The 70,941-nt window shown below is 41.6% G+C and overlaps 2 protein-coding genes across 4 annotated transcripts; both read right to left on the bottom strand.

Annotated features, from left to right (window-relative positions):
- Positions 1-3,175: 3,175 nt before the first annotated feature.
- LOC148025361 (uncharacterized) lies at positions 3,176-5,979 on the bottom strand. Its single transcript, XM_087692422.1, has one exon. It carries the CDS (start codon positions 5,642-5,644, stop codon positions 3,977-3,979), a length of 1,668 nt encoding a protein of 555 aa, XP_087548548.1. The 5' UTR covers positions 5,645-5,979; the 3' UTR covers positions 3,176-3,976.
- Positions 5,980-12,618: 6,639 nt separating this feature from the next.
- Positions 12,619-62,715, bottom strand: LOC148025360 (acyl-CoA synthetase family protein). 3 transcript variants are annotated; one of them, XM_087692418.1, is made up of 6 exons: positions 62,327-62,715; positions 62,039-62,243; positions 61,653-61,864; positions 14,607-14,860; positions 14,240-14,515; positions 12,619-14,068 (listed from the first exon to the last, which is right to left on the bottom strand). In XM_087692418.1, the coding sequence occupies exons 1-6, from the start codon at positions 62,582-62,584 to the stop codon at positions 12,790-12,792; spliced, it is 2,484 nt and encodes an 827-aa protein (XP_087548544.1). In that variant the 5' UTR covers positions 62,585-62,715; the 3' UTR covers positions 12,619-12,789. The 3 variants fall into 3 exon arrangements, with proteins under 3 accessions (XP_087548544.1, XP_087548546.1, XP_087548547.1); XM_087692420.1 differs by having other exon boundaries at positions 14,607-14,810; positions 61,648-61,864; positions 62,327-62,714; XM_087692421.1 differs by having other exon boundaries at positions 14,607-14,749; positions 62,327-62,714.
- Between the last annotated feature and the right edge of the window lie 8,226 nt (positions 62,716-70,941).

The following is a 70,941-nucleotide window of genomic DNA, read 5'->3' as shown; positions in this document are numbered from 1 at the left end:
GACATCTGAATGTACCAATGCCAGGGGCTCACTCATGTGTGTCCTACCAAACTTCTTACACATATTCCTAGTTTGTATGCCATAAAGACAATGCTCACATGAATGAAAACATGCGTAGTCAAGGGGCAATAAGTACTGCAAAACCAAAAAGCATTTTCATTCTCTTCAAGGACATATAGACCAAGCAGGCACGCCAAAGAGATATATGTGGGGTGGAACCCACTAACAAAACATGGTCAACAGAGGACCCATCAACTACAAGAGGATAGAGGCTGCGAGCTTTAGCACCTCTAGCAAGCACAAGTCTGCCACAGGTGATCTTCCAAGTAGAATCCCCAAATGAAATATGAAACCTACCATCATCAAGATACCCTACAGACATAAGACTGTGTGTAAGCACAAGTACATGACGTACATCGTGTAACAGAAAAGTAGTGCCAATAGAAAACTGTAGACGTACATCCCCAATGACAACAATAGCAAGTAACATGTCATCACCCAAGCGAATGCGGTGGAGTGGAAACACTCACGGCATGGTGTAACATGAAATGAAGCACCAGAATCCAAAAGCTAGCACACTGCGCATACATAGAGTGAACATCGGTCAACGATGTATCATCACAAGAACTAGCTGCAAGTATGTACTCCCCATTGGAGTCATCAGTTTGCATGACATTTATCTCCTTGATTTTCACACTAGATTTCACATGCATAATGCTTCGATCAAAGGACTTTTCCTGTACTTTGTCTTTTCCCTTCTCTTTGCCGCTTCTCATTACGCAATTCATGACATTGTGGGCGTATATGACCCTTCTTGCTGCAATGATGACATGTCACATTAGCATTTCTTCCATGAGACTTGTTGGGCAACTTACCATGCAACTTAGACCTAGACTTTTGGAGTCTTTGCCACAGCCATTCCCACGGTCATTCTTGCCATTGCCATCTCTGTCTCCAACAGTCAAAGCATGCGACACACGAGAGGCATCCAAGTTTATTATGGTTGATCTCTTCCTGCAGAAGAGCACTCTCTGCATCAAGAAAGTTCAAAAGAGTAGCAAGAGCACATAAGGTAGTGCGGAATACATCCCATGACTCACTCAAAGTCCCAAGTAAAAACAATGGAGTAACCTCATCACTAAAGGTAATACCCTGTGAAGTCAAGTTCTTGAGAATAGCATGGAACTTGCTCAAATGAGCAGACATTGTCATATTCTCCTTCATGTGCAGGTCCATAAGCTGCTTCAACCAATACATCTGACTTGCTAGAAAAGTCATGATTGACTACTTGCAAGGGCCCAATCTACTACCATAACAAGATTTTGTACATCTTGGATTTTGCACCCATTCACAAAGTTGTATCACCTCTTATGCAAGTCTCTAGGAAGGAGACTCTTGATCCTTAGAGCAATAATTTTAGCCATGGTTTTGTATTAACATTGGAAGGGGGCACCATGTGATAATTGTAGCCTTTCTACCAATTTGGCAATAAGCTTAATGAGGCCAAGATTAATCTCTGCAAGTGCATATCTTTGTTTAAAGCAATTATTGATAATACACAATCACATCCACAAACATCCCATGGGGTTTTGTAGAGCTCTATAGGAAGCCCGTCCAAACTACAAGATTTGTTGTTCTTTATCATGTCTATTAAGCATTTTGCCTCATAAGCATGCAAATTCTTATTTAATAATTGGCCCGTGATGATGTAACTAGTGAGCTCTTTTAAAGAGGAATAGCCATAATATGGGAAGTCGTAGGGGCTTTTTCTATTTTACAATTGAGTATCTCCTGATGGCCATCTCCCTTCTAAGACTGATCACAAGCCACCTGCTCCATATTCCTTTGGAAGTTTTCCATAGTTCTTAACAACTTCAAGTTTGGCAACTACGATCTATTGATCACAATTCAAGGTTGGGTAGATGCTCTTGCAATTGCACTTTTTTCAAACCCTATCATCAAACCTACTAAGACTTAAAAGAAAACATTAAATAAAAAGTTATCATCCTATAATTGGATCTATTGGTAGCATTGGTCTTAAAAGGAGAAACTCTGTGCAAAATGGTTTGAGTTGATGACATCAGCAAGAGTCTTATACTTTCATCTAAGACTCAACCACCAATCTCCATGATTGCAATGCATACACTCAATCCAATCTCTCTCCCCTCCATCTTTATGCTTAAATCATTTGACCTATCCTTAATATCAAAAGTCTTGTTATAAGGACATTCCTATCTGACTTTGTCTTTGCTTCCACTTACCTCCACGTAGTGGTACATTTAGAAGAGGCATTAGGTGAATGGATCAAGGCTAGGGTGACAACCTTATTACATATCACAATCTTAATTGCTATAACATTACTTGTGCCATTAGTCCATATAATATTGACTTGAGAGATTCCCTAATAAAGAGCAAAGTTACCACACTTACCATGGTGATAGATTTCTACACAACATTTGTACCCAACAAAATATTCACAATGTCAAATAGATGCTACTTCAAAGAGTTAGATGAAAAATTTTACAAATGTTAAGAACTCGTAAGTTATTTCAAGTTCAAGACAAAGGGGATGAAAGGATTCGTTCAAAATTAATGCTTGGAAAGTGGTAATTGCTAATATTTTTTATTGCACGAGTGTCCTAGGACAATCAAGTGCCCAAGTTTAGAACTAATGTTAAGAAACCATATAATGATCCTACAAGGTAAATAAAATACATATAGTTCTAGGAAGAAGTAAACACCCAAATATATCTTCTCAAGCCCTTGATTTGGCAACTCCAATTATGTGAGTTATGTGCTCAGTGTAGATCCTCATCACGCTCAAATTAGCAACAAATATTAATGAAAGTAATCGATCTATTTTCATATGCAAGTAACAATACATTTTCGTCAAAAGACCAAGTGACTCCACATATATTCCCCACTTTCTCTTTGTTATGCATCCTCCAAAGCAAATAATAAAACCTTTACCAATGAGCTTACACCAAAGCAAAGATTCTTTGGACTAATAGGTGCCCTAGAACCATCCGTCAAATACCATCCTTAGTGTTGAAGCTTTGAACTTGGACAATGAGAAGGCCACAAAAGCTTTAAGCACCTTCCTACCACCATTAGCTAGTGCAAACTTCCATCCTCCTCAAGACACAAGGATCTTCTTGCATTACCTTTTCTTTTTAATGCAAAAGATAGATGTATTATAAAGTAAAATATTTACATCATCCCATGCAAAAGGTGTGGGAAAACCACCTAAAGCTTAAGCCCACAAATGAGCTCGACAACAAGTTTAAGAGCCTCGTCAAATCCAAACATATTCTTGAACATTTGAGCAGCATCCAATGCATCCAATAGAATGTTGTTACAAAGAGCCATTATGAAATACCATCCATGGCATGACCTTTTTATTCACCCGTATATGCATGAAGGGCTTGTGCAATACCAATCAAATCCACATCCATGTGGTTGTTAAGGCTGAGGAGCATCATCTTTTGCTTCAAATTGATTTTGAGACGCCTCGGCCTCACCCTAGAGCCGAATCCCGATTGCCAATTTGACCTCCCCACACAAGGATACGTATTACGAATCGCATGGGCGTTGCGGTCTCCAAGGAAATCCATTCAACTAGTGCAATTAACACAACTCACTCCACGTGTTCTCCCTCGATGCTTGTGTATACGCAAATCTTTAGCATAGTGAATGTATTTACCCAAGTCATGTATACGCAAAGCAACGAAAGCTCCCCAGTGGCGGTTATCAAGAGACACCCATAGTCGTGGTTCGTACAACTATGCGCAGAAGCTAGTTGGCAAATGATTGGCATTATTAGTGTTTTCAATGTCGACCGTGGCACCAACTTCCAAGCAACAGGAGGGCAAGCTCAATTTCCAAGTTTCTTTTATGATGCGTTTGTTACAAAAGGACGGCGGTTGCATCTACCGATTTTAAAAGAATGGGTGGACCGTGGAATGCCAACTTGCGGTCATGTGACACCCCTTAGGAGTTTCTTGACGACCGTCCGCCTCACGTGGCAGGCTGACGGGGCGATGTGGGGCCTGACATCGTCAGGCATGCTGATGAGGTGGCCTGACGTGGGGCACATGCTGCACTTGCCATTGTTGTCAGCGGCCAGGGTGCAGCAGCAGGACGGATGATCTTCGGGGGCAGTGGTGCTGGCCATGCTGCTGCTGGTATGGTGGTCGTTAGCGTTGACGGCCCCGTCAACGCCACAATTATTATTAGCAGCAGAGGAGGAGGAGCCGCTGACCTTTCTTCGCTGCCACAGGATCAACTCTAGGCATTCGAACTTCACCTCCGCCGCGCTCTTCACCACCAGCACCTGCTGCTCCTCCGCCGCCGCCTCCGCCTTCTGCCTTTGACCGCTTCCAAGTGGAAACGCCTTAATATTTAATTCCTCGACGCGCTCCCCAGCTATTGACGAAGCCAGCATGAAGCCCGACAAAGGTCTCTGCCTCCGCGCAGCCTCTCCCCCACCATTCCTTGGCGACCGAACTGTTATCCAGCGCCGCCCTGCCTCGCTATCATCATCAGTTGGCCTGCAGCTTCGGTCCGTCTCCTCCCCGTCCACGATGCGACCTGTGGCGCAATCATTGGGCGGCGAATGATCCAGCTTGCCTTCGGCGGCCTGCCACTTTTGCAGATTGAGGGTGGGAATTACGACATTCGTATCCCAGTCGCTGGAGGCGCTATCGGCCGGGAAGTCAGAAACGCTGGTAGGAGACAAGGGAACCTTCAACCTGCTGGACGATGATGCGGGCTGATCGGGAACGTCCATTACGTTATGAACGTCTACTTTTCTGATCTGATCTAGGAATGGGTGGGTGAGGAGTTGCACGCTCGTCCAGCGAGCTTTGGGGTCCCTCTGGAGGCATTTCATGAGGAAATCTTTGGCCTCCGCCGACAGAGAATTTGGCAAAACCACGTCTTTGCCTGTACCAATTTGCATGAGTACAGAGAACAAATTGAGACCCTTGAAGCTGCAGCCAGTCCAAGGAGGGCAACCCGTGGCCAGCTCTACTATGGTGCAGCCCAATGACCATACATCTGATGCAGGCCCTTGCTCTATCTGCATGATTACCTCGGGCGCCATCCAAAGCGGGGTGCCTTTGACATGAGCACCCCTCGCTGCGCCTGCACCTGTCATCCTCCTTGCCGACCCGAAATCGGCCAGTTTCACTTCACCAGAGGACCCGATCAGGATGTTTTTCCCCTTGACATCGCAGTGCACAATTCCTCGAGCATGAAGGTACTCCAGTCCTTCCAGTATGCCGCGGGTGTATACCCGTATGAGCGCTTCGTCCAGCCGGCCTCCAAACTTCTTCATGAGATCAGCCAGGCTTCCTCCTGCCATGTATTCTATCCACAAGTTGCGCATGGGAACGCCATTCTCTATGGTGCAATCGGTGCCCAGACATTTGATGATGCGGGGAGAATCGAGGCTTTGCAACATGCTCAATTCGTTATCCATGGCGACAAGCTCCGCCTTGGAGCCATGCACCGAGCAATCTATCGATTTCACCGCAAACAACTCACCGTCGTCCATGTTAATCGCCAGGCTCACCGTACCAAACGCTCCTGCTCCGATGCGGCTGCCTCGAACCCAGCGGCGAGATGCCATTGCAGGGCGCATGCCAGCAAGAGGAATGAGGTTCCTAAGAGAGGAAGATCAACAGGCAGGCGTAACTGGACATAAAAGGGAGAAGAAGGAAGGAGGATCGACCCTCGCCGGAATGTCAGCAAGGGGAAATAAAGGAAGAAGGCAGGGATCATGACGGGGTAAATTGCGGCAAAGGAAAGAAGGTAGGAAAATTGTAATGCATGGGGGAGGAGGAAGGCCAGGGTATGCAGGAGGAGCGCGCGGGGGAAGAAGGCGAAGATGCAGGGGCCAACCACGTTATAAGAGCGTGAAAGAGAGAGAAAGAAAAGAAAGAAAGAAAGAAAGGAAACGGGCGGCAGACGTCGACGAGGTTGGCCTCCTTGTCTGACGTGCTTTTTACTTGTCCTCCTTTGTGCTGGTGTAAATAAATAAATAGGGATCCAATTTCAAAACTGCTTTTCTTTAATGAATAAAGCCCAGCTTCGGCCCCCTCGGCCTCCCCCTCCCGTCAGCTGCCGCCGGGGTCATCTTCGGGAATTGCTGCTGTCACGTTCCCCTCGCTATCCTAAAAACGTTGCTTCTCTTTTCTTTGAATGTGCTCCTCGAGCGTGGGTTTCGCCACCCTCGCCTATCTTCCTTCCCATCGACGATCGTTATTTGCCGCTTTCTGAGCACCAATGACGTTCCCAGGGAGTGCGATAAAATACTATTATTTCTTCAATGGTTGATTGTTAAAGATAATAAATTATTGGCATTTCTGGTTTTCTTCTTGTTTGCGCGATGCGGGACGGCGGTTGGTTGCAAGTTGGCATTGAGGCTCTTCTTTCCCCTCTTTTCTCGGCGCCTTTTCTTTCCATCAGGCTTCCTTTCCTCCCCACGCAGCAACTACCCTACCAAGAAAAAAAAAACTCTTGCAACCTCACCTTCCCTACCAAGAACTAATTCTTTTTGTTTCTACTCACCAAATTAAAGCCTTTTGGTTCAACGTCAATGTCGTTTAGAGGGAGTGAAATATATATCATCACTTATTTTGAGTGCAAATACCAAATCCCCATGTGACCCCATGTCTATTGCAACCCTGTATGATTCAACATTCTCGTGCATTGAAGCAACACTACCCATAGTAGAACCGTTTTATACATTAAACATTGTTACAATTCCAATACACAATACTTCACTTTTGTGGTCTTAACGTTCACGTTAGCGTATGACCTTTATGAATCCAAAAATCAGATATACCAACAAGGCTTTGGTGTCAACGTGCTTGTGCAAAACTTTGGTCTTATTTGTAGAATGTGACAAGATGAATATGTTTTGAAGTCTCTCTGAATTTTATCTTTTTTCAAATGGTATGACAAACGACAAACATATAACTGTCTTTAGCAATGTGCATAACTAACCTTACCAAAACTAGCCTCCACATCATCGAAGTATTCTCGACATGAAATTGTGTGAAAAATCATAGTGTCATTATAGATCAAGAGAACATAAGTCAAAAATCTACATACCACCAATTCCACTACATGTTTTAGGTCCTTCTAGTAAGTAACGTGACATTTCTTTTCTACACTATGCATATCATATCACCCATTAGGAATGAATATTTTAAGCAAACATATGTGTTTGTGCATTTGCAAAGAGTAAACAAAAAAAGGCATATTAGATCCCACTAACATAATAAGAAAATATTAGAATTAGAATAACATTTCATTGAGGTATAAGAATAATGATGCTAGAAGGGAACATATTGTCTTTAACAATAAATACAAAAACCTACCAAGAAAGCTATGTATTCTGGTGAATGTTAAGAGTTGGGTCACATACAGGGCTAATAGGGGGGAACGGAACCCTACTCCCCCTATTAGCCTTTGGTCACCCCCAGGGCTTATTGGGTTAGTGGCGCTTTCTTCACCCTCAACTCACCCCACAAAGACTGTGAAATTTCTTTGTGCCAACAAAGTGCTTAAAGTGCTAATGAGTGCAATTTCTCCCTTTTTGACTCGTCCAGGCTGACAAGTGACTTGCAACCAAACATCACTCTTTTCATGGTGAAGATTTTGACATTTAGCTTGTTCGCTTCCCCCACCCGCATAGTGTGACCAAAAACTTAGTGGGGGGGAGGAAAACATCTTGCTAGCCTAAGAAGCCTAAGATGTCTCAAAAGCTAGTGGTTCTTTAGGAAAGATAAATAATCACTAACGTTATAGTCTTGCAAATTACACAAAAAACTACACTCTTAGACAAGAGTAATAAAAGAAAACGTTTATCCATCACTGCACACAAGTCCAAACACAAAGTCTCAATACCTCTAACTCTTAAGGAAATGAACTTGGAAATTTTACAAAAGAGACAATTTTAAGGCAATGATAGCATTAATCCATCAATGATGTCAGCAATTATGTTTCCATCGTATGCCACAAGGATGTAAATGCCTATTTCAGAGGCACTCTACTAATGATGAACCGCGCGCGCGCGCGTGTGTGTGTGTGGCAAGCACCACACCCATGCTTTCACACCATTTTTTCTCATATATCAACAACCATGTACTACTTATGTAGGATTGCTAAGAAAACATTTCTTTTACTATGCTTATCGGCATGCATCCTCCTTCCTAGATGGTGTGACTCTCAATATGCTCACCCCAGACCCTAAGAATATTACCTCCAAGGATATAACATTGATAATCTAGTATGTTAAGTTCAAACTATGCACTTTGCACCACGCATGGATAATAAGTCCTATGTACCTAGTTGCATAGGATATGTACTCAACTTACCTCTTACTAGATGGATGCAATCGAGTGGTCAATGTATTTAGGTGGAAAACTCTTGTTATGCCACATTTAAAATTCTTAGCTTTGTCCTTATGTAACATAATATGGCATGATTTTGGCCACAAGAAGTAACCACATACACTAGTGAGTATTATAGAAAATGGCATATATATTTTTAAGCCCTAATACAAGATGGTCATTATTTGTTGGTTTAGCTCCCACAATCACATAGGTGTGTAACTCAGTCTTACGAAAGCATTAACCTTGTCCATTTTCTTCGAGTACCATTTCATTTCCTTTTCTTGGGTTCATTCTTCACAACTATGAAGTTGGAAATAACATGTATCTAGTATGTCTATAGCACAAAACATAACAGTTATTTTCTAATTATTTGATTATGACATTGCAAAAGGATGTTCTAGGTGTAGGGTTTTGTTGATGAGGATTATTGATGTAAATGTAAATAGTTTATCCATTCAAGATCTTTCTTCTTTTTTTTGAAATGTTTCTCCTTTTTACAATGGTTTTCACTTGGATGGTACTTGAAGTGGTACTTGAAGTATGATAAAAGATACCTTCCCTTAGGATGGTCCTCATGTAGAGACACATGAAATACATGTTGCTAGTGTAGCCCCAAAAATGAGATCTTTGAGCATACCCCTCATGGTGAGAGCTTGTAGAGACAAGTAGCTTGCTAGTTAATATGCATGTATCATCTAAAGAACCTTCAGGAAATCTTACCTCGTCCAACTCAAAACCATATCATATTATTTGTATCGTCTAAAAGCTCTTAAAGAGTGTATTTTCACGATATACAATAAATTTTGAGTTCATTTGTAAAAATCTTATAATGTCCCCCATTTTATGATGGGATATTTTGGTCAAACTCCCTTAGAGGGCAATTTTGAGACCTCAAATTTTGCTAACCAAGTATATAGGACGGTCTGAATGTGTCTTAGAGATGATAATAAGGATTGGTATCAAGAGAGAAGACCTTAGAGAATGTCCTACAAGACTCTCTACCAATTAACTCCACGTTCATGAATTTGGAAACCTCTCAATTCCCACTATTTAAAAAGTTAGTATTTGAATAACATGTCCGTAAGTAACTTAAAACACATTCCTTCAACCCATCGTTAAAGAGTGCTTTGCAAATGAAACTTGTCAAGACATTGAGTGCAATCTTTAGACTAATAGTTTTCAAGTTATGACTTTAAAAAAAGTTTTGACCATGAGTCCCAAACTTTTGGGAAATTTTCAAATTACCAATATTTTGTTAATTAGGAATGCTTTCAACCTATTACGAACAAAGAGGGCCTCTAGAAGATCAATAGTAGTAGCTGTTACAAAAATGGCATAAGTTGGATGAGCCTTTTGAGAGATTCATTAATAGATTTGAAGTAGAGTACATACCTGAAATCCTTCTAAGTTATCAAGTTGTAGGAAAGAGAGAGGGATTGAGAGAATATTGGTGTTAGGAAAAGCAAAGATGCAAAAGAGAAGGAATTCATCCTCATGGGGAAGGCGAAGAGAGAGAGGATCAAGATTTGAATCTTGTCAAGGAAGATATTGAGGTTTGCATCCAAAGAAAGAGCTCTTCTCCACAACCATAGACAACAAACTTGAGAAGGCGGAGAGCTCCATTACCTACAATCCAACAAAGCAAACCTCCAACCGAAGAGCAAATTCTATCTCTTAGTTTTTATCCTAGAAGTCCCTGATGATCTATGAGAGGCTCTCTATAGGACACAACCGATAATCAGGCACCCTTACCATGCCTACAGTTGTCCACAATTGTGCTTAAGCACATCTGTGCAAGTAGCTGGGATAGGGCTCTAAAAGAGGATTGTCCCCCCTATTGTTCTATTAAGTCCTACACTCTAAGCTGAGAGTGAAGACGTAACTAAAGAAACCTAAATCTTGCACTCATTCCTCAAGTGTAGCTAGAAAATAAGAATGGACAATTCAAAAGCTTAAAAGGGATAAACAAGGAAATTATCAAGAGAAAACACCAATACCCCCGCTTAAAAAAGAAGAGATTGCACCTAATGGTGTCGTACCTAAAAGCACGAGTGATGAGTTGGTTCAAGGGTTGGCTAATCTCACATGTCTATTTGAACATTTGAGTTCGAATATCTTGCGCTAGGTAAATCTATATGTGGAGAGAAAATGAGGAGAAATAACATGTCCCCTCCTCTTCTACAATACCAAACTAACATTCAAAGGAAAACCAACTCAATTGGGTTAAACAATGTTTGGAACTTTTTCCTAACAATAGGAATAGGGAAGAAGAATTTGTAGAGGGACCTGAAAGTTCTGAAAACCAGTAGCAAGAAGACTATAAGGAGCAAGAAGACTATAAGGAGAAACCGAATAGCAACATTTTGCCTTGGGTCTCCAATAGGACCCATGCGATCTTGTAGGTGACTTGCAAGAGAGGAGTCCCAAATTTCCTTGGCCTAAGTTCATTTTAACTGCACTAACGGGGTTACATGGTCCAAATGCTTGTTTAGACCTTCTGGATTAATCTTACTTGTAATGGGAATGGTACTAGGCACGTGCCAATTGAAGCCCGGAAGGGCGGTACTGTATATAAGAATGCTTTTCCAATTTTGGAGGAAGTTTTGAAAGGGGGCTGTAGGTCGACGGGTCCCCCAAAAAAACAAAACAAAACAAAAAAAACAAAAAACTTGTCACTTCAAATCTGTAATTGGAACGTTCTCACCACTCAGCGAGTCAAAATCAGCTCGTGCAAGCTAACTTGTCAGTCAGAGGCTGCCCGAATGAGAGTGATTAGCAGCGGGGAGCTGTGCCCAAATGTCAGTGACGTATTGATCAACGTTTTCTGTAGCCTTTTAACCAAAGGTAAAGGTCTTTAAAGCCCGGTCAACTTTCATTCGTCTTCAATGTCTCAACTCCGTTAGATACACAATCTCCTGGCTGCAAATTGGATGAGGTACCTCACAATGAAACATGCCAATTTTGAGAGCACATTTATGTTCACGGGGTTCAAAATAGCAGTCTAGCTACGCAGACTAGTTAGATGGAATTCACACGAATAATTATAGGCAAGTGAAGCTCTATTTCCCAAGCTTGTAGCTTCTGCATGATTATTCGCTTTGATGCGATAGGTAGAAGCTTGATTTGACCTCTGTTCGAGTTTGTCTAATTCTAATCGACATGGGGGTAGAGCTTTGATGACAGTTCATTAGCGAAGCTAAGGGAGAGTCGCAGGCTCTTTGACCACAAAGAGGCCTTGACACTCCCCGTACACGTAAGGGGAGGTCTTCTACTTGATGTTGGGTAAACAAAAGCAGTATATCGACTTAACAAATCTGTGGTTTGCTTGTGCAGGATGCTTGGACACAATTCAAGCACAATTCCAATTTGGAAGTGCAACGTTGAATAACTCACTTCAGAAGTTTTCTCCTTTTTTCAAAGATGATAGCAATCCTTTCCATAAGTGATCGATCAATGAGCTAGTGACATTGTAATCAACGTATAACTTGACTTTGCAATCAGAGTACAACTTCTAAATCTAAGAAACAACTAAGGGCAAATGTCAAAGAAAAGAGTATATGGATATGAGTAAATTAATACTATGTTTTAGCTCTTCTTCGATAGAAACAATAGACAAAGTAGAAGTCCTAACCTTACCAAGTTAATTTAGTTCACTGTTTGCTAGATTTATGACACTATTAAGTTAATAACACTGTCTAGGGACAATGCCATCCACCAACTAGGTCGATCTAAATATAAGCTACATCTAGACTAGCATACCTCTCCATATCAATTAACTGTCCAAGCATAGGATAGGTATGCCAGAAATATCCAAGCTACATCTAAACTAGCATTACCTCTCCATATCAATTAACTGTCTGAGCACAGGATAAGCCAGAAATATCCAAAAGCAGGAGATAAGGCTTACATATTCAGGCAATGAGAATTGCCTTTAATTGAAAAGTGAGCTCTACACAAAATGATTTTAGAAATCATAAGGATGTAGCACAACCCTAACACACTAAGCTTATGGATGTACGAATAAATCTTGCTACTCAATATGTCTATAATTTGACCGAAACCATGTGGCTTATATTTAATCCGAAATAGACAATTTAAGTTACATTCCTCAAAATTAGAGAGTTGTCATGCCATTCATTGGAAGCACTTCCTTTGACCCTTTTCGCACTAATTAAGTTTTCAAGTATGAAAATGAATGCTAAGAAGTGACAACAGGGAAATATTGCTCTCCATCAATTTTCATTTTCTCAACAATATATACTGTTACAGGGTGCATGACAAAATCACCACCATCTGGTATCATACAAGGAGAAATCACTGGGGTATAGCTTGCAAAGAGAATTTTGAAGGATTATGCAAGGAGCGCTAGCCTTTTCAACATATATTACTCATTTACTAGCAAGGTTGCAATAAGTAAATCTAAACTTTGCAAAGTTCGATTGAAAGCTGTGTATGTCTCTTTTTGTAGTCCAGCCTGGTTTACCCATGCAGAAGCCCTTTGCTGCAAGTCATCAAGTAATTTAAGATGTTGAACACCAGCTTGCTGAGACCATCGCTGTATGCATGCGATTAGCTGTTTGGCAACTACCTCCTTTAAGCCTCTCAGACATCTGGAACTATCATTATTATCAGTGTAGCATGTTGCCACAAGAAAATCCAAACTCTCAAGAAACTTGAATACAGTTCCAACACCGAAACTCCAAGCTGCATGCAAGGAAGGATCTGAACACAGAGGGGAAAGGCACAAATCCTTGAAATCCTCAGTACGATGGGATGGTTCTCTAAAACCTAGCCCCATGGTATGAAGATTGCTCTCTTCATAAACATCTGTAAAATAATGAGCAGCAGACACTCCCTTTTCCCACTTCCAATCTTCATGAGCTCCGTGACCAGGTAAGTCGCTACAAGACATGGTGTAATGTACAATCAAATAGACAACAGACTCATTTTGTGACCAGTTTGAGCTCGTGAGAGCTACTAGAGGAAGGGTATCTAGAAAGGAAGAGGCTGACTGGTTTCCTACTGACTGCTTGGGGATATCATTTGTGCATCCACTGTGACAAATGGAGTCCATTGACAATCTCCGCTTGGCTTGATGCTTGATCCCAGCTCCTTGTTCAAACATCCCCTGACATCTGTAGCTGTCGAGGAAATTGCGCGACTTCTGAAAGCTCAAAAGCCATTCCAGAACTTGCTGAGCAATCCACCTGCAGGAACTGATGGACACTGTGGTACCATTGAGGTTGCGCGGCCCATGAATAGAATAAGGCTTGCACCCTGAAATTCCCAGCATGTCACCTGGGCCACTAAAAGTCTCACCATCATCAACCAAATCTTTTTTATGCTTCAAGACACAGCTTTCTTTACTAGCGTTGCTAGCCATCCTTTTCTTGCCCTGGATGCACAGCCAACTTTTGGCCATCTCCATTAGCATACTAGCAACTTGTTCTCTATACTTTTGGTCATGTGGACTAAATATCCATGCAATATACTTGGCTGAAATTTCCTGAGGACTTACTATTGCCGACTGGAGTGTACCTTCTGTGATAGTTGAAGAGGACTGTTTAGAAACTGAACTGCATCCAGAGCCATCAATTTCAGGAAACTCAAAAAGTAAAAGCGATGCAAATTGAAGCCAGATAGGAAAATCCATCACAGTGGCCCTGCAAAACAAAAGACAAAGGTGGTGATAAGAAGGGAAAGCAAAGCACATATTCTACTGATCCCACACATGGGACTCGCATTGTATGATCTGTAGGAAAATATGTAACCAAAATCTGAGTTAATGTTGGGAGCCTTGAACGTTGAAACACTATGGGCTACAAAGATTATACCACAAAGTTTCTTGTAGAGTACGTTCTCCGAATTCCTGTCTAGGTTCACTTGGCTGTCCCTCTTCAAACATGCTGACGAGCTCTTGTAGTCCAGGCCATGTTGGTGGTTTAGCTAGTATTTTCATGGGATGGTACAGTGACCTGTCATAAAATCTTATCAAAGGTGGAATACCAAACCCTACTTCCACACGTAAATCCCAAGAACAAGGATTTCCCAGCACTTCATTCACGGCTGCACAAAGTTCTGCTTTTACCTCCCATATACACGGTGCACCCCTGCAAGTAGACACACATAAGACTCCCACACAACTGGAAGCAGTCGTTTAGATAAACACATAAAATGGAAGTGCAAGCAACAGGCACTTACGTAGCCAACAACCAAGCAGTCAAAATCTGTCTTACTTCCATGAATATGTCTGGGCCCAAAACCAAGGCAATTATAAACTCACGCCACTCGTGCCTATGTCGAAGCTCATTCTTCAAAATTAAAAGAGGCCTCTCAGCAACGATCTGCAGAAGCGATGAGAGATCCTGCATCAGAATCTCACGTTGAAACCGCCACAAGAGCAATCTGTGCCCAGCAAAAAGTAGTCCTTGAGCTTCTGTCAAATCACACAAGATCTGCCAATGAGATCTTATATAATTAATCTTCTAAATATGGGCAACAATGCCAGTATATATTAGAATTAAATCAAAACCCAAGCCAATGACTTTTCACACAATGCTAAACCAAGCAAAAACTTATCCCACATTTCAGTACTTACAAACATCTCTCCACAGGACAGCTGCCTTTATAGCTCCACTCCTGGTCTCTCCCCCACCAAAACTTCAATGTCCACTAATAAATCCTGCCCAGATTCCACAAATACGTATCCATTCACAACCCCTTAAGATTCCATTATGGTTGGGTGCATGCTCTTTGTGCAAGATTATGGTCCGTATATCCAATTAGCAGCACTAAAAACTCAGATGGCACAATCCCTAAATCAGGCTAGAAATGTTTCAGACGCATTCCCGAAGTAACAAGGATTTCATGAGAAGAGCATGATTATACTGGCCCCACGTTTTGACCAGTCTTGCATATAACAGATTAGGCATGTACAGCAGTCCCAACTCAAGCTACACAAGCACCCATAAATGCCAAGTCATTCTCCTTTTAAAAGCCTTGTATTAGTCAAGTACCTAAATTCACTATATCACACTCTGTTCAACAATTTTACAAAGACCCATAGGTTTCAACCATGCACACAACAGCATAGGTTGAAACCAAGTTACTGATCACTACCGTATGAGCTGGTGCAGCATTGGAGATTTTCTGCCTGGGTTAAGCATAAGTCACAGGATTGTAAAATCTAGTGTATCTCCACCAATGTAAAACTGTACAAATCAGGGAACCCTTTTCTCTATGCACAGCTGCCAGTCTCATGCACAAAAGTCCTACCCAAGTCTGGTCTGGTTGTCAGTTACACACCCTGCACTGCAGCTCTGTTCCCACATCCATATCCACGCTAGTGCAGGGGAGGGAATCTATGCTAAATCTTTTTCTCCAAGGGCCTCTCCTCACAGATATTGCCAAATTGCTCCAACCAGTGTTTGCTCCCATTCATGATGGTGGAAAAAAACAATTCTCTCACAGGGGAGGAAGCCCATGCTGCATTGTTTTATCCAAGGGTCGCTGCTGACAGATATTACCAAATTACTCTAACCAGCACTTGCTGATGACTGTTTGGGTCACTAAATTCATTTCTATTCATGATGGTGGGAAAAAACAATTCACTCTTGCATTCTGCTGCCAGTCTGCTCGGGGAGGGGAGTACATGGAAAGCATGTCCTCGAAAGATGTACAGCAGTTGAGAAGACAATGAAATAAAGTACAGGATTGCACGTATGGGAAAATCCATTCTTCTTTGAACTTCACTCTCATTTCCACTACAGTTTTGCAATTTCTATAGCAGCTTCAACAGTCTGCACGCAACAGTCCAAGTGCAACAAGCAAGCACAAAAGACAGGACATTAAGAGGTCTTAGTAAAGGATGCTCCTCACTAGGTCAATTTCCCTGCCCATACACTTGCACAGACTAGGCCAAATGCACTCCTATGTCTCTTATGGCTGACAATGGCAAGGGACACTTGCCACATGTGAGAGGATGTGCAAAAGCACCATTGAAGCAAGCAAGAGTAAAAACCCCTCAAGTGATAAGACAAGGGCACTCACTCCCAAAGAGAGTGCACATTTGGAAGCTCACAAAAGATATAGGAAGCATCCATGGAGCAAGCTGAGGACTTCCAAGTGGCTCAAGAAGACTCAAAAGTGCCACCCACCATGTAGATGGAAAGCTCAACGAAAGCACAAGGATCCACATCCACCCTAAGGGGTTAACCCAGATGTCGAGTTCTCTCTAGAAACAATGCCCCCTTGACAACCCAAATCATTTAAATCACTCTCCATACAATTGATGAGAGTAGATCTTTGTGCATTCACATGCAAGCCCGAAGTGAGACCAAATAGACTCGAAGTAGTCGTTGCCTGTCCAAATACGACCTCTCAACCTTAAGAAACATAAACAAATCATCAAAAGTTCTTTTCCACTTGGAAGAGTCAGATCCAACGATCTCACCATCAATAGCCAACTTGTCCAGCAAAGAGACCATCGTATGTGTCACCAATGCAAATAGCAAGGGACTAAGGGGGCATCCCTAACAAAGGGGGCAAGGAAGAGGAATCTCGTCAATCGGTCCTATTTAGCATTGCGTGTGCCACTGCATTAGTGTTGATGTTATCAATAAGAGATGTCATTCTAGAACCAAAACCCATGGTATCCATTAACTATCGAAGAAAGGACCAATTGACATGATTAGAAGCCTTTTCGATATCCACTTGAAGCATAACTTGCTATCTAGAGGCTTTGGTATAATCAATCCCCAATTGAGAATTGGGAATATCATGTGTGATATTCTAGTCCTTGAATGAAACCATATTGCACAGATGAATCAATTACAGAAATACCTTCTAGAATCTATTGGCGATGATCTTAGAGAAAATTATATACAAGGATTGCATACTAGAAATGGGTCTCCCTTGCTTCAAAGTTGGGGGAGGAAATCTTTGGTGAAAAATGAAGCATTGCAATCTTCCAATCCGAAGGCATGCAACCCAATCTCCAAACTCGCTAACAAAGCCAAGCTAATGGGTTCTTAAGTTAGTCAACATATGTTAAAATGAGTTCATTAGGTAAGCCATCCCAATCAAGGCTTGGGCTTTTCTTACGTGGCAGATGGGACAACACCTTGATCACTACGTCAATAATATCTGCCTCTATAAAATCTACCCGTTCAAGCTTCACCTGGTCACACACCATGCCTAAAATATAATGATGAGCAACGTGAGCCTGATGAATGAAATTTTCTGGTGGACCCGACAAAGTTTAGTATTCTCGACACATCTAAATTATAGACTAAGGCTTAGTGACCACAACACCCTATGCATCCAACACAACTCTCTCTCTCTCTCTCTAAGCTGCCTTTCTAAATGCATTTACTCTCTAGAATCTTATTAAAACACAAGAAGGTTGTTGGGCATTTAATAGCAGCTCACTAGGCAAAACTTTCGATGTAAGAAAATCCTTACTCTAAACTTTTCAATTTCACATGTGTTTCACATTTAGCATGGCTCCTTTTGCCATACCCTTGTATCACATGGCCTGTTCACTTGTTCATTACATGCCCAATGTCAAATCCTTCACTGCCGATGCAAAGTTCACCATGCCCAAAGCCAAAAATATCAAAAGTAGAACTCATTTGACTTACAAGTCATGGGTGAAGTTTAATTAAATCATTAATATTTATCATTCTAGTGACAGAGAAAGTGAGTCAAGACATCCACTATGGAGGTGGCACTTTACAACATCCTACCTCAAACCTCATCCGTCGAGCTATTGCATTGCTAGGAAGTCTTGAAACCTTCCCCAACGCCATGGCCATCTTGCCTAGCTTACGCAAACACACATGGGGTGGCAAAAGATGTAGACCTTGCTAACTTTGTTGCACTATGCATAACTTAGTCACTGCTTGAGCTTCCAAAACACTCACAAGTGGAGATCTTGCCAAGCTATACTTCAAGAGAAACCTCACCTCAACAACCACCACCATTTCCCAATACATTAGCATCTCAATTCTCTCAACGCTAGACCAGCTTCAAGGGAGGAGTTCAACTCTATGTTGTTGAGCTAACACAAGCATTAAATGTCCAATTAACGACTTAAACAGCCCCAAAAATGCTTAATTAATTAAGATGGTACACGGTTCAAGAGAGTCTCAAAATGGTGTGCGGTATAATGTCACGAAACTTTCTACAAATAGGCTGGCTATCCTCCATTCAGCCTCAATCTCGTTTTTGCAAGTTTCAAACCCTCTAGCTTCGTTGCTCACACCCCGTTTATGGAAAACATCTCAACTGAAGCTGCCCATTGCTGTCTACATCAATCTGGCACTTGTTTCCAACCTTCACTTTGCAGCCTATACCCCTTCTAGCTGTCACTTGCTGTCATCTACCCTTTTGCTGGTAGCACATCAGCCTAACAGCCTGTTTTCTCTGCATTTACTGCAGCAAACTGCCTAACGACTGCTCCTACACCTACATTTGGACCTTCCAACTGCCACCCACTACTTTGCACACTCCACCCTGCTACGTTTGGTCCTTCCACTACCGCCCAAGGTGTCTACACCCTACATGTATTTGCATTTGCAGTTTTCTCTCTCATCTACTACCTATCTACATCAGATCCAACCTCCTTGGCTGCATTTTCTCGTGTTCAACTCTTGGAGACTACCTTTGCTCTGTTTCGAGATCCGTCAAGAGTGCGATACACTCTCTTGCTCAGCACCTCTACCTTGATCCTCGAGACACAAGAGTTCAAGGTACAATTTTCATTCCTGCATGGTTTGTTTGCTATATGAGCATTGTATATTTAGTATTCAGTTATTCATTCAAATTCTCTATGTTCATTGTCTCTGAGCTACCCTAACCCTAACTATGTTCTTTGGAGTTTATGCTTTGTCGTACAATTTAGTTTATGTTTCTATGTTAGGGTGTTTCTTCACATGGTATCAGAGCAAGGTTCTCTTCCATGAAACCTTAGCCTTTGATCTAGAAGAGCCCTTCGCAAGAAGCAAGAACAACAAGAGAGCAAGATGACTTCAAACACAAATTCACCACATCATCATGATGCTCCTGAGCCTAGTGCATCGAGACATGCGATGGAGTAGGCTTCACAACTTGCTCCTCCATCGGACATGGCCGAAGAGACTTCGGACTACCATTGAGTCCACAAACCATATGAGATTTCACGAGCCGAATACAACATTCTTATGTGATGAGCTCAATAGCAGATTGAAGATAAGTTTAAGTTTTCCCCTTTACATTCGGTGCATTGGTCTAATGATTTTGTAGGAAGGACGGAAGTTCCACAAAGGACTCATCACCCTTACATGGAAACTAGCATGGAGTATAAGCCATTTTCTGCTCCACCTTCATTCACTCCCATGTCAAGTACGCATGCTACTACTTCTCAATCTTTTGATTTTACTCCCTCTTTTCTACAAGATATCAAAGATGCTCATGATGAAGGAACTATTTATAACAAGTATTGGTACATGAGCCCTAAATAGAAAAGGTATTTTCAATTGCACTCAAAAAAAGATAAACAAAATTTGCAAGAATCAATGGTGAGTGCTCCATCTTTTCCTTCCGCTTTAACATCTGATAGTCAATATGATTTTGGTGATTCATCTATTTCTTCATTTGCATTTGATAAACAAAAGGAACCTAACACTTTTCCCACAATAACTCAAATGACAAATCCATTTAATCTTCCACCCATTAGTTCCATTGCACCTTCCTCTCACCCTCCATTAAGTGCACCATACGTCTTCTCACGTCACACCCACAGGCCCTTCACCCATACGTACGCCTCTTAGGACCTCATCTTTTCCTTAGCCAGGTGGTGTCCCCATGATGGAGGTTCATCTTTCCATAACCACACTTTCGGATTTTTCATGGCTTGGAAATGCCACCCAACCACCACCAAGTGTGGATCAATTGGTTCCACAATTTGCCTGCATGGCATTACCTACTGGATCTTCTAGTCATTTTGTTGCATCCCAACCATCTACTGGACAAGGCTCATGTATCGTGATGCCTCCACCTCCACCGGCACTTTATGGAAACATTCATATTTCAATGCCTCCACATCAATCGGGACCCATTGGACACTATCAACCTCTTTCCACTTACCTATCTCCCCCTTCTACTTATCCCTCTCCACTAACCCCTTATGCCACCTATCCGAGCATTGGCCACACTTGATTGACCGCTATGCGGCTAGGGATAGGACCCGTTGCATCAATTTGGATCATGAGCTCCAAAATCTTAAAATCACAGACCAAGATAACTTGAAAGTCAAGTTTGATGAGTATCAACGCCTTCTCATTGAGTTCAATGCCAATCAAAATCAAAACCGCAACAAAAGTAGTGATACCTAAGGAAACTCCCAATCATCTCCCAAACTCCGGTGGTAGAATGTACTAAAGAAAAATCGTTATCATCAACATTGTCAAAAGATTGGCCATTTTGACAAGAAGTATCGATCAAAGGCAAGAGGCACAACACCAAAAGCTAAGAATCAAACCCCCACCCCTTAGTTAAGTAACCCCCAAAGAGGAAGGTAGGGTGGTAGTAACCCTCAGCAAGGGTATTGGCAAGGCCAAACCCACACTGACACTGATCAACCATCATAGTCGACAATATTCTCAACGCCAAAGGGCTTGTCTTACTAGTCTGTAGATGCCCACAGCATCTCCATAGAGACATTTGAGGATGTGAGTCTTGTCCACATGTGCAAGTTACCTCCTAAGAAGGTGACCGCAAAGGCCCACTTGTCATAGCCGAGTACTTCAACTACTCCTTGAATTGTGGACAATGGAGCTATCTATCACGACCCCCATCGCGGACATTTTCATTTCCTAAAACCTTGCAACCGAGCACGTCCAAGTTGGGAATAAGAACAACGTCTCAATCACAATTCAAGCTCATGATTGTATCACTTTCCCCACTAACCGGGCCTGGATCAAGCTACACTGGATGATGTATACTTTGTCCCCTAGCTTGAGGTGAACTTGTTATCCATTCAGCAACTTTGCCGGGTGGGTCAAGTAATCTTCTTCACAGTAACCACAATTGAAGTCCTTAACTCTCAGATTGGTTTAGTAATTGCTTGCAGTGAGGCACAACCTAGTGGCCTATCCAAATGATACAATTTCTTTTTGAGGCAACAATCAAGGGCTCTAAAATCCACCACTTCTAAGCTTTAGTTGCTACACTAGAGCCTACGAGCACTGAGCATCTTTGGCATTACAACTTAGGACATCTTGGATACGACTCTCTTTATGAATTGTCGCGTCATCAAATGGTTTATAGCTTTCCCTGATTGAAGTTATTACGGGATGTCTATAAAGCCTGTCGACTTGAGAAACAACACCATATCCCATTCTTTTAGCAGTCTACACATAGAGCTAAGGTGCCTCTTAGATTGATTCATATCGATCTTTGTGGTCCAACATCCACCACTGCCTTGAGCAGCACATTGTACTTCTTAATGATTGTGGATGATTATTCTCATTACATATGGGTGTATTTTCTCAAGCAGAAGTCCGATATCCTCACATATTTTTCTACCTTGATGTTGCTGGTGAATAACCAAACTAGTCATCATGTAGGATGCATGAGGAGTTACACTGGGGAGGAGTTCATCTCCCACGAGTTTTTCGAGTTTCTACAGAAGCATGGTATTTCATACCAACTCTCCCTCACAAAATGGAGTCATTAGCGTAAAACTCGGATTATCATGACATGGCACGCTCTATGGTGTTTGCAACAAAGCTCCTTGAGTGCCTTTGGATCAAGGCTGTTACCACTTCGGTGTACATCCTCAACTGGTGCCTAACTACGATTGTTCTCAAAGGACTCCATATCAGGCATTCTTCAACTTTCAACATGTAGTTTCCTACTTTAGAGTCTTTGGGAGTCGTACTTACACGCACACCTCTAATGATAAAATAGACAAGCTCGCTCCCTGAGCTAATCTTTTGATTTTTATAGGATACTCCTCCAAAGCGAAAGCCTATCGTCTCTTTGATCCTCGGGCAAACAAGGTGATCGTTAGAGAGATGTAATGTTTGATGAGAGAGACATTATGCAGTCTTCTATACCAGATTCTATGCCCTTTCCTCACATCGTTCCTACTGAGATAGTGCCTTCTGAGTAGGATCTACTACTCGATGTTGATCCACCCACAAATTCTCCTCCTCCTAGGCCCTATATTGCACATTTGAGCCAAATAGTTGACAAGAGGCTCTTCAACACGCCCAATGGGGAGAGGCCATGGAAAAGAAGCTTAAGAGTTAGTTGAATCCTAAAGATTCACCTTGTCTCGATGACTTTCTTGTGGCTCGAACGATTCATTAAGGTAAAAGTTGGACTTGCAAAGCCAAAAGTTGGATCCAAGTCTCATTCATGATGGCAGCTTCCATGGTGGAGGCTGACTATTGAGCTCTTTTTAATAGTACCATGGAGACCATCTGCTTGAGGAGCTTACTAGTGGCACTATACTTTCCATACGCCTCCACCCCATTGTCTATTGCAATAACCACAGTGCCATTGCCCTTGCAAGCAATCCAATTATTACACCATGGACGTGGCATGTGGAGGTCCACTTCCACTTCACCAGAGAGCAAGTTGAGCTAGGCACCATATACCTAGAGTTTATGCCTTCCTCCAATATGTTAGAAATGCGGGATCTAGAGCATGGCAAAACCGGAAGCTATGGAGGATGAAGAAATAAGTGTAGACTCATGATGGAAAGGACACTGTTTGTTACACAAGTGAATTAGGTTCCAAGATTGAGACTTGGACTCATAAACACAATCTTGTGTATGTGGACAATGACATTGACACTTTACTAAAATGAAAAGAGTACTATCATTGCATTAAAAAAGGAAGCAAGTACAATGCTTTATAGGAAAGTAGGAAACTGCAGTAGGCACCATTGTGCATATGGGATAAGTCACCCTGCATGTCCTTGACCCTGAGACTCCATACAAAGAGGCTGTTTGAGTGTGATTGCTGATTCTCAACACCCCTCCTCAATCACAACTAGGAAAAGGCACAAAGTGTATAGAGGCTGTAATGAGAACCACCTGCAAAGTGTGGGCATACCACAGACATGGCAATAAACACCAGAGGCTGTCGCAGAAAAAGCTAAGTGTGGGTACCATAAACATGGTGGACATCCAGAGGCTGTAACAGGGGCCTCACAAAGTGTACAGGGACTGTAATGCCAAGTTACATAAGGAGTTTACAAAGCTTATGGCAGGAAGCATTAGGGCAAGGAAAATACAAGGTTATTAAAACAGTCTATCAGAATTATGAGAGTACAAGGATTGATGAGTCTTGTCCTTCCGATCCTGGTGATCTTCATCTTCTTCTTCCTTTGCTTCATTTTCTTCTTCTTCTTTGACTGCGACTAGATAGGCCTTTTGGGATCTCTTTCTTGCGTGGCAGAACTTCTCGGTGTGTCCGGTCCTTTTGCAGAAGTCACAAAAGAGCTGATCTTTCTTGCCTTTGTACCTGTTGCCAACATATAATGCATGCTCATCTCTAGAGGTACTTGGTTCTTCTTTAGTTTTTAGCTTCTTTTCTTCTTCTAACAGTGATGCCTGGATATCAACAAGTTCAAGATTTGGCATGTTGATTAAAGTTGTTGATACGTTATTATATTCAGAAGGCAAGCTCTTAAGTAGAACACCGATGCAAACATCTTCATCCATTTTAATGTTGATTCCTGCAAGTTGGGTTAGGAGTCCTTCCATGTAATTAAGATGTGTGGCAAGTGATGTGCTGGACTTCATTTCAAGCCTAAAGAATTCAATTAGGAGACCATACTTTGATTATTTGGATTGTGCACCGAACAGGGTGTCAAGTCTTTTCCATGTATCCTGTGAGGTCTCACAGTTATCCACGTGATGGATATAACTGTCATCTAGCTCCAATTTGATAATGGCCTGGGCTCTGTCATCATTCTTTTGCCAAGTAGTTGCAAGGTCCGCGTCCCTCGGTTTCTTCTCTTTGCCATTTGTGATGGCCCAGAGACCCTTCTTCATCAGAATGAGCTTGATGCGGGTTTGCCAAGTGTGGAATCCGACTCCTTTGAATCGAGCATTTGACGAGTCTTTGCCCATGTTAGATTTACGGGAACAGTAGCAAATCAACTTCAGACTTTATTAGATTTGAGCAACAGAAGAATTGATTGAGAGACACAAGTGCTAAAAAGCACTAACTGAGTGTCAATGGATGCCAAATCTGCAAAAGTCTTTTTCTCCAAGTGATTGAGTGTCAATGGATACCAAATCTGCAAAAGTCTTTTTCTCCAAGTGATCTTCCCCTTCTTGATTTGATGTTGATGCCTTCAGATCTGAGTTAAATCAGTAAGAGTGTTGTACTCAAGTGTATCAAAGGATACAAGAAAAATAGTGTCAAATAACACTTGATAGGTATCAATAGATACTGTTCTTGATGAGCCTGATGTTGATGCTGGATCTTCTTGAACCTTCTTCTTGTTGATTTTGAATGAGGCACTGAGTAGATCAGAGTTGCAAATTATTGGTTGAGCCCAAAGGAATGAGAAATTGAATAGGCTTATGAGCTTTGGTTCAAGGGCTATGGCTTCCCTTTAGGGTTTGCAGGGTGCAGCCTGGTTTTTCAGCTCGTGCAGTTCGTGGGCATAACCATTTTGCATAAGACTTGATGGGAAGGAAGCTTGGGTAATGAGCTTCAATTGCCCTATGCACACGGACCAGATCACAGCACGCAGAGGCAGCGCGAACTGTACGACCAGAATATGGCGCAGAATGGGCAGCGACTTCCAATTTGTGCAATGCTGAAGCTACGATTTACCAATGTCGGCCTTTGATGTGACGAGGAGCTGCGCTAGGACCATAGGAAAGTTTCTCCAGAAGGAAGCGTGGGGAAATATGGGCTGTAGAAGTAGATCAAGAAGCTCCAAGTGAGCTGGGTACTGTCTGGCTATGGCAGACAAGAGTGAGGATGAAGTATGAAGTTGGAAATAGAGTCATACACCAATCTTGAGCTGTCCAGAGATGAAGAGGAGCTGAAAGAGCAGAGAGGAGACCTGAGACATGCTAAGCCATGCTCAGCTGTGCTCTAATACCATGTTAGAAATGCGGGATCTAGAGCATGGCAAAACCGGAAGCTATGGAGGATGAAGAAATAAGTATAGACTCATGATGGAAAGGACACTGTTTGTTACACAAGTGAATTAGGTTCCAAGATTGAGACTTGGACTCATAAACACAATCTTGTGTATGTGGACAATGACATTGACACTTTACTAAAATGAAAAGAGTACTATCATTGCATTAAGAAAGGAAGCAAGTACAATGCTTTATAGGAAAGTAGGAAACTGCAGTAGGCACCATTGTGCATATGGGATAAGTCACCCTGCATGTCCTTGACCCTGAGACTCCATACAAAGAGGCTGTTTGAGTGTGATTGCTAATTCTCAACACAATAACTATGCAAACATATTGACTAAGACAATCAATCGACCGATATTGTAGTGTCTTCTACCTAAGATTGGCTTGAATACACTCTTCTCTATCTCTTCAGATTGACAAAGAGAGGGTTATTCCCTCTAGCTTTCCCTTCTAGTTTGAGAGGGAACAATTTTCTTCCCTTGATAGTGACAATGATGATTCTTATAAATTTTAATTCAATCATTGTATTTTTTGAATTTCTTGAACATTGTGTCTTCATCTGCACTATCAAGATGACATGATTGTAAAAGCACACCTGGACAAATGAACAATTCCCCTACAAGGACATTGTCCAAGTGGCACCATTGCATAGTATTTTGTATGAGCATGATCACCCTTGCATTGTCTCTTGCATCACTCCAATGCATTGGCATTCTATTCTTGTAAACATGCATCTATGCATATATATTCATTTTCAATCTTTTTGAGTGGTCAACTCTAGATCCACCATATTCATGGCATTGCACATACCAGTCTCCCTTGCTTGTTTAGCCTTGTTAGCTTGCTTTTCACATATGTTTTTTCTCTCTCCACATACCCCCCATATTTGTTACACACTCTCACTAGTCTATTCCTTCGTCATTGACATCCAATAGTAGTAAGGATAACCTCCTTATTTTCTAAAAGCCTTTGGGGGACTAACTACTTATCTCCCTCCATTGCTTAATCGACTGTCATCTCTCTTTTTTGAAAGAAAGATTATCAAAACACAAAAAAACAAAAAAAAGTCTTACTGTGGTTTCATCCGTCTTTGCAAAACTTGGTAGGCCACTAGACAACAGGTGTCCAATGCCCTGAGGCTCGATAGGCACTAGGCAACCACCATACACCCTTTGTATGATGCCCTCGCTGCTTTGGAAAGGGATGCCTTGGTGTAAAAACACACAAAAACAAAATCACTCTAAATTTGAGTTGGGCTTCCTTTCTTGCTTAGTTTTTGGGCATGAGAGGGTTGAATTGACACACACATTACATGCTCCATTAGCCACTTAAACAGCCCTAAAAATGCTTAATTTAATTAAATTCCTAAAATTGTGCACAGTTCAAGGGAGTTTTAGAACAATGCACGGTACAAGATTTAGAAACTTTCCATGGATAGGCCGACTGCCCTCCATTCAACCTCCATCTCGTTTTTGCAAATTTCAAGCCCTCTAGCTATATATTGCCCACATCCCGTTCATGAAGGATATCTCAATTGAAGCTGCCCATTGCTGTCTACATCAGTCCAACGCCTATTTCCAGCATTCACTTCACAGTCTACACTCCTTCCAACTATCGCCTGCTATCATCTACCTTCTAGTGATTACACATCAGCCTCATGGCCTATTTTTTCTGTGTTTACTGCAGTAAATTGCCTGGCAAAGACTGCCCCTACACCTGCGTTTGGACCTTCCAACTGCTGTTCAATATTTTGCACACTCCACACTACTGCATTCAGTCTTTGCTGCTTCTGCCCAGGCCTTCGACACCCTACAGGCATTATTTGTGTTTACAGTTCTCTCTCTCATCTACTGCCTGTCTGCATTTGCTCGTGTTCGACTCTCAAAGGCTGTCTTGGCTGCATTTTAGAATTCATTAGGAGTACAACATACTCCCCACTCTACACCTCTGCCTAAATCCTTGAGACACGAGAGTTCCGGATACAATTTTAATTCCCGCACAGTTTGTTTGCTACATGAGCATTGTATATTTAGTATTCAATCATTCATTCAAACTCTCTATGTTCATTGTCTCGGAGTTACCCTAACCCTAATTGTGTTCTTCTGAGTTTATGCTTTGACGTACGCTTTAGTTTATGTTTCTACGTTAGGGTATTTCTTGACACACCCTTGTGTTGATAAACAAAAAGGGACATATGTGGTCCTACCCACCTCATGCACACAATTAAGTGACAAAATGTCTGAGCAGTGCAAGTACCAAGACCATTACTAATCGAAACATCATAGATTTTGCTTTCTTTCCTCTTCCCGCCCCCCCTCCCTCCCCCCCCCCAAAAAAACATCCTCACAAGTCCATCGATAGAAGATCCTATAAAACAAGTGCAATAATCAAGTATACAAAGACCGAACCACATGACTGATAGATAAATGCTCAATCAAATGAAATGTAAAATGACAAAGGAGTGGATAAAACAATTCTAAATGCATAAACAAGGCATGATGCAATAGAGAAGCAAGTTGTTGAAGGAGTCATAGAAGAAACGAAGGCCCAAATCAAGGGCCAAAGAAGCCCACACACACCTCAAGAACTCAAATCCAAGTTATGGGAAGCCAATGGACAAATAGATAATGTGTGGCGATTGGGGTTGCTTCTCTACTACCAACAATAGGTTGCAATGGGCAAATGACACAATGATATGATAGTAGTTAGAAAGAAATTACAATATTACTATCACAAATAAAAGACAAGAAGCTGCAAAACATGGCGAATGAGAGAGCTCTAATCCTATTGCTGCAACAAATTGACTAGCTAAGAATAAATATGGAAGAAGAGCACCTCTGATACTACTATTGAGTCTTTAGAGGGTGTGCTTAGCCTAATTGAGTAGACGACCAAGACTTGACTGCCCATGTCATGGATCACAAGAGCATGCGAGAGAAAGATTATGTGAGGCAAGACACGTGTGTGAGAGGCGAGATGCATGTGCAACCACCAACATATAAACATGTCAAATTGATTGTGAATTGACTTCACATCTCTACTTTGCTCCATAAGATCGTTGTGGTGGTGAATTCTAGTGATCAGCAAATACCCGTCTTTTTCTTTTGTTCATGCCAAGTTGTGAAGAGGAGCAAAGCAAGTTTGTCCACATATTGGAGTGCACATGAGATAGAGGCAAGCGGGAGTGTTTGTGATCTGATCAAGGTAGAGAATGTTCAAGGCAAATCAAGATGGAATGAAGAGCTCTCCTGAATAGGACAATTTTGCAACTTTATGGATTTGAAGCATTGGTCAAAGCTTGGGCTCTCAAAGTCGATACTTATACATATCCCTATTTAATAGTTGTGATAAAGATCTAAGATCTCTTTTGACTATCTTGGGTTCATTGAGTTGTGCATTAGGATAGTGAGTCTTGCAATTGGTATCAGTGACACAAGGACATGAAATTTTGAGATACTTTAACCTTGCCAATAACATTTGATTAAGTTACTAGTCAAATGTGCAAGGCTGTTTCGCAGTGTGATGCACATAGCAGTTATTTCATGGAAACGGGCCAAGGATTGAGCATGCAATGGGTGTCAAACGCAAAAGTTGTGATAAGTTATGCCCACTGGGTTTTGATAGTCAATCGGTGTCAGTTATAACCCTAGGACAATTCTTTGGCCAATAAGTATCAATAGTGACACTAGGGACTAGTATTAATTAATTAATTAATGTCAATCCAAAGGTCAACAAAGATTGGAGACCACTCCAAGTTGCAAATAGCCTAGCCAATTTAATTATAAATGGACACATTTAATTTTAGGCAGGATCAGAAGAGCTGAAATTTTGAAAATTAATTTAATAGTTGGATAATGCTGAAAATTGGATTTAGAAGGTTACAACTTGGCAAAAATGCCCATGCAAACTGAGAAAACGTTTTTCAAGGCTGGATCTCAGCCATTCATGCAATTTTCAGCTGGTGGATCATTTTCTAAACAGAGAAACAACAATTGGCTATATCCAACAACCATCTAGGACCTTCCAAGGGTAGGCAACAACCGAGAGACACCTTCCAAGGGCTAGCGACAACATTGCTGATCACACAACAACATTTTGGGGGGTGCCTAGCATTAGGTGACTGCATTAAATGCAGGTTGGAGCAAGCAACAAGTAGATTTTAGGAATTTCTTGCAAAGAAAATCAAATTTCTCTCTCATCTTGGCTCTCTCTCACCTTCTCAAGTCCATTCTCAAGAGATCTCAGCTTATCTCAACCATTTGGAGCAAACCTCAACTAGATTTGATGGACAGCAAAGAGAATTCTATTGTAAACCCTAAATTTTTGCAAAACTTAGGGTTTAACAACCACCTTGAGACCTATGCCAACAAGAGAAGGCATCATTACATTGAAATCCATACCTACAATTTGTGATATTGACAAGGATTTCAGATGCCAAGCCATCCACAGTAAATTTGGAGTAACATTTGGCCAATTGGGGTTCAATTAGAGCAAGTCGTGGGTGAAATTCAAGGGGCAAATTGCCCAATTTGTTTGTTGATTGTTGAACACGCAAGGGGCTTTTGAATCAACCAAGAAGATTGTAGAATCTCAACTTGTAATAAATCCATTGGCGATTGAAGATAAAGAAATACAAAAAGGGGTGTCAATGTTGGAGCCATTAGGATATCCATTGTCCAAGAATTTTGAAGGTAAAAGTGTGCATTTCAATTTATGTTTATTTGTTGATTATTGTAATTAAGTACTTAGTCAAGGAATTACCACCCCCTTCAAGAAGGAAGGCTGGTTTCAACAAGAGCCAACTCTCAATGATACACAAGGAGCGATTGGATCAAAGGATCCCAAGTTTTTTATTCTTCTCTACGACAAATTACAAGGATTTGCTTCTTCCGAACATGGATGCTTTGTACACAAACATTGCAATGCAAGTGGAGACAACATAACGACGATGGAGGTGACAAGCTTAGAGGCAATATCTGTAATGAAGAAAAATTGCTTGCCAAGGATTATTTGAAGGACCATTATTAATTAGAAGGGAGATAATTGTACTCAATGAGAGAGAGACTTAAAATATTAATGGAGGAGTATAAAAGGAGCCTTGATGGCATTGTAAACACTTTTGGCTCATTTGACAATTAACTAAGTACTTTCAACTTAGCTCTAGTTTTAGCATTAGTTGTCATCTTGTATTTTGTGTCATGGATTAATAGAAGAATTTCCCCATGGCATGGCCATGTATGGCATTTCTTATTCAATTTCCATGTTTCTTGGATTTACTTATTACTGTACTTTCAATTAGTGTAGGTCTCTTTTACACTGGTATCAGAGCATTAGGTTGGATCATGTTTGTGGTTATTGTCAACCATGGATTTAGTTGCAAAGGCTAGAAAATAGGACTACAGTTAGATTTTAGTTACAAGCTTGGTCAATTCTTGTAACCGTGACTGAGCAAGGTCTATTACAACAAACCGTGATCGTTTTGGTGGTCACTAACAAGATTCTTCAAGAAATGGCAATTTTCTTGCTATTCTAGCAAGTCGTCATCAAACTAAAGCCATTTTTGGAGGCCATTTTGTCACAAGAGTAAGGAACTAGAGTTAAAGGCAACTAAAGGACATCCAAGGTTTCACTTTACCTTCTTCACAAGGCTAAAACTTCCATGGATTTCCTTTGGACCTAATCTCCATTTCTTCACCTAATCTTCCTCAAGAGACCTCAAAGCTTGATTTTACTCCCCTCAAGACTTCATGGAGAATCATACTTGTGGGATTTGACCAGCTATTACCACGTCTCTCTGTAGCAGTTTTAATCATCTCAAGCTTGCTCCCTCAAGCTTTAAGACATCTCTGAGCCTTCCTCTAAGCTTTGCCCTCTTCCTTTGTCATTAACGCTTGATCATCCTTCTTTCATGGATACCATAAACAGAGCAGCATGGAAATTCTCTGAAGTTGTGGCTTAATCTTGGTCATTTCAAGGGGCTTTTGTCCTCTAATCACTTCAGGGAACTTCTCCAATATACTTCAAGGTTCAACAACGATTTCATCATTTCTTCAAGATTTGATGAGATTTATTTTCTCTTGACAACGATTACAACGAGGCATCATTAAATCTTTATGAAATCTTGGACTATTGTGCTCCTAATCACAGGGCTTTTGTGCTAAATCACTTCAAGGATATAAGAGGTGGTTCATTCCACTTAATCTTGATAAACATTGTTGATCTATGGAAGGATCTGATGCCATTTCACACTCTTGAACAAGGACAACATACATTTTACAAGAATTGCTTCAAGTTTCTAGTTCATTCCACTTAATCTTGATAAACATTGCTGATCTATGGAAGGATCTTGTGCCATTTCACACTCTTGAACAAGGACAACATACATTTTACAAGAATTGCTTCAAATTTCTAGTATTTCTTCAACAAAGCTTACACCAAAGGATAGGAGGCTACAATAACCCTTATTGAAGGCTCTCATAAAGGATTCAACTCTCTATCAATGGAATTTATTTCCTTTGATCATTTGCAACAAGAGGCATTTATTAATCAATGATTTATCAAGGAGGGATCCCTAATTTCAACTTCAACAACCGCTATCATCAAATATTAAGGTACCACTAAGTCCTGCACTCCCTAATCTCTCTTTAATCCTCTTAATTGGACTCTGCAATTGCTCAAGAGGAATTAGGAGTAATCATTGATAAATTCTTCTTGATTCGGTAAAATATAGGGCTATTTGAAGTAACGCTTAAGTTTCCATTATCATGGCCATGGAATGTTTGAATCCATTTGAAATTCATTGATGAAATGCTATCACTTAATGCTCTGAGCTGAATTTTCTTGATTGGCTGATCATTGTTGTATCCAATGAGAAAATCGTCTAGATGGTAAATGGGAAAATACTTCTAAGGCAATCAGTCACTACAAGAGGGGTAAAATCCCTATCCTTTCCTTTTATTTCTATCCATTTCTAATTCCCACTTGCATCTCATTGAAAGAAACAGAGTTTTATTTTTGCCCTTTCATTTCACAATTGTTTGATTAGTCTAGTATCCCATACCATGTTGTAAATACCCACAAGGAAAAGCAAATGCCGAAGGAGTTATGAGCCAAAAGAGAGGTGACCTTCCCTCATAACGAAGAACTCGAAGGGATGCACAACCTAGCTTGGGGAGGAAATTTGCACACCCCCCAAGTCTCTAAGCCCATGTAGGTGTTGCCATTTTATCCCTCACATAAGTGCTCCGTTGTGAAGGACTGAAGACAGTATAGCGATAGTGATTTTGGGTCTCATTTTGGCATCCCTACAATGAGCCTACAGTATTTTAGCACCATTGTAGATTTTGCAGGGTATTTTCAGCTTAACAAGGCCAAAACAAGGCATGCAATGCTGAACACAAAGGTATAACAGAGAGGTACAGGTACTTACAGGTGGTTTCCAGCCAAACAAGGGTAAACAGTGAATTTCAAGCAGAAATTCAGACTTACACAAGTACTTGTAGGTGTTTTCTCAACACTTGGAGTGATATTACAGGTCATACAAGTACCCCGTGGGTGTACTTCAGGGTTATTCAGAGTTGGGTATAGTCAAGACCACCTACAAGTGTAAATAGGGCATATACATTTATCTGAATAGATAGCTGAAATTAGTTCCAAGATAAGTAAAAGACATTCGAACAAAAAACGCTGTCCTTGCAAGGATTGGGGACTTTATTGCCAAGGATTCAAGACAACAATCACTCCATTTGGACCTTACAATCAAAAGATATTACATATTTTGTGCCTGCTCATCATTAAAACAGCACAGGTACCATGGCCAAAAACAAGAAGAAAGACCCTATTTTGGAGACAATTCAAGAGGAGATGAGGATTTATAATCAAGACTGTAACCCTATGCATGAGGCACTCAATCAAGGTCTTGAGGAAGGGGAGTTGAGTGCTACAAAAAGTCAAAGATTACATGAGGTTGCTGCTCGAATGGTACAAGAGGTGAACCATGTTGATGGGACAAATGTCAATTATGCCTCATTAAATTCAAACGGTTATCAACAAATGTCTATTGATATCAAGGGTCTCAAGGATAGCATTATTTACCTTACCATGAACCTTGATTCCAAGTTAGACAAGTTTCTCAAAGTTCAATCTCGGTCCAGCATGGGACTTAATTGCAAGTTTGATAAGGAGATGACCTTGTCAAGTAAAAGGATGGTTCCTACAGCAAAAACCAATGTCTAAGATTCTCCTATTCAAGAAAATCTAGCCCTAAGGACTAGTGCTCAACAAATGGGAGTTAATTTTGAGGTTCGGGAGCCCTCCAAAGTCAAGGAATTCAATCAACAATATCAATCAAAGTATAAGCAAAAGGGTCCTATTAATTCAAGATCTAATGATCAATTTGAAAGAATTCATAGAAGCCAAAGGCAAGACGAAAACTTTCATGGATGTCACCCTTTTTACAGCTCTTTTTATAAACAGGATGGACAACAATGAAATACTCCAAGAAGAGTTGACTCTAATCAACGAATATCCATATGAGAAAAGACATGAAGAAAGAAGGATATCTCATGGACACTCTAATAAATAGTAACACATGTTTGAACAGCAACACCCTCTTGGCAATGATCATGGAAATGGAGTAAACTCCTATGGACAGCAATTACCCTGTGCTAATGTACATCCATATGGTAAACTCTTACAGACGGCAATTACCCCATGCTAATGTACATCCATATGGTCTACCACATGCTCAAGGCAATACTTTTAATCAATTTGGACAAGCATCTATGCCACACACTCATTTTGGATAGCAACAAGCCTATGTTGGAGTAATTCCATCATTGGGACAGCCACCTCATGATCAAGGATCATGGAGCAATAATATGAATAGGCTACAACATACAAGGATGTATAACAATGCACCAAATATCGGACATGGTCAGCCCCATCATTATGACAAGGAATATAAAGAGAAGATTAACATTTCCAACTTCAAAGGAAATAATCCATCACCTACGGAGCTTGAAGAGTAGTTTGATAAGCTAGAGATGTACTTCCCTCTTTACCCACGGGCTGAAGATGTATAGGTATGTTATACAGCCCTTCATATGGAGGGGTATCCTCATGCGTGATGACAAAAATAGGGCAAGTATTTTTGACTTGGAATGCATTGAAAAGGGCTATGATATAAGTCTTCATCTTATCATTCGAAAAGGAAAAGTTAGAAAGTACTCTTTACAACAAAGGGGACAATCCGTTAGAGAGTATTCCAACCAATTCCTGAACTCGTCCATATATGTAGATGAAATTTTAAATGGAGCAAAGCTAAATAAATACATCTTTAGTCTTGATCCAACCCTATCTTCTGAAGTTAGAGCTATGAAGCCTACCCCTGTACATGAGGCTATTCAATTGGCAAAAAGGTACAGCCTGAAATATAAAATTTTTCAGCCTAAACATAGGGTATAAACCAGTCTAATCAGACTACAAGAGATGTACAATCATATGCACAGCCAACAGATGGATTTAGAAATGATGGGAAGCCATTAAATACCTACATCAAAATTTTCACTTTTCTTACAGCATATGCATCAAAACAAGGCCAAATTTTCAGACCTAATGCTGATAGGAAAGTTGATCAAAAGAGGACTGATTTCAGTACTAAACCTTCAGCCAACAATGCTCAAGGGAAACATATTACCAATGACAAGCTGAAGGACATGTTTGCTAAAGGATTATGTTTTAAATGTGGAGAAAACTGGACAGCTAATCATAAATCCAAGTGTAAGGTAAAGAATGTTGTTGAGCTAAAAATGCATTACTTGCCGATTAGCTTCTTAAACAACCCCAAAACATACTAAAAAATGCTCGTTTAGAGTAAAAACCCTAAAATGAGGAGCGGTTCGAGAGAGCTCAGTGGAAACCCTAATTTTTGGGGCGCCCTTCCACATCTATAAATAGACAAGCTACCCCCATTCAGCCTTATTCCGTCTATGCAGATTTCACACTCTCCAGTGCAGATTTCAGCCATCAATCTACCTCCACGTGGCTATCCAACCCTCGCGACTACTGCCACCTCTCCCTCCAGCCTCGTAGTGCCCTAGCGCCTTCTTCCTGTTGGGAATAAAGGCCCTCGTGCCTTTAAATGTGCTCGGGTGTGAACACACCCTTAGCACTTGCACGCACACACACACACACACGTATGTATGTATGTATGTATGTATGTATCCAAAAACCTAAAGGTGCACTCGTCATTGTACCTACAAACGTGCTTACTCTCCGTTATTGCTCTCTCTCACACTCTCGGTCTCTTCGGCACTAAGGAACACCCACTCTCTCGAAGGTTGGGGATTTGTCCAAATTTGGTGCGAGCAAGATGCAACAGTGATATCTGTCTCAAAAATTGCAGGAATTTGTGACATTTTGCCTCCAACATTTGGGGCTTTTCATGTACATGCACAAATTGGGCTGAAATTTACCCAATTTCTCAACATTGATGCACATTGGACCCCGTGCAATTTGGGGCTTTTGTAGTTTGGATAAAATCTGTGCAGCATTTGGTCATTTTATGTACATGCAGGTTGAATTCCACACAATTTGGACATCAACACTTCGTAAAATTTGGGGATTTTGCTGAAATTGCTCTATTTTGGCAAAATTGGCCTATTCTACGCATGACAGAGAAAATGCAGATGTGCGGTTGATGCTTTGAGCACAAAAATTTTGGGGCTTTTGACCATTCATGTTAAATTTTATGCCCATGGGTACATGTACAATAGAAATTGCAATTAAATTTTGGAATTTCTCATGTAATGTGATGCATATGCCCTTGGAACAACTGTAATCAATTGTGGAATGCTATAGCACATGGTTTGGTGCTTCTGAAAATTTAATTACAGATCTGAAATTTGTGCTTCTAAGTGGTCATTTATTGCTGGTTGGTATTTGTTTGTACCTTGGTCACTTGGGTGACAGTTTTGGACTTGCATTTGCTGTTTTTTGGTCACATTTGGGCTGAGAATCATGGTTGGCAGCAATGACAGCAGTAATCTAATGCACATAAAGAAGCTTGAAGGAGCACATAACTTTACAGTTTGGCAAAAACAGTGCTACAATATCCTGTTGCAAAAGAAGCAGGCAAAGCCGATTAAAACCAAAGAGGCAAAGCCCGCAGACATGGAACATGAAGATTGGGATGAGTTAAATAAGCTTGCACGCTCAACCATCAAGCTATCGATTTCTGATACCTTGCTGTTTAACATTGAAGGTTTGGATTATGCATATGCTATATGGACTCGACTGGAAGAACTGTATGCACAGGAAAGTGCTGCAAGCAAAGTATATTGGCTGAAAAAGCTTATGGATTTGCATATGAAAGAGGGTACAGCAATGTCTACTCACCTGACTGAGTTTAACTCTATTTTCAGCCAGCTGGTTGCCTTGAAGTTCTTGATTGATGAAGAATTTAAGGCTACGTTCTTGCTTTGCACTCTTCCAAAAATTGGGATACATTCAGGACTGTTATGAGCAATTTGAATGTGATTCTTTTGTATGTTGATGTAGAAAGTGCTCTACTCATGGAAAACATGAATCGGCATAACAATGCATCCAGTAAGTCTTCTAGCACTTTGCATACTAGGGGCAAATCATAGCAGAAAGGCAAATCTGATAGCAAGGGACGCAATAAATCACGTGGCAAAGATGTTGAATGCCATCATTGTGGCAAGAAGGATCATTTTAAACGTGACTGCTACAAATGGAAGAAAGAGAAAGCAAAGGGCAAGAAGACAAATGATAGCAAGGAAGAGAAGGACAATCTGCCTAAGAAGAGCAGTGTAAAATCACACTTTGGTGCACATGCTTTACTTGCAAATACAGATGATGACATGCATACATGGATTCTCGATCCAGGTGCTTCCTTTCATGTCACCCCTCATTGTGAGTGGTTCTTTGCCTATACAGGGGGGTCGACATGGTGTTGTCCATCTTGGGGACAACTATGCATGTGAGATTACAAGTATTGCCGGTGTGCAATTACAGTTTCAGCATGGCTCTCTCTTTACACTTCAACATGTACGATATGTACCTCAGCTCAAGAAGAGCTTGATTAGTACAGGGCAGCTAGATGATGATGGTTTTCATACCACCTTTGGTGATGGAAAATGGAAGATTTGTAAGAGATCTAGAGTGATTGCTAAAGGTTGTAAAAGTGATACTCTATATCCTCTCCATGTAACTAGTGTGAGTGATCATGTTGTTGCCGTGACTGAGCAGCCAAGCGTTTCTTTGTGGCATGGCCGGTTGGGACACATGAGTCAAACAGAAACGAAAGTTCTTTCTCGGTTGGGTTACTTGCCTTGTCTTCGTTATGCTAATTTTGAGTATTGTGATCATTATATTTATGGTAAACATGCACAGACGTCTCATAAAAAGTCTCTTTCTTTGAAATCTTCTCCTCTAAAGTTAGTACATTTGGATGTATGTCAAATGCCAAGATTATCTTTAGGGGAAAATAAATAGTTTATCACCTTTGTCGATGATGCTACACGAAAGGTATGGGTTTATTCTATTCGTAGCAAGGATGAAGTGCTTGATCAATTTAAAAAATTATCGGCATTGGCTGAAAATCAGACAGATAAGACACTCAAGTGTCTTCACTCTGACAATGGTGGGGAATATGTGTCCAAGGCCTTTCAAGCATTTTGTGACAATAAAGGGATAAAGACGAAGCTCATTGCTTCTCATAATCCATCCCAAAATGAAGTTGCAGAGCGTATGAATCGGACCATACAAGATAAGGTCCGTACGATACTATCTCATGCTACATTATCCCACGGTTTTTGGACAGAGGCTATTATGACAGCCGTACACTTGATTAATCGGTCACCAAACAGGTCTTTTGGGGGAGGGAGAGAGGGGAGGGGGGGGGGGGGGGGGGGGGGGGGGGGGGGGGGGCAGGGGGAGTTCCCCAAGAAGCGTGGTCGAGCAAGCCACCTTCATATGCTCATCTGAAAGTGTTTGCCTCTGAGGCTTTTGTGCACATTCATTAAAAAAAAACGCAGCAAACTTGAGCCAAAGTCCTGTAAATGCATTTTCCTAGAATATGGTGACGAGAGTGAAATGGGGTATAGATTGTGGGATCCCGAGAAAAGGAAAGTAGTACGCAGCAATGATATTATCTTCCGGGAAGATCGCATGCATAAACAGCCAAAAAGACTAAGGAGGGCCGTACGGGTTGTATTCCGTGAAGAAATACCTTTTGGACAGCAAAATGTGCCCACTATACAGCAGCAAATACCTGCTGCAAATGAACCTGTAAATGCAGAAAATAATGCTGAATATGATCGGCCAGCTATGGCCCATGATAATGAGCCACTACATGTGCAAGAACAGTCAGGACAGCAAGCTATTAATACTGATTTGCAGGCTGAAATGCCAGGACAGCAAGCTGAAAATGCTCAATAGCCAACAAACAATGACCATTGGGTTAGGAGATCGTCTAGGGCTACTAGACAACCTGACAAATTTGTTCCTGGTGCAAACAATGTGGCTGATTATGTCATGTTGACAGACTGTGGTGAACTATCTTGTTTCAAGGAAGCAATGGACACGTAAGACAACAAGAAATGGTATAAAGCCATGTTGTCAGAAATGGAATCTCTTGAGAAAAATGGCACTTGGGACTTGGTGCAGTTGCCTAAAGGGCAAAAAACACTTCCGTGCAAATGGGTTTACAAGATGGTCACTTCTGGTTCCTCACCAAAGTACAAAGCAAGATTGGTTGCAAAGGGGTACAAGCAGGAGCATGGAATTGACTTTGATGAGATTTTCTCTCTTGTAGTCAAGATGATTACATTGAGAACCATTTTGGGCTTGGTTGCAGCTGAAGATATGGAGCTCATATAGATGGATGTAAAGACTACATTCTTACATGGCGATCTACATGAAAACATATATATGCAGCAGCCTAAAGGATTTGTTAAAAAAGGGAAAGAGAAAATGTTATGTAAACTCAAAAGGAGTTTGTATGGGTTAAAACAAGCACCAAGAGAATGGTTTTGATACATTCATGCAGTCTCAAGGCTTTCATAGAAGTCAAGTAGATCACTGCTTGTACACCAAGAAGGTAGCAAATGGCAACCTGATTATCTTGGTTTTGTATGTTGATAATATACTGATTGTTGCTGGCAGGGATACTCATGCATTGAACTCATTGAAGCAAAGTCTTCATGGCCGCTTTGACATGAAGGATCTTGGTGATGCAAATCAAATTCTTGGCATGTGAATACTCAGAGATAGATCAAAAGGCCTACTCTATCTATCTCAACAGGAGTATATCTCCAAGGTTTTGCAACGTTTCAATATGGAGGGGGGGAAAACAATTGGGGTTCCATTGCCTCCATATGTGAAACTGAGGGCAGCCCTACGTTTGATGATGAGAAGGCTGAAATGGCCAAGATTTGATGTATACTATGGTGGTTGCTACACGTCTTGACATTGCCTTTGCAATGGGAGTGGTTAGCAGATACATGGCAACCCCCGGCAAGAAGCATTGGGATGCAGTGAAAGGTATTACAAGATACCTCAAAGGCACAAAGGAGTTGTGCATTTGCTTTGGGAAGCAGAAGGCATCTGCTATTGGCTTTATGGATGCAGACTATGCTGGTCATGCGGATTGCAAGAAGTCTACTTCTAGGTATGTGTTTACTTTCACAAGAGGAGTAGTCTCTTGGATCTCCAGGCTACAAAAGCGTGTTGCATTGTCTACTACAGAGGCAAAGTATGTGGCTGCCACTGAGGCATGCTGAAACCGGCTTGTTCACTGGGAGGGGCGGTAGTGTACAACCAAAATATATAAATGCTTTCACCCAATTAACAGTCGCCCACTTTACCTGAACTTAAATACACAGAATCAAGAAGAAAATCAGGAAGCTAAAATGCTCTTGTTGCCACACAGACACCCCCTAAGTTAGGCGCCCCTTGCGGTATTTCTTTATTTTTAAAAAGAGGTAAAGTACAATGGGCTGTCTTTCACCTATTCTGGGTGAAATTTGACAGCATAACAGTACAATTACTAACCCAAATCAAGTTGACCAGGAGGGGAAACTCTGCCCAAGTCTGAATCTTCTAGTTGGAGTGCAAAATTGGCCATTTCAACCTGCTGTATTTACTGGTTCAGACCTGTTCTGAAACCTGTTTACAACTCATACTATTCCCTGTACTGTTCAGCCCACTGTAATTACTGGTTCAGACCTGTTCTGACACCTGTTCTCAGCTCATATTGTTCCCTGCACTGTCCTGCATCATCTGGGCCAAGTGCCCCTTGATTATAACATCAATTGGGCTCTGAAATACCCGCTGAACAGTCCAGAATCAGTTCTGGTTTAGTGTTGTTTCAGGCACTTGCTTGGTGAGGTTACCACCCTCACCTATTCCTGCTTGTGGGCAGCAAACAACTACTCCTGCTCCTGGAGAAAGGAGGCTCTTGCCTCATGCAAGAACAGCATATTCCACACAGCTGTACCTGAATCTGAAGAAAAGCCCTTGATTCTGCAACATAACTGTACTGTCAGGGAGAGAGAGAGAGAGAGAGCAGGAAGCAAGCTCAGCCCTCTGTGCATCATAGACAAGGTAGACCAGCTCTCAAGAGCTCTCAATCTGCAGCAATCCATCTCCCTTTCACAAAAATGAGCCCCCCATGCATTGAAACTCGTTTTTGTGCTGCCCTCTCTCTCTCTTTTGGGAATTTATAACCAAATTGTGACACATGGCATACATGTAACAATTTTCCTATTTAAACCTTTCAGTCTAAAATTCTCCATCCTCGGTTCAAAATTTGACCTCGGCACAGACCAGAGGATTAATCCTCGTACAAAAACGAAGATAATGACGCGAACAAATTCTGGGGTCCAAAAATAGTAACTCCCTAAATTTTAGGAGTTGCTTCCATTGCATCCCCACTAGTCTTCTGACCATCTTTACAGACTATGGCTACATCCAATTTTGTAATGTAGCTCAACCGAAAGTGAATTTCCACTCATGACTCCACATGGACTAATCTCTTGAAGATTTATCCATCTTCACTTTGAACTAGACTCTTCCAAGCTAGTTCTTCAACACACTTGTCCATATACACTTTCACAAGTCTCTTCCAGACTTGTCAATCTACAGTGCCATCAGTCTCTTCCAGACTTGTACTGGACCTTAACTGTCCAGTCTTGACTCACTGAACATTGATGTCTGTTTCACATACTGGCCATGCAACTCAGGCGTTTAGATTTCAAGAGGGATCCTTCCAAAAAGAAAAACCAAATAAAATATGTAATAAAAAAATCAACAAAAAGGTAATAGTTGTCACAATCTCGTGACACATGCAAGGAGACCTTATGGCTTTCACATCTAGTGGAAGAGCTTGGCATCACAAAATTACATGTTCTCCATTGTGATAGTCAGAGTGCTATCATGCTAGCACGGAATCCTGTCTTTCATGCAAAGACAAAGCACATACAGGTGAAGTACCACTTCATTAGAGATGTACCTAACAACAAGAGCATTGAGCTTGTCAAAGTACATATAGATGATAATCTTACAGACCTGCTCACAAAGGGTCTTCCAACAGAGCGGTTTGCTCATTGCCAATGGATGATGGGAGTTGGATAGATATATGTATTTCAGCTTTTATACATATCTAGACTTAGTTGATTCTTTTCTCCTCTTAAGGCACATTGCCTTTAGGTGGAAGGTTGTTGGAAATATAGGCCCTCGTGCCTTTAAATGTGCTCGGGTGTGAACACACCCTTAGCACTTGTACTTACACACACACACATATATATATCTATCTAAAAACCTAAAGGTACACTCATCATTGTACCTACAAATGTGCTCATCGTCTGGTATTGCTCTCTCTTACACTCTGTCTCTCCGCGACTAAGGAACACCCATTGTCTCGATCTTCGTGCCCCTCCCAGTCTCTACACTTCTAGCTGTCGCCCATTGTCAGGTGCTATCTCCCAAGCTGCGTTTGGACTCCAACTGCCATCGCCAACATTTCCAACATCAAGAGACATCCTACAACCTCCGTCTGCATCCTTCTGGAGCCGCCTCGTGTCATCTTGCCACTCTGCAACTGTCGCCTCTATCTCTGGCAACCCCTAGTGTCAGCGTTTTGCAGTTTCCTCTCTTCGCACTCCGACTAGTGGTCACAGACTTAGGATCCGTCGCCGATGGATGTCACACTTTGACATTGCCTTGCCCTTGAGCACACTATACACTCTTACATTCATTTACAGCATTCATTCACTTCAGAGACGTGTTCTCTCTCTCCCTTCTTCTGTTTGTGTTTGAGTTCCTGTGTTTGAGTTTTGAGTTTTGCGTTTAGGGTTTGAGTTTTTGAGTTTTGTGTTTAGGGCTTGAGTTTTGAGTTTTGCGTTTAGGATTTGAGTTTTGCTCTCCGTGTTTGTGTCTGTCTCTTTGTGTTTCTGTCGTGGTCGTACACTCTGTGTGTCCTCAGTGCAAATCCTAGCAGTTTTCTTCACAAGAGTTACTCATATTCTCATCGATATAGAAAGCACTCCCAATTTTGTGAATTCTAAATCCCTTGCAATGTTGAAATTGTTTCCTCTTGAGATTGAGTTTTCCTTGTGCGTTTAAGTAGCCAATGGAACTCATGAGATCAGCCATAAAATCTACCCACATAATCCTATTGTTTTATCTTTAACATGTACCACTCATATCAATCTCATTGCTTTGAAAATGGGTCCGATCGATGTAGTACTTAGTTGTGACTAGCTTAGATACCTTGGAAAGTTTTCCATGGACCTAAAGAAAAAACAGATGGAGTTTATGTGGAAAGGACAGCAAGTAGTATTGCATGGTATTGAAAAGAAAAGCATGGAGCTGAACAACCTAAAGAAGATTTGGAAGAAAATTAATACGAAGTCATGTATCTTTGAACTACTTTTGTCAAAAGTGGATGAAGAACAATCTTCTAGCTCTTCCAAAGAAGTTAATCCTTGTCTTTGCAAGCTCTTGGAAGTGTATAAAGATGTTTGATATAGTACTTGGTTGTGACTAGCTTAGACTGTGAGAGTGCGCTACGGAAGAGGAAATACGAACACGGAGGGAGAGAGAGAGAGAGAAAGCAGAAAATAAGGAAGAGAAATCTGCACTGACTGAAATGAATGCTGAATACACTGAAATGGACTGATCAGTCCCTACACGCAGCCCGAAGCATCAGTGAGGACACCAGATCAGGCTGATGATGATGGCAGCACCACCACGGGGGAGAAGGAGTGTCGGAATCTACAAGAAGACAAGTGACCAAGTGGGGAGGGGGGCTGCCAATAAATAGGCAACGGACAAACCCTAACCCTAACCCTAAAATGGGCGCAAACCCTAAAATGGGCGCAAACCCTAAAAGTGCCCTAAAATGGGCGCTCCACAACAATGACCAAAAAGTGGCCGGGCAGCCAGTGGCTGCCCACTAAAAGAGATCAAAAAGAAATACACAACCTAAGACAGCCAGTCGAGAGTGACTAGCCTCCCCCATCATAACACATGACAGGCATGTCAGAGCTCCTAATGTTCTCGTCTGACTCAGACTGAGGCTCACAGGCAGGAGATGACAAGGCATGACAAACATGACTGCTAACACCCCCTCTCAGATCCTGGATGTGGCTGAAGGCCAAGGGAGAAACGGATCCTGGGGTGGCAAGAGGAATGCCAAGGTCAATGAAGTCCGTTGGTATAGACTGCCGCTGAAGGAGCTCCTCATGATCCTGGGAATCCCCCTCTAAAACACTAGGGGCCAGGGAATCCACAGCCACATCACCGAGATCGTCCCCCTCTGAAAGGGATGGGGGGTACGAGGGAACCACCGGAGGAGAAGGTGGGGGATGGGAAGGAACCTGTGGAATAGAAGGTGCACAAGCGGGAACGGGTGTAGCAATAGACTGCCGCGGAGGACCCTGCATCAAAAAAGGGGAATGGAGCCTGTAAAGCCCGCTCTCCTGCCAACCTGTAGATAAGACAGCTCCTGTAGAAGAATCCTCAATAACAACAGCATGCTCGGTGAAGATCACTCGTGTGCCAAGCCTCGTAAGGCCATAAACTGAGAGGAGGGGAAGGCCCAAATCCGGAACATGTAGGGCCTGTGAAAAGGAGCTCGAAGGTCGGTCGGTAAACAAAGGCAATGTGCCAACACCACTAATAGGCACCGATAAAATGTTACCAATAGTGACTGAACCCTTTGATGGACGGAGATCCTGTAACAAATCACCTCGGGGAGTCATATGACTCGAAGCACCACTGTCCACTAACCAAGGCTGCGCAGAAGACACTGCAGCCACAGAAGAAGGATCCTCCTCCAAAGCATGGATATGAAGGAACACTGACTCATGGGTAACAGCTGGTGTAGAGGTAGAAGAAGGCTCCGATGTAGATCCACCCTTCGCTCCCAGACGAAGGTGAGGGTACTTCTTCCAACATTTCTCCTCGGGATGTGTCCCTTGCCCACAGTGTGGGCACTTCGGTCTCTCTGAATCTGAGTCAGAGCCTGAAGAATTGTCCTTCTGCTTAGCCTTTGACTTCTTCTTCTTCTGTCCTCCCGAACCTGCAACAAAGGCTCTAGTGGAGTCGGATCCACTAGCACTGACCTCTCTGAGTCGCTCGTCATGCTCCAAGACAAGCGGGGATAGCTCCTCCCATAGAAGCTTCTCGCGGGTCCTCGATATAAGAAGGCTGGTGTAGAAGACATCAAACCGAGGCGATGGCAGCTGAGTCAAAAGAATCATAGCCATGTCGTCAGAAGATATCGTCCGACCGAGGGATGCAAGCTCATCCCTCATATCCTGTAATCTGTTGATGTGGTCCTTCATGGAAGGACTATCATCAGTAGCGAGCATCCGCAACTTCTTTTCAAGAGATATCCGGTGGGCAAACGTCTTCTGCTAATAGAGAGACGCTAGCTTCTGCCACACGTCCGCTGCAGTCTTCAACCTGTGAACATGAACAAGGACAGAATCCTGCAAACTCAGAAAGAGGAAAGATCGGGCTCTAGAATTGAGCCGATCCCATAAGGCTGCGCGATCCATAGATGTCCCATCTGCGGGATCCACCATAGGCCGGGGAATAGGAACAGAAACAAGCTCCCAAAGATCGAAGGAGTCCAAGATACACTCCACCTTGCAGGACCATAAGGAAAAGTTGGAGCCATCCAACCGGTCCTCTTTGGGCAGCTGAGGAAGTACAGGTACCTGTACAGGGGGTACCAAAGGCTGCATCTTCGGCCCACTGAAAGGGGCTCGCCGAGATACATGAATAGAAGGGGGACGAGAACGAGAAATAGACTCCATATGACGATCCTCGCGATAGAAATCACGCCTCCGTTCAGATGAATGTCGAGACAAAAGCTCGTCATCTGAATCATCAAAACCTGTAAACTGATGATAAGACATATTCTAAATCTGCAAAACACCAAAACACAAGGGAAGGTTGCCGGTGCCGAAACACAAACACCAGAAGCTCCTGAGCTGGCCGCCTTGCACAGAACGCAAGGATGATGTCAAACGCAAATGCTGACGATGCAATCACCACAGAAAAACAGCCGTCTGCCTGAAAACGCAGCCTGGGAATAGGTCGCCAGCAGGAAAAGAGCCGCTGGACGATGGAACAACCGCCAAAACAGCAAGGCGCAAGTTGGAGGAGTGTCGCCCAGCTGTTGGAGGGCCGCCCAGGCTGAAAACGCAAGCAAGAAGAGGTGGGTGATGATGTGGCAGCCACTGGAGAAGGCGCCAACAGCAAACGCAAATATGTTGACACCAAAACAGGCCGCCTTGATCAAGGAGATGGTGCAGAAGGTGACGCCTCAGCTGTTGGAGACGTCTTGACCAGCAAACGCAAAGTTGTGGGTGTTCTCTCGCGTAAAACTCAGCTCCGTGTACTCTCCTTCGGCTCTGATACCTTGTGAGAGTGCGCTGCGGAAGAGGAAATACGAACACGGAGGGAGAGAGAGAGAGAGAAAGCAGAAAATAAGGAAGAGAAATCTGCACTAACTGAAATGAATGCTGAATACACTGAAATGGACTGATCAGTCCCTGCACACAGCCCGAAGCATCAGTGAGGACACCAGATCAAGCTGATGATGATGGCAGCACCACCACGGGGGAGAAGGAGTGTCGGAATCTGCAAGAAGACAAGTGACCAAGTGGGGAGGGGGGCTGCCAATAAATAGGCAACGGACAAACCCTAACCCTAACCCTAAAATGGGTGCAAACCCTAAAAGTGCCCTAAAATGGGCGCCCCACAACAATGACCAAAAAGTGGCCGGGCAGCCAGTGGCTGCCCACTAAAAGAGGCCAAAAAGAAATACACAACCTAAGACAGCCAATCGAGAGTGACTAGCCTCCCCCATCATAACACATGACAGACATGTCAGAGCTCCTAATGTCCTCGTCTGACTCAGACTGAGGCTCACAGGCAGGAGATGACAAGGCATGACAAACATGACTGCTAACATAGACACCTTGGGAAGTTTTTCCATTGACCTAGAGAAAAAACATACGGAGTTTATGCGAAAAGGACAAGTAGTATTGCATGGTATTGAAAAGAAAAAGATAGAGCTAATCAGCCTAACGAAGATTCGAAAGGAAATTAATGCCAAGTTATGTATCTTTGCAATTGTTGTCAAAAGTGGATTAAAAAGAGAAAAGCCAATCCTTGAAATGAGAAAAAGCCTCCGAATTCAAAGTCAAAAAATAGACCCAAGTCATTCTGTCGTAGTCATCTACGATCAACATGAAGTACAAGCTCCCCTTCAGGGACTCAATCCTCACCAGGCCACAAAGATCCGTAGATACAAGCTCCATGGGTGAAGTAGACCTCCTAGAAGCTTTGTTGGAAATCACATCCCGATGCAGTTTCCCACGAATGCAGGACACACATGGCTGATGACTCACCACTATGTCCAGCAAGCCTCGGACAAACGACCCTCGCAATGCCTTCCAAAGATACTCGTAGTTCAGGTGGCCAAACCGAGCATGCCATAGCTCGAACTATGTCTCAGAAGTAAGAAGAAAAGTAAGAGCTGAAGAAGACTTCAATTTGTAAACTCCATTCTCCTCATACCCTACAAAGAGAACCTTCCTCGATCCACGATCAAGGACTCGAACAGTATCACTGTCAAACTCCACCAAGAGACCAAGAGCACAAATCTTATGGACCGAAAGTAAATGATACCCCAATCCTGGCACATGCAACACCTCAGAGGTGTGGGTACCACCACGTCCATCTGAAATAAGCTGCATCTCACTCCGCTCAACAATAGACACAGAAGAGCTGTCTCCAATGAGAATCTGCCCACGCATAGGTCGCAAATGGGCAACACCAATGGAAGGAGTCGTGCCGTGAGACACCACTGTCCACAACCCACTCTCGAGCCTGGGGAGCTGTTATCGCAACATCAGAAGTTGTCGGTGTAGAGTCCTCCGATGACTACTAAGTGTAGAAAAGCAACTGATGAGGGTGCAACCACCGCTCCAGAGTCCTTCGAGTCCTTCTTCTTGGTATCCTTCTTGTCTTTGTCGAGGCAATCCTTCTTCCGGTGACCGGTCTTTCCACAAATATGGCAAGTCGATTCCTCCTCCTTGTCCTTCTTGGATTTGTTGTCCTCCTTCTTTTGGTCCTTCCCCTTCTTCTAAGAGGCTTGACCAACCAATGCCTCCGATTTGAAAGCATTATGTCTCATCAATTGTTCCTCCTGGTCCAAGAACATAAGAACCAACTCTTCCCACCGAAGAGTCGACTCCCGTCTTGATGCAATAAGAGCAGAATAAAAAGTACCGAATCGTGGCGGCAACTGGGATGGTAAAGTGATCGCCATGTCTTCGGAGGAAATAGACTTCCCCGCATCTTGAACCTGCATCTGAAGCTGCCGAAGCTTGTTGATATATTCCCGAAGCGAAAAAGACTTATTCACAAACAAAGTCCGCATCTACACCTACAAAGAAACCCTCTTCATCAAGGTCATCCAATTGTACATCTGGCAAGCTCCAGCCATATCTCACGAGCCACCGACAAGTGATCGATATGAGCTATCACGGCTATGGTGCAAGACAGAAACAGAAAAGATCGAATCCTGGCATTCAGTTTGTCCCAATGAGATTGGGCCTTGGTCAACTCCGCACGAGCATTGGAAGAAAGTTTGGACTCATCCCTCACCGAGGGCTTGTTAATCTCCTCCATCACTAGTTCCGCCAAATCATAAGACTCTAAAATGGCCAACATCATCACCCACCAGATGCGGTAATTGTCACCATCAAGCTTTTGATTTGTTGGAAGAGCCAGTGGAACAGGCACCTTCCTGTCCATGATCGCCTGGAACTCCAAATCAATCTCTGTAGACATGTTAACCTGCAATACCTGCACAAACGCAAAAGCAACCACCTCTAACTATGAAAACGCAACCTTCTAGGACTAATTCCTCCACTGCCCAACCCTTCTTCACCTACCGGAGGCGATGAAAAGGTAAAATCTGCAATGGAAGGCCTCAAACGCAGCCTTCCTCCCCTTCGAACAGCAATAACCTGCAGCAAATTCACCGATTAGATTCCTTTCCCGCACGTCCACGCTCGCTTCAGCTTTGATCCGATGCGCATCCCTCCCGCTCGCCCTTGAATCTTGGAAACATAGCCTTGTGTCGCACTGAAATCTTGTCTTCAGATAGGTTCAACCCTCAGTCAGTTCATCTTCACCACTTTGATACCATGTCAGAGTGTAGCGATGCGAAAGCGTAGGACAAAGACAAAGAGAGTGAACACATAGAGAAGAGAGAGAGAGAGAGAGAGAGAGAGAGAGAGAGAAGACAATGTAAACGCAAAAAATCGGCAGTATAGTATGTTGTATAAGAGTGCAGAAATACACAAGGAGGCAGAGGAAACATCTGTATATGTCTCCAACTTGATGACCTCAATCTCCATCAGCCCGAGCACAGTCTGTCTCAACCAACAGATCTCAAGATCAGAATCTGAAATCACTAAATAATGTGCCAACAATGTGCTGGAGGACTGCTATATAAAGCAGAAATAAAAGGCATAAATTAAATAGGTCAACTGCATTAAATGCAGCCGACTGCAATAAAATAATGCCAAAAAAACTGTCCGACTGCACTGCCACGTGGCACCTGCGCAGCCTGCTGACGTAGTTGGCTGCTCACCTGGCACTGTACTCTGTCTGTTGTTGACGTGGCTCTGTAATTTGTCTGCTGTACCAAACCCTAACTGTGCAAAAACCCTAACATAGCCTATCCGAGGGATGACTCAAATGCTAACAGATGGTTGGCCACCCTTCAAAGTTGTGATTTTGAGATCTCTTACATGACTAGAAAGAATAATGTTGTTGTTGATGCTCTTTCACACATTTGGGCATATTCATTATCAACCATCTCCACTATTGACAAAGATTGGATTGATAACATTCAAGAGGAGTATTTGTTGGATCAGTACGCAACCACTATTATACAAAAATTGCTACAAGGAGATGATGGACAAGTCCCCAATTATAAGTAGCATAATAGTCTTCTATGGTTTAAAGGTTGATTATACTAGACTCCTATATCTAACTTCAAGCAAAAGATTCTTCAAGAGATGCAGTATTCTCCTATGGCAAGGCATTTGGGCCTTTTCAAGACTTCTGATAAGGTTCATAAGAGTTTCTATTGGAAGGGGCTTCTGTCATGAGGACATGTATTTTTGAAACCTCACTTAACATGTGGATTAATTTATAATCACATGATTAAGTAAATGTTGCACATGTGAGGTGCAATTGGGATTAGAGTAAATTTAAGAGCCCGAGACCCAAAGAAATCACGGGATGTCAAATGCAAAAGTTGCTATAAGTTATGTCGCATAAATACTTGGTGGTATTTGGTGTCACTTGTTGACCTAGGTCATTCATTTGGCCATAAGTGTCAATTGGTGACGCTAGTGAAGTGGCGTTTAATGGCACCTAACACCAATGTGATGGTCAAAGATGATGCAGAGACACTCGGAAATGATTTAATTATTGTCTAGTCAAATTATTTTTCACAGCATCAAAATAATTATTAGATTAATGTTTAATATTTAAAGACTAAAAATTAATATTTAATTATGAAAAATGCTTTAAAAACCATTTGGGAAGGCTGTCACTTGTCAAAAATGCCCATGCAAGACTAAAAAACGTCTTTAGAGATTGGAGAGAGACATGTTTATAAATTCAGTCTGCAAGAGAGAGGGAGGAGATGCTGCTGGTCTAATTTGCAGCCATTAGAGAACCTTCTACGGCAGCCATGGGTAGGAGAAGACCAATCATCAGCAGGTGACAGCATCTACACGCTGTTGAGACAGGGCAACAGTAGTCAATGACTGATTTTCTTCAGTTCTTTGCATCTACAAGCTGTTGTGAAAGGGCAACAGCTGCATTTGACTGATTTTCAGTCATTCTTCACGACAAAACTCTGAATTTCCTCTCTCTACAGCTTTATCTCTCATCTCCCAGTCATTTCACAACTTTGCTCCGAAGATCTCAACATTTGGACCCTTAAACGCTGAGAAATCGCAAATTTATTTGCTGTAAACCCTAATTTACGACAAAAATTAGGGTTTAACAGCAACCTTGGGAAGTGTGCCAAAATTTGCAAGCTCCAAGACTTGGATTTTTCAAGACCGAAGGTGAATTTGAGCTAAATTCAAATGAAATCAACTTCTTCTTCAATAAAGCTAAAGAAATACCGAAAGAGACACTAATTTTGGAGCCAATCAGGTGTGCATTGTCCAAGATCAATAGGTAAATTTGTATTTTCAGATTTGCATTAATTGTTTCTGCTATAATTAAGTTGTAATCAGGGATTTACCACCCATCCACGGAAGGAAGGCTGGTTACAGCTTTGGCCAAATGTGAATAATTTTGTTTCTCAGTGCTTGGAGTGTCAACAAAACAAGGATTCTTCTCTCTTGCCTCGTGGACTATTACAGCCATTACCCATTCCTACCAACCAATGGACTGATATAACCATGGATTTCATTATAGAACTTCCCACTACTAAACACGGTTGAAATAGTATCTTTGTTGTTGTTGACCATCTTACAAAATCTACTCACATTCTTCCAACTAAGACCCAATATTCAACCAAGCAAAGTGACAAAGCAATTTATCAACAAGATTTTTTAGTTGCATAGTATGACTATGGAGATTGTTTCTAATAGAGATTTCAAGTTTATGGGCAACTTTTGAAAGAGTTTGTTTAACTCTAAGTGCATGTACTCACTCCTAGTACCGCCTATGATCCCCAAACAGATAAACAAACAAAGAGAGGGAATAAATGGCTTGAAGTTTATTTAAGACACTATTGCTATAATGCACAATCTAGTTGGGACCATTGGCTTCGCCTTGCTGAGTTTTGCTATAACAATACTCATCACTTCAGTATTGGGATGTCACCCTACAAGGCTCTATATAGATGCAAGATTGAAGTACCTTCAACACTCTTTCATGATAATGTTAATCCTCAAGCTAAAGATGAACTTGTGCCCATGGACTCTCTTATGAAGCAATGTCAAGAGAATATTAAAGAAACCCGAGGCATAATGAAGTCTTATGTGGATGATAAGAGAAGGCATATGGAGTTCCAAGTTGAAAATTGGATATTTTTATAAGTACCTAAGTATCGTTATGCATCACTTAAAGGAGGTCACAATAAATTAGCCCATCACTCCTACGGTCCATACCAAGTGCTTCAAAAGGTTAGAGATCTTGCTTATAAGCTTCAACTACCCTCTACTATACGCATAGATGATGCTTTTCATGTTTCTCAGCTGAAGCCTCATGTTGAACTTGACATTCAACTACTTGAGAAATTACCACCCGTTGATGACGACGGGTTAATCATCTGTGAACCCAAAAAGAGTATTGGCAAGCGTAAGAAGATTATTCGCCATTGTTCTCTCATTAAATATACCATCAAATGGAAGGGTTTACCATCGGAGGAGTCTACTTGGCAACCATCCACTTATTTGGACAATTTTCCATGGCTTCTTCAAGAGGACTCTTGACTGCATGACGAAAAACAGCTTGCTATATTAAATTTCTATAGTGAAAATAATTGTCCTAACTTCATCAAATTTGGATTTTTATGGTCCAAATGAGTATATGGACTATATTCTACCTTTAAACACCTCATTTATCTTATTTGGAGTTGTACATCCAAAGTTATGGTCATTCTTCTCTCGCAGCCCTGTTCTGAGCAGCACTTGGACATTTTTACACATTGCCATATTTGTGACTCTTCATTTCTTGGAGGATACTTCACCATCTCAACTATATTCAACAAACTTCTTTGTATTCCAAATTTGATGAGATTCCTTCGGTTCTATTATTTCTTTTATCCAAGCTTTGAGGACAAAGCTACTTCAAGAGGGGATGGTCTATAATGAAGGAAAATTGCTTGCCAAGGATTATTTGGAGGACCATTATTAATTAGACGGGAGATAACTGTGCTTAGTGAGAGAGAGACTTAGAACATTGCTGGAGGAGTATAAAAGGAACCTTGATAGGATTGTAAACACTTTTGGCTCATTTGAAAATTTACTAAGCACTTTCAACTTACCTCTAGTTTTAGCATTAGTTGTCATCTTGTATTTTCCTGCAGCAACCATCACTACATTGTGTCATGGATTAATAGAAGAATTTCTCCATGGCATGGCCAGGTCTAACATTTCTTGTTCAATTTCCATGTTTCTTGGCATTAACTGTTAATGTAATTTCAGTTAGTATAGGTCTCTTTTACAATATCATTTGGCCAAGGCCTCACTATTATCCATAGTCAAATGACTTCTTTCCGTTTGACAATCTCTAAACTTCAAGGGGAGGTCACCGACATGGGGCAGCATTTGGAGCAAAGGTTAGAGCACCTCAAGTGGTTGGTAGTCCCAAATTCAATGAACAAAGAGTTTAGTCCAGTGAGCTCACCCCACAACTCTCTATCGGCTAGCAACCAAAGGGCTAGCACTGTTCAATATCCCCACCACCAAGTTCACATAGAGAATCAGAACACACTAGGTAGGAGCATTCGTGTACTCCTACTCATGTTACCGATACCTTCAATACTTCACCACGAGGTGCCTTGAGCCACCCTAAGCATTTCCAACCATCTTCTACATCTCTCCCTAACCATTCAGTGGGTCTTTGTATCTCTCTCACCAAGAAGGAACAAGCGCAATGGCAAAGAAATTACCCATTGCAAGATTCAATGGCAAGTGATAGGGGAAGCTTGTTTGTACTTGGGTGAAGGAGGTGGATATTGCCCTTGCCTCTGTGTGAAAACAAAGGGGTTAAAGATTCTTTAAGCTCAAAAAAGTCTCCAAGATAGAGCGACTCTATGGTGGATATTGTACCTTAAATCACATGCAGTGAGCACTTAGGCCAAGATGCATTCGACTATTCTTCAACACTTAACTTCGATGGACTATAAATTGCAACAACAAAAGGAGAGGGAATCCTTTAGGCAAAAAGCTGAAGTGCCATCTATTTCTCCTTACAATGAATGAAAATGTTTCAAAATTTGTGGACAACTTGCACACCACCATTTTGGTTGATGCAGAAGTACAACAATCAATTTCTTTGAAGCAAACCATGGAGTTAGCTACAACTTGTGAGAAACTAGGGAAGTGCAAGGAGACGAGTCAATCTAACCAATCCACTACTGCTAAATCCAAAGAGAAGGGCAAGTCCACAAGTAGTGGGGGAGATACTTTAAAGAAGACAACTGCTACAAAGAAACAAAAGAAGCTAAAGGAAGAGAGCAAGTGTTTCACGTGCAAGCAAATGAGGCATATGCTAACCAAGAACCCTAACTCAAAGGATGAAACTTCCAAGGCCGGTTTCGAGTACAGGTACCCACTTGTCGAAAGTCTATTATAATGGCCTAAATCCACATAAAAGCATAAAAGTATGGAAACACTTTGTAAGACAGTGGAAAATGGATAGACCACACCTTCATCCATTACGGAGTAGCACCCTTGGTAGATGTGGACTCTTCTTCCTTGGGGTATCATGATCTTGTGCTTATACAAGCAATAGTCATTCGCCATCTGACACTCTCCTTAGTGGATAGTACAGGATTTTAAAATTTGATCCAAGACAAGTTTCTCCAAAAATATCATCTCCATACAATACTTACCAACGTGGCCAACCCTTGACGCAATATTTTCAACATAAAAGAAAAACCAAAGCTAAGAAATACCACTTAAGGGAGCAAGTGGAGGATGTAGCTATCCAAATAGAAGATTTTGAGGCTCAAGATGCTCTAAAGATGGCTCCTCTCCTCAACACCAACATGATTCTAAGGCAACCGTGGCTTCATGATCCCACATGGGTTTGGTGGATCATCACTCTCCATCCTTATTCATGATGGGACTTGACAAGTGGTGAAGATTTTGCATGGCACTCTTGCACCCTCAACGACTCAATCTCAACGAGTGGCTGTTATTTCTCATCTCAAAGCAAAGCAAGTATTTTGCTAGGGCAGCCATGCTATGACTGTGAAGAAGTCTTCTTCTCTTCACAACAAGGAGATGTGGATGAGACAAGCTTGGCATTGTTGCAGTAATTCAATTCTCTTTTTTTGGCCCCTGCTGACATGGCAACTACTGCCTACTACCATCATCTTGTATGGCCCCCCTCTAGAGGCTGTGTTTTTACACCAGCTGCCTGCGTTTACCTATTTGCTACATTCAATGCAGGTCGCTAGTAGGTCACCTGCCTTTAATGTTGTTTACCCTATGTTTTAATGAGCAATTGCTGCATTTTCTGCATATCTTGCTCCTGGAGGCTAGGGGCAGCATCCACTCTCTACTAGCAGTGTTTGTTGGTTGTTTTCAATTTTCTGCAATTGATTTTTTGTGGTCAACCTATGAATACTGCATGTGAACTCTATTTTTGTGGTCTGTGTTGTTTGGTTGGCTGTCTTCTCTCTTTGTCTACCTTCTATCTTCTCTTCTTATCCTCTCTTCTTATCCTCTCCAAATGGCTCCTCCATGCACTTCTATAGATGATAAGTTACATGGAGTGCTATGATGAAAGCCTAGTTTGTGCATAAACGGATTTGGTACATTGTTAGTAGAGCTATTCCTCAACCTCAACGTCCTTTTACTCTTCCCAATGATTTTGATGAGAAGAACAATGAGGAACCTGTGCTTACATGGGAGATGATGTGCGTGCCTATTCTACTCTTCTTAGATGTATTCCTAAAGAAGTTCTACTAGCGACTACCTCCTGCAGGACATCTCTCGAAGTATGGTTGAAGTTTTAGATGTTGTACAAGGCACCTTCCACCATGCGTGCAATGACCCTTTGTGGCCAACTTCAACAAATGAAACTAGAGCCAAAGACACTATTCGGCCAATTTCGCTCCATGTTACATAGGTACAATACCAACTTCGACACATGCAATCTACCCTTCCAAAGGCACATCTCACAGGAATTGTACTCTACAAGCTCCCCTCAAAGTTTGATGGAGTGGCCAATGCTTTGCAAGTGCAAACATTACCTGCACCTCTGAGCTTTACCCATATGTCCTCGATGCTACTTGAGCATAAGGCATCTTTGCATCTCCAAGGGAGACTTTTGTCTCATTATGGAGGTTCCAATGAGGCCTTTACAGCTTTAGAGAGGGGTGATAGGAAGAAGAGCTCGAAGACCCTATATTATCACTATGGTAAAATGGGCCATTTGCAGAAGGGCTGCAAGTAGTTAGCAACCTCACAAAAGAAGAAGCGGGATGCGAACTCCTCCAATGAGTCCTCAAACTCTGACCCTAATCCTTCTACAAGGAGAAGTCCAAGGCATGGAAGGAATTCACTTCTTCAGATTGAGGGAAGGGCTTGACTGCCCCTTCCTCTACTACTTTCTAGTCCAGTTGATGCGGTCATCTTGCACAACTCTCCAATGCCAGAGAAGGAGGGAGTGGTGAGATGGGCCTCATCTATACAAGTATACAGGTGCACAGGTTTCAAAGAGAGACATCCTTGACACACGACAAGTTCAAATCTTGGAGTTGGGATTGATATCCAAATTCATGATGGACAAGTACCTAACAAAGAGCAAGGTGAGCTCCTAGCCTTGTGCTCACATGAGGAGACACTTTTGGGGGTCTGGCCAAAGGGGGACAATCCATGGTCATATATATTCAGATGCATTTTTGATAGGATGGTAGTATGCTACTACAAGACATTGATAACAGACACAGACATGTTATGGTTCTTATCTGTTTTTAAGAGCTGGTGCAATCGACATCGACATCACATTCCCTCCAAAAGCACCTTGGTGGTGGCTTGATCACCCACTACTTGGGTATCCATGATTCTACTCAAGTGGTTCTATTTTATATGAACGGTGATGAAACATTATCAATGGATCAATGTATTGTATCAAATCACCCATGATTTGAGAAAGGGTGTTAGTAAGATTGTAAGCTCATGTGTGAGTCTATTCATGCCGGATGGACTGGGCTCCTTTGTATGTATTTTAGGCATTTTATGCCAATCGGCCAACATTAAAGCTACTAAATGTGGCCTATTTTTGTGCCTATTTATTGGGCTCCTCCTCCTCCTTAGACATATAGTCATCATCATTCTTTAGGAGGACTTTCATTGGAGAGGGGAGACAGTGCCAATGCCCACACAACCAATGACTCACTATTGTACGCAACTATCTTGTGTTTGATATATGGATTTCATTCCCCAAGCACATCTCTAAGTTCTCTTCTTTGCAATGTTCTTCTATTTTCTCTCTTTTATCTTGTGTTGGGCAATTTATTTCAGCACTTGTCAATGCTTCCGTTGTTGTACCACTTCTAACAGATCGTACCAACTTCTAAACATAGAGAAGAACCATAGCATGTCTCTGTGTCCGTCATTAATGTCTCACAATAGCATACAAGACCAATCTAGCAAACATGCCCCTGAACATATATGACCATGGATTCCCTGTGCCTTTGGCCAAAGCGCCAAAGTGTCTCCTCATGTGAGAATAAGACTAGGAGCCAAACCCGCTCTCTATCAAACACCAGCCCATCATGAACCTAGATATCAATCCTAGCTCCAAGATTTGAACCTACTAAACTTTGATTGATACGTTAGGGACGTCCCTCTCTAGAACCTGTACACTAAAAATACCTAAATAGATTAGGCTCAACTGCCCCATCTCACCACCCTCTCATACTCCCCTAGCACTGGAGAGTTGAGAGGGATGACTGCATCACTTGGACTAGAGAGCAACAAAGAAAGAGGTAATCAAGCCCTTCCCTCGATCTGAAAAAGCAAATCCCTTCCATGCCTTGGACTTCTTAACCAAAGGATCAAAGTCAAAGTCTGAGGAAGAGGATGACTCTTCAAAGGAGTCAGCATCCCGCTTTTTCTACTTCTCCTTCTTCCATGAGGCTTTCCGCAAGTATCCCTTCTTACCACAGTGATAACATTGGGCCTTCAAGGCCTCTCTGGAACCTCCATAATGAGATGGAAGCCTCCACTATAAATGCAAAGATGCCTTATGCTTAAGCAACATCAAGGACATATGTATGAAGCTCATAGGTGTAGATGATGTCTACGCTCTCAAAGCATTCACCACTCCATCAAACTCTAAGGGGAGCTTGTAGACTACCATTCCCACGAGATGTGTTTTGGAAGAGCAAACTACATATGTCGAAGCTAATCCTGTACTTGTGTGACACGAAGCAAAAATGACCAACTGGTGTCCTTCGACTCAAACTTCATCTGCCGAAGCTGTACGCATGATGGAAGGTGCCTCCTAAAACATCTAAAACTTCAACCATTCTTCAAGAGATGTCTTGCAAGAGGTAATGACTGATAAAACTTCTATAGAAATACATCGAAGAAAAGTAGACTAGGCACACGCATCATCTAAATCCCATGTAAGCACACTACATAGCTTCCTCATGGTTGTCCTCATCAAAATCTTTAGGAAGTGGAAAAGGACACTAAGAATGAGAAATAGCTCCACAATGTACAAATCCGCTTCTGCACGAACCAAGCTTTCATCACAACACTCCATGTAAGATAGTTAAATCCATGTAACTTATCATCTGTAGAAGTACAAGAAGAAGCCATATGGAGAGAATAATAAGAGAAGATAGAAGCTACACAAAGAGAGAAGATAGTCAATCAAATAGCAAAGACTGCTCAATAAGAGAGTTCACACACAGTATTCACAAAGTGATTCCAAAAATAGAATGCTACCAGTACCAAAATCTGCAAGAAAACAGTTTGAATATGTCACCCAACAATGGAGAAGTATCAAAGGCTGAAATTGCAAAAAAATTGGATGAAACAAAGCAAGCGACAACAACACAAGAGCCACCAAATGCTACCAAAGGGTCACAACCTGAAAACACAAATCTCGAGAGGACTGATGTCAACTAACGCTGCAATAAATGCAGCAAATGCAGAAGAATCACAAGAAAATCTGCACGATGGGCAACAACAGACAGTCACATGATCAACAAATGAAGGGGAAGGCCTGAAATTAGTAGAGAAATCACAACAAGAACCTAGATTCTACAATTTGATACCATGTTAGAAGTGGTGCAGCAATGGAAGCATATACAAGTACTGAAATAAACTATTGAACACAAGAAAGAAGAGAAAGAAAACAAAAGAACGCTACAAAAGAAGAGAACTCAGAGATATGCTTGGAAAATGAAATCCATATATCAAACACGAGAGACTACATGGGCACTGACACCGCTCCTCTCTCCGACAAGAAGTCCACCCCATCAATGATGATGATTGACTCAAGAGGACAACAATAAATAGGTACAAAATAGACCATAAACAACAGCTGGTCACTCAACAAACTAGCATAAAATGCCAAAAACCACATGCAAAGACCACAATAAAAATGCCTACAATGACAAAATGTGCCCATCCCATCAAACATGCGCAAATCCACACATGAGATGACAATCCTGCTAACATATCCATCTAAGGCCAAGGGTGTCGAATCCAAGACCATCTCCACACAAACCTCCACCCCGCATATTGTAGGTAATCCCTCTTGGTGGAGAGGCAAAGTGATCACTAATGACCAACCTCCAATTCATTCACACTTGGATATGCGACACGGCCAATGGAGACCCCAAAGTCCTACTGTCAACAGTCGCTCAAGAACCATCACAATTCGTGTCCTCAATTCTAAAGGGAATGTTGGATTGATCTATTGACCATCAATGGATTTTAATCCACAAGTCTATCTTGTCTCCATAGAGAGACATGAGGATGAGAGCTTAGTCCACATCTACGAGATGCCTCATCGTGTATGCAAGTCACTTCATAACCATTGTGACCAATGCTACTACCGCCCATCCAGATGTTTAGGAACATAACACTTCCCCCTTGGCAAAACAAATAGTGGACAATGGAACTACAAACCATGTGCCTCTCCTTGAGAACATCTTTCTCGTTCATGAGAATAATTGTTGTTCTCAACAATATCCTCAAGGGCGAAGTGAAAAAAACGACCCTACAATGAATGCACAAACTCCCAATTAGCCTCGGCCTCTAAGCAATTTTTCCACTTGACCAAATACTCGAGATAAACAATCCGATGGGATCATTTAGTCCTAAGGTCAAGAACCAATTCGGGTTCAAGGGAAACATAACAAGTAATATTCTCAAGCCACGGAACTTTCTCAATGGCAAGTAGCATTTGATACCAAAATAACTACTTGGCCAAGACCCAAGGCATTAGTCAAGTTAAGTTTAATACTAACCACAATCTTGCTATGTTGGATGATATATATTATGCATCCCAACTTGGGGTGAATCTACCTTATGTCCATCTATTTTACCCCATGCGAGAGTCACCTTCTTCACTACAACTATGGAGGATAGTGATGGCAAGAGTGATCTAGTGAGAGCTTTAGGTGAAGTACAAACTAATGGCCTCTATCTAATGACACTTCCTCTCACAACCGACCACTAAGGGGTCTAGTTACATCACATACATGGTTTCGCCTTGGCCAAACCTACGAGGAGCACCTTTCACACTATAAGCTAGGCTACCTTGGCTTCAATCCTCTTTATGAGTTAGAGGCACCAATTATTTGAGTGTTGTCTATGCATAAAACTGGCTGGCAACATGTGTCGAGCTTGGAAGCTAGGTAAACAATACCACATACTATTCCCACAACAATCTAGGGTAAAGGGGCCAATAGAGTGACATGCCCCAAAAGAAAAACACACCCCAGTCCAATTTAGTAACAATTTTGCTTTTTAGCCACATCATGTTATGATGCGAATTTCTTCATATTACAAATAAGCTTAATGTAAACTTTTTTATATCTTGGATTTTGTGACACTTTAAAATAATGCATCCTTGAGAGTCATTCGCTCCTCATTGTCACTCTTTTTTTAGCCCTTCATTTATAGCTAGGTCTACTTGATAAAACTATCAAAATGCCCCTTTTCTTTTGCCCCATATGATATATCTAGTTTGCCTATTACAAAACATTTATGTAACTCATTTGGGGGAAAAAAAAAAATTATAATGGGGGACTATTAGACAACACTCTCTTGGTCCCTTTACCCTATAGAACCAGGGAACCACTGCAATTGATTCACCTTGACTTGATTTATCACTCATCTATGCCATCAATTCATGGAGCATACTATTATTTCTTCATTGTAGATGATTATTACTGTTACATATGGGTGTACTCCAGGAAAAATATGAAGTGTGCACCCACTTTGTAGCTTGGGTACAATGAATGCAAAAACAGATAGGTGTTTGCGTAGGAACAACAAGGAGTGACCACACCAGCATGAGTTCCCTAAGTTCTTACAAGAGCCTAGCATTCAACACCAACTCAAGTAGAAAAAACGAGAAATTGCTATGAAGCAAAATCAGTTTTGCAAAGACTGTGGTGCAAGCTTTGTACGCAGAATGCCACAGCCATTTCTAAGCATTGAACGAGTAACTAAAAGCATCAACCTGTTACAGCTCCAATGAGAGAAAATATTTTGAGAGTTATGGCTAACCTTACATAAGCTCCAAAACGGTTGTACAGTGCTTCCTTCCTTCCTATAGCAAACTGCACCAATGCATCCATAATGTGCGATGCCAACTTTGAATCCTGACCTCCTTTCATGTCCTCTCTCTCATACAACATGCGATGACTGAGTGCACTAGCTTTGAGCATGGATATTTTGGAAGTGAGTTTCACAAGCACTTCGAGTAGCTCTGATGCAAGAGTTTCTGAAATAGATCAGGATAGATGTTAGGACCCTGACAATCCGCTATATTTTTACTTCGCATCATCCCCACTACTTAAGTCGTGAAACCCAAGTCTCATCGCATCACGTTATTACACATACCACACAGAGAAGACACGTCAACCGTGTGCAATAAATAAGTCATTCCGAAACTTGCCTTCTACTTGGGATTTCCTCAGAAAAACGAGAGAATATTCCACGATCTGGTGCACGGTACTGAGTGACAGTACTGTAGAGCAGGTGTTCTCCGGCCACTTAATTGCTGAGCCCGCACAATGGAAAAACTGGCTTCCGCAGGGGATAGACGAAGACAGCAGTGTAATTAAAGTCCGCACCACAGTTCTGCTCAACGAAGGCTGGAGCTGGACATCGAGATGAACCACAGCAAGCGCATAAGAAAACAAACCATACAAAGATTAATCAGAAAGAGGAAGAGAGCTCCTACCGTAGCTGCTGTATAGCCAAGCATAGCTAGGGCGCTGTCAGTTAAAGGGTCTTCATTTTCAAGCTGAAACAAGCCTAGGATAGCGCCCGACGAGATTGTCGAGGCGCCGTCACCAAACTTGAAAATGGAAGGGGCAGGAGGGAGTTCCCCTTCTGTGTCGGAAGCCCATCGAAGAAGACGAATTGCCTCCTGCAGGTCAGTCGGGCGCTCCGAAGGAGTCATGAAATTTCGCGCTCTCTCGGTAAAGTCGGGGTGCATACATCACTTCCTTACAAGGAGACACCCCATCAAAACAGCTCTCCTCCTGCGCCAATCCAGTGTTGCAAATTGAAGCGGTCCTTGGTCATCCATGGCCCTTAGCCTATAAGTAGAGAAGGCTTTCATGGTTGCGAGTCATGAGTCGTCATGGAAGTCCGCTAAGACGTGGGATATCAATACCCATTAAGTGGCATTTAATACATTGCCACATGGTTATGAACTAGGAGAGGGATATTTTTGCCACGTGGTAAATAGCTCAATTGCACACATACAAGCCCAATTGAGTAAGAGCTCCTCAGAGGAGGGAATGTCGTGGAGTCTAATGGCAAACAACAAACAGAGATATGTTGATTTCTCTCAAGTTGGACTCTACTTTTCTTTCGTAGGGAAACCTCCATTGGAGAATAAGTTCCAAATGTAGTTATTTGTTAATGCATCAAGTGAGGGTCATATTCAATGATGTAGATTCATCAATGAGAGCTTCTTTTCAGCTCTAATTAGCTCCCCACGAGAGTGAGAATGGGATATTGAGATGCTCGATTGGATATTTATCCATCTTAAGATTGCTCACTTCCAAGATCTTTGATATTAGTGCAAAAAGCACAGACTTTTCGCCAAGGATTGCCCCAAATGAGCATCAACAACCTGTTGAGAATAGCAAATGATGCTTGTATGTATGCCCATAGAGGTTGGATAAAGACTTGCCCATAAGTGGCTTTGTATGAGAGATAGATAATTATGTATACCCTAGGAAGAGATGTCCTAAATCCCATCAGCATTGTGAGGAAGAGTGGTACTATCCAAAAAGCTATATAAGCATGTACTTGACACTCATTTCAATGCAATGGTACTTTCATTTTGTGTCACTCAAGATTGTGTTTATGAGTCCAAGCTAATCTATCTTGGAACCTAATTCACTTGAGTTAGAATCTTTCACCTCTACCATGTTCCATATCTATGATTTGCGTCCTCCATAGCTAGCATAGCTCTAGATCTGTGTTTCTCAACATGGTATTAGAGCTGTGGTAAGCTATGTCTAGTCACACCCATTCTCCCTCTTCTACTTTTACTGCCCCTTGTTCTAGCCCTCACGGTAATGATAGTGGTTTAGCTTAGGAGGAGTAGAATCAGTTTCATAGTGTAGGAGAGAGAGAGAGAGAGTTCTACTATTGCAAGTAGTTTCCTTAGTATCAATTAGTTGTTGCCTAATCTAACTTTGGTTACCAGCTACCATCCAAATATCCTCTCCTTTTCTTTTGCCTCCCAACCAAGGTTCTCACTAGAATATTGGAGAAGCTTGCCACTGAATCTTTGATATTTACTGCTTTGAAAGAATCAAAGGATTCTAAAACATATTGGTTGCTGAGCACCTTAGTGATGAATTGAGGAGGAGGTTTACTAGATCTTGTGCAAGTAGTGAAAGGAAGAAAGGCATTACTACTGCAAGTGTTTTTAGGAAGGATGTGCAGTTCATAGGATGGAAAACATCTTCACCAGACGCTTGGAAGCCAATGATTGACTATTTGCTTAAGATCTTGAAGTTGTCAAATCTAGTCACATGCACCCTAAGCTACAATAGTACATCTGTTTACTTTGAGGACGCCAAGCTACCGTTTCACTACTGCAAGTGTTTTTGGGAAGGATGTGCAATTCATAGGATGGAAAACATCTTCACCAGACGCTTGGAAGCCAATGATTGACTATTTGCTTAAGATCTTGAAGTTGTCAAATCTAGTCACATGCACCCTAAGCTACAATAGTACATCTGTTTACTTTGAGGACGCCAAGCTACCGTTTCACTGAATGTGTTGTTGTCGCCTCTGGTTGAAGAAGGAGGTCAAGGAAAAGAAGAAGACGAATGCCTGCAGATTAGAGGGTAGACCATTAACAAACGATATATGATCCTTCTCTGCTAGCCCATGCAACTGCATATTAGAGGGTAGACCATTGACAAACGATATATGTTCCTTATCTGCCAGCCCATGCAACTGTGGCGAAAAGCTTCGAAGCTCTGTCCGTTTGAGCACAGAAAGATCCTAAGCAACTTGCGCTTAACATAAGCGTCTCCAACTATCGATACCATTGACTGCAACACAAGCTCCTTATTCTCTAGCTTACAGTGAAAATATCACAGTTTTGGCCTGGGTCACGAGTTCCCTACTCACACAAGAGAATCTCACGAACAGTCAATGCCGTCAAGTGCACAATCATAGGTGCAGATTGCTAGAGCTAGTTCACACTATTGCTCTCAAAAGTGGTCCAAGCAACCCTATTCACACTATCCTTTGCCTCAAACTGATTTATGTAATCACCTTATAAGGCATTTTCATGCTTGTAATTTTCCAAAAGCTCAAAAGGGTGAAGATGTGTGGTTTTGAAAGAAGATCCAACGTCAATGTAATGTCAAGCCATTAAGCCATTAAGCCAAAGCTCCAAACTCTATGTATCCAAGGCCATGATGTGCTATCAAGCCATGTATCCCAACAAGCCCAAGAGCTATTCAAAGAGATATGTATCCATCTTGAATGCCTAAAGCACTGCAATGCACATGATAAGCCAAAAACCAATCCTATGTATTTCAAGTCCTATGTAATGGATCACCAAGTCATGTATGTCAAAAAGAATTTGCCATGTCAAAGCAATGTACCAGATTATATCTATCTCATTGAGCAAAAAGATTGTGTCAAGAAAATTGGAGAAAATGCACATAACACGCATCAACAAAAGGGATAAAGAGTACAACAAAGGAAAAGAGCCTGAAGACCAAAAGGACTTCACAAAGAAGACTAGAGCACAAGATAATGAAGAGCATAAGACTACGACCGACAAAGATCGAAGACTGGAACAGAAGACCAAGAAGATTGAGGACATCACCAAAAGAAGCCAAAGGAAGATAAAGAATATACTTTCCACTATTGACAACAATGAATCTCCCTTAGTGGATCTTGTTTCCCATAGTGGATGTTGTAAAAATCCTACCAAAAATGTAAAGTTTCAACCCTTAACTTGACTAGGCTACCAAAGTGCTAGTCTCCCGAGCCATGACATCATGTAGGGGGGGCAAAAGCTAGCAAGGGTAGAGATTCATCATTTGAGGGGGATTGTTGAGAATAGCAAATGATGCTTGTATGTATGCCCATAGAGGCTGGATAGAGACTTGCCCATAAGTGACTTTGTATGAGAGATAGACAATGATGTATGCTCTAGGAAGAGATGCCCTAAATCCCATCAACACTTTGAGGAAGAGCAGTATTATCCAAAAAGCTATATAAGCATGTACTTGACACTCATTTCAATACAATGGTACTTTCATTTTGTGTCACATAAGATTGTGTTTATGAGTCCAAGCTAATCTATATTGGAGCTAATTTACTTGAGTTATAATCTTTCACCTCTACCATGTTCCATATCTATGATCTATGTCCTCCAAAGCTAGCATAGCTCTAGATCTGTGTTTCTCAACACAGCCCCCACAAGCAACAAATAGGAGAAGCCTAAAGAAGTCAACGCCAAACTGGTGCATGAAAAAGTGGCAAAGGCAAAGTAGTTGGTGGCATAGCAAATAACAACAAAAGGTAGGCAAAAGCATCAATAGCACAAGCCCAAATTAGGGCCTCAAACAATGCTCAAGAAGGTGTCAAAGCAGACTATAAGAGTGGGAGCCTCACATGATAAAGAGAATATGACCTGCAAGTAAAATTGATATCACAATATCCCATAAAAATCAAGCAATTATTAATTAGGAAGCTTGTTTGTATTCCATTAGTAGCTAATAAAAACAAATACACAACTTGGGAAGGTGATAACATTGTTGAAATTGAAATAGAATATAAGAAGAATAGAGAGATAAGGCAATCATCCCCACATGCATTGAGAGGGCTCTCCCCAATGCATGTATTCATATATTTTCATTACTCTTGTGCCCAAAATAACTTTTTGCATCCATGCTTCTCTCTCTTTTTGGTAAAAACTCCCTTCTTTTGAATATCTAATCAATATCCAAAAAGTTAATATAATATCTTAAATATCTCATGCTTAAAAATAATAATATTACCGAACTTACAAGCATACAATAAAGTGTCTAATGCTTACAAATAGGCAATAAAATATATAATACTTTGAGTGCATGAATAACAAGATTAATTATTATCACTCCATCTAGTGCTTGATGTCTTTCTCCAAATTTTTAATCTAAATATCTATAACCAACACAAAACACATTAATCCTCCTAGTGTCCACCTTGCACAATGCGACTAGTGCTACACATTCTCACATGTAACAAGTCATTAGAAAATAAAAAATGCACATAATATATAAAAATTTGTAGTTATTTTAAATCACTAACCAATTAAATAAATGAATATTTATAACATTGCCCATGGATAGAAAAGTAATTGTTTTCTTTTAACAAGCTATGGGTGATCAGCCATATGCAAGTGTTGCCTCATATAATGACTCTACATTGATAAATAAATTTCAAAATTAGCAAGAAATAAATATGATACCTCTAGTGGCAAATTGACACAAAAACAAGTGATTGTGAACCACAAATATTGTCTCGTGCAACAGATCGATGTTTGATTAAAATCTTAATGTGTTTCTAAATGGTAAGCAGAAATTCTTCCAATGAATGCTTTTTATACTTGACTAAGTATTAATGAAATTCATGACTAGTACAAGTGGTAGTTTTATCATGGTCAATGATAACTTTGAGGATTAAAACTTTAGTGTCTTCCTTAAGTAGTGGTTGATCATCAACTATAGGAGTAACTAGTGGAATGCTCTTACAGGGTTTTAATAAACTAATGTGACAAGAGTTTGTTAGAGATAAAGGTGCATGTGCCTACATGGCCTTGTATTTACTTCACACACCTTGACCACATACATGTATACTACAAGTGGCACGAGCACCCATCACTATCACTTTATTCTTTATTCTTTTAGTGACTAATAAATAAAGGAAGGTTGGTCACACATTGTGATTGTTGGAGTTTCCACATAAAGTATCTCTCTCTCTCTTACTCTCTTGCTCCATCCGCCATAGCTCTTGCTTTGCTCTTGCTTCTGCTTGTGTACTTTCACTCGGGCTCTACCTTTCAATCGGTATTAGAGCCAACCATTTAAGGAGTTTCTTCATCCTTTGATTTAGCCAAGGATTCAAAGCTTCAACTTAAGGTTCCATGACTATCATCGTTGCTTTCTCTTGAGGTATGCATTGAGTATTTCTTTATCTCAACCTATTTCTTTCAATCGGTATTAGAGCCAACCATTTAAGGAGTTTCTTCATCCTTTGATTTAGCCAAGGATTCAAAGCTTCAACTTAAGGTTCCATGACTATCATCGTTGCTTTCTCTTGAGGTATGCATTGAGTATTTCTTTATCTCAACCTATTTCAACTTCCTCTCGGCTTGGTCGAAGAGCTTCCTAGGGCTTAGCTAAGCCTTGTTGAGTGTTTATTAAGCTAAGGAGCAGTCATTCTTTCCATCTTGAGTGGATCTATGCTCCCGGATGTATATTGTGATGTGCTTGGGCTTCTCGGATGCTTTGATGTATATGTCTTGAGCTTTACTTGCTCACTTTGAATTCCAAATTTGCTTCCAATGTGTGGGAGATGCTTGTAATTACTTAGTAGAGCTCGGTTCTTTGAGACAATGGGACTCTTGGTTCATGTAGTTACCTCCCCATGTGGGCTAATTTGATTACATATGCTTTGAATACCAGTACTTACCTTTGTCAAAAGTTTGTCTATGATGTATATGCTTATGGAATGTATGGTTTACTAACACTTTGAGTTTGTGAAAATCTTTGGTACTTGTGGTCTATGCTTGGTTACTGCTTGCACTCTTTGTATCCTGATTGTTATTCAAATATTTTGGTAGTGGGAGCTTAATTTCTTGGCTATTTTCCCACAATTAGATTGACATATACAATTATCATTATTTCAGCATTATTATAATTACAGTTTTCAGCATTGTCTTAGACAGCATTCATTGGTAGTCTATTGCTTGTAGTTGGTGGACAACTCTATACATTGGTACTCCCTCCTATTTTACCTTTGTTTTATATGAGTTTCAGGGGTTGATTTATAATCATTTACTGTACTCCATTCTCTTGGATTTTACATAGGTATCTTACCATTATGGCCAATCATTCAAATGATAGTGCTATTTTTAATATTTAAAAGCTTGATGTCACAAACTTCACCTATTGTAAGATACAGATATGATATGGGTTCAAATGAAGTAAGTTAGGCTTTTGAAAGCCAAGAGTGTCATTGATCAGGATACTTAGGATGAGTTGGATGAGCTATGTAAATCCACTATTATATTATCATTGTCAAAATATGTTTATTTCAATGTTTGGTATCGACGAATAAGGCTTAATAGTTATGAGAGAAGATGTGTAATCTTTATGCTAAGTAGAGTCTTGTATATGTATATTAGTTGAAACAGCTCGTGGATCTTTGCATGAAGGAAGAGACTAGTGTGTATGCATATTTGAATGACTTTTGCCTGATTTTCAACCAGTTTGTTGGGGATAAAGGTGCCTCCGCCTAGCTGCTCGTGTATTACTACATTGACAGTACCCACCACTGCACACTACAGGTAGTGGGCGCCCGTCACCATCACTTTATCCTTTATTCTTTTAGTGACAATTTGAATAAAGGAAGGCTCGGTCACACATTGTGACTGTTGGAGTTCCCATTTGTGTGTCTCTCTCTTCTTGCTCTTGCTCTCCGCCATAGCTCACTTCCAAGCAAGCTTTGATCCTTCTCACCTTTCAACTGGTATCAGAGCAAGGCTTCTCGACTTCCTAAGCTTGGTTCGTGGCATTCTTAGCTTCCATTCAAATGCCTACAACATTGGGTCTCCTTCCTGGCAACCATAGTTGACCTTCCCGATCTCCCATCACTCCTCGGCTTTTTGAGCACCTTCTCGGCCTATTGAGACACCCTCAAGGCATTGCTACAGAGGTATTGAAGTGTTCTTTTAGTGCTTTTATTCAGTTCTCAGATTGCAGTCAATTAGGGCAATCATAGCTCAAACCCTTGGAGCTTGTATCTTGCTCCCTCTTGCATTTGGGCACTTGAGGCTTGTTGTGTGCATCCCTGGGCACCCCCTGGAGCCTCTAATCATTACCATTGGGGCCATGTGGATGTACAATAGCAGAAGCATACATTAGCAAATTTGTGCCTTTTTTTTTCCGCTAATTTGGATAGCATAACACAGCAACACACCTACTCCTTAGTGATGGCTATGTCATGCTTCTTCGGGCTTGGCAATGCACTTGGCAATGGTCTCTAACATGTGTTGAAGCCTTCTTGATCATTGGCATCAGATTTGGGCCTGATCTCTACATTCCCATGACTATTTACAACAGTCCCAAAGTCATGTTATGTAGAAGTAACATTGGCATCTAATGTTATGCTTGTTTGGGCACTTCTACTTAACCTGTTTGGTACCTATTGATGCTTGATTGTTTGGGGGATGTAAGGCACATGTTATGCCATCATTTTGGACTGATTTTCTTGCTTAACATACTCAGTTTTGAATAGTAAATCATTGCTATACAATAGTGGGCTGAAGCCTATTACTTCATGTTTGGTTATGCCTATTGGTTTCGGGCTATGTCTTTGGGATATGCAATGAAGTATTGACCTTCGGGGTATGTCATCGAGCTTGTCTTGTTTCTGGATCTTCATTTGAGCTTGAGATCGGCTTTGGAATGCATTTGATGCTCCGTCTTGGATGTACATATGGCATGTATGTTACCTATGTCTAACCGGTCTTGACATGCTTGGCCTATGCCACTACTACATGCTAGTTACATTGCTTGGAGCCAATTGCTACTAGTGCCTTGTCTTGGCTTGAATCTCGATTCTCGAAACTTACTTGGGATATTTCTAGGCTTGATAGAGTTGTATCTGGGGTACAATTGATGTCTATGGATGCTCTACTTGGAGGCTACATAGCCTATATGTTGATGATGTCTAGTCTTGGATCTTTCACCCCACCGGTGCTCTCATATGCCTTTCTTGAGCTTCTTGGCTTGATCCCTACGGCTTTTATGTCAGTGGTAGCATCTTTGGATGCTTGACAAACATTGAGTAGATGGTTTATGCTATTGAGCTTTGAGTCTTCTAAGACTAGGATCTTCTTTACTTGGATGTTGCATGGTTGATATGCTGTGGTCCGCATACATGTACTTGGGCTAATTGGGCTTTGCAGACCCTGAGCATGTTGGGGGTAAAGGCGCCTCCGCCTAGCCGCTTGTGTATTACTACACTAATAGTACCTGCCACTACACACTACAGGTGGCGGCCGCCGTCACAGTCACTTATTCTTTATTCTTTTAG

This window comes from Lygodium microphyllum, chromosome 14 (genome assembly GCF_053477565.2).
Source record: "Lygodium microphyllum isolate KBCC chromosome 14, Lygodium_microphyllum_v1.1.10, whole genome shotgun sequence".
Taxonomy (NCBI): domain Eukaryota; kingdom Viridiplantae; phylum Streptophyta; class Polypodiopsida; order Schizaeales; family Lygodiaceae; genus Lygodium; species Lygodium microphyllum.
The sequence above is the reverse complement of the archived record's forward strand: the minus strand, read 5'-3'. Positions and strand labels throughout refer to the sequence as shown.

Excerpts from the sequence above, each read along its gene's own strand:
- LOC148025360 (XM_087692418.1), bottom strand. The coding sequence starts at position 62,584 with ATGCACCCCGACTTTACCGAGAGAGCGCGAAATTTCATGACTCCTTCG. Across the intron at positions 61,865-62,038 it reads GAGGAAATCCCAAGTAGAAG|AAACTCTTGCATCAGAGCTA; the intron begins GCAAGTTTCGGA and ends GATCTATTTCAG. Across the intron at positions 14,516-14,606 it reads ACTGCTTGGTTGTTGGCTAC|GGGTGCACCGTGTATATGGG; the intron begins GTAAGTGCCTGT and ends GTCTACTTGCAG.
- LOC148025361 (XM_087692422.1), bottom strand. The coding sequence starts at position 5,644 with ATGCGCCCTGCAATGGCATCTCGCCGCTGGGTTCGAGGCAGCCGCATC.